Source organism: Triturus cristatus, chromosome 8, assembly GCF_964204655.1.
Source record: "Triturus cristatus chromosome 8, aTriCri1.1, whole genome shotgun sequence".
Classification (NCBI taxonomy): Eukaryota; Metazoa; Chordata; class Amphibia; order Caudata; family Salamandridae; genus Triturus; species Triturus cristatus.
In genome coordinates, this window is record NC_140591.1 from 1,280,575,689 (window position 1) to 1,280,647,777 (window position 72,089).

Below are 72,089 nucleotides of genomic sequence, written 5' to 3' on the forward strand. Positions count from 1 at the left end.
CAATCAAGATGGCTTCTGGTGTGCCACACTTTTGTCATAATGGAGACAGTAAGCGCTCTAGTTGTTTTTAAGAACACTCTGGGACATTCTGTCATTGGGCTATACTTGGGCTACATCTGGGTGATATTTGGGCTACATTTGGGCTCTTTTGTCTCTGGTGGCCATCTTGGGAGACTTATTTGTTATGAAGTTTCCTAATTTCCTCATTTACTGCAGTCTCCTCAGTAGGAAATACTTTCAGTTTTTTACTTTGATTCCATCAAGAAGGCATTCAGATGTGTCACACATTTGCCATAAATTCAGAATGTTAGCACTCTTTTTGCTCATTAGATCACTGTAGTAAAGCTACTGCTCACCATGGAAAACTGCTGCTGGTATTGAAAGTGCATGTTTCAGTCTGCATGTCAGAATCTTTTAATGAAATAGAAGAGAATTTGAGAAGTCACTCAAAATGTGCCCTAATTTTTCTTTCTGCAGCACTAATCATACTTTTTATGGAAAAATGAACCCCCTCATTTTGTTCATTTTTAATTTAAATGTTTTAAGAGTTACCACTTTAATCCAAGTAAGATGGCTTCAGGTGTGCCATATGTTTATCATAAGTAGGATTGTTAGCGCTCTAGTTGTTCTTTGGAACACTCTGGGAAGCTGCAGTAGAACACAAAGGAATCAACTGACAGTCTCTGCCCTTGTTGGATGTACATGTTTTACTGAGAATGTCAGACTTCATTCTCACATGACTGAGAAAGATAATGTGAATTTACAGAAAATAAGCTCTCAGTTTAGCTTATAGATCACCTTCCAAACCTCTGTGGGAAAAGCATGAGAAAATATTTTTCTCTCAATCATGATATCCCAGCAGAAGGCTTTTTTACATGGTGAAATCACCTTAGAACATACCACAATTCCTAAAATGAGTATGGTACCATCAACAAATGATTTATAATGTAACTAAAGCCTTAAAACCTTCTATTAACTCCCATGCTTTTTAATGAGGTGCTATCATGTATATTGGTCCCAAGATGGCTGCCAACACTTCTTGGATGAAGTGCTGACAGTCAATCAGATCTCAGGATGAGATGTGTGGTTATGCTCCGCCCACATATATATATGAATTTACTTTTGATTTTCTCAGGAACTACTGAACAGATTGACACCAGACCTGCAAAAGGCACTTCCCTGAGGACTACCTCTCTGCCAAATTTCAAGTAATTCTGTTCAGCCGTTCGGGCTGTACCTTGGACTAAAGGTCCCTATGGAAAATTGCATGGGAAAAATGCGTTTTGGGACCCCCCTTTTTTCTCAGCCCCCGCTTTACGAATCCCCCCGAGACTTTCAGGGTAGGAGCGAAGCGGAGCGCCCCACCTATTTTGAAAAGTTCGCGAGGATTCGTCAACCGGCGCTAAAGGTATTCCAAATAGAATGTTGCGGATTTCCTATGGAAACACGGTCCTAACTATAACTATCTACTGGCAACCGCCAGTAGATAATATATATATATATATATATATATATATATATATATATATATATATATATATATATTTATATATATATATATATATTTATATTTATATTTATGTATATATGTATATATATATATTATCTACTGGCGGTCGCCAGTAGATAGTTATAGTTGGGACCTATTTTCCATAGGAAATCCGCAACATTCTATTTGGAATAACTTTGGCGCCGGTTGACGAATCCTTGCGAAATTTTCCAAACTTTTGGCCAGCTCCGCTCCATTCATACCCTGAAAGTTTTGCGGTGATTCGTCAAGCGGGGGCCGAGAAAAAAGGGGGGTCCCAAAACGCGTTTTCCCCATGCAATTTCCCATAGGATCTATTGTCACAGCTACAGCCCGAACCGCTGAACGGAATGACACCAAATTTGGCAAAGAGGTAGTCTTCAGCTCGGACTCGTGCCTTTTGCATATATGGTGTGAATCTGTTCAGTAGTTCCTGAGAAAATTAGGGTAAAAAAAGTTAGTGATATCTATGGCCGGGGAGGATCCGCGGACCCTATCCGCACTGTAAGCGCACCCTCCCCGAACCAATGCTTTAATGCTAATTGGCTGTCGAGTGTCTCTCTGCATTCGAAACCAGGAACTGTTGGCGGCCATTTTCTGCCTCGGTAGAAGCGAGGCTGAAGATGCAAGCGGAATAAGTGTGTAAAACATATAAAGGGGGCAGAGTGGAAATACTCTGACCCTCTAGAGGTGCTTGACCTCCCGGGCCCCCTTTTAAAAAAAAATAAAATACGGGGAAATGCGCGCACGGTGTGCGCATCCTACCGCGTTGGATGCACGGATTCTCTCGCAGTGGGTGCGCGGATCCACGGCAACGTTTTTTGAAAAACGACAAGAAATCATTGGTTGTATGACAACTTTCTACACTGAAAGGTAGGCTGTATATTTCTGTTTTTTAAATGTATGATTGTTATTGGTTAACAAAAACAGATTGTAAGGAACATTCTATATGATAAGCTGATATGTTGCAAAGTCAAGCACACTTCCTGTCTTGTGTAGGAACATTGTGTGCTGAACTTGTGACCTGTGAGCTCAGTGCAGTGTTCCATGACCTGTTTCTATGGTAACAGGCAGAAGGCAGATTGGGGGAAGGGTTGAAATGTATTTCAGTTGGAAAGGGTTGAAATGTTTAACCAATAGAAATGTGTGTTTGCTTTTGAGTTTATGTGCGAAGGATTGTGATTTGATGTTTACATGTATATGTGTGGAAAATGAAAGGGACACTTTTCCATTCTTTGCTTTTGCTGAGAGGTGCACAGTGCAGAGATTCTGTAAAAGAAAATATGGTGAGTGATTGATATACTTCTTAATCTACAAAAGAACTTGAAAGATGAGTTATTTAATTGTGAGGGGATGTATGTAGACTATTTTGATTTTAATCAGACTAATGTATTTTTCCGGCTAAAGTGTAGGAAGTAGTTTTTTTCTCTACAATGTGTGTGCATGTAGAAACCATTCTGTGATAAGCATTTGTGTTTTTCATGTGTTTGTAGACAGATAACTGTGCTGTTTTTATATTTTGGTAGAATTAGAAACCAGTCATTGTTTATGAATTTGTGAAATGAGTTATGTTATGTTTCTATACTAAAATGTAGTACTACTTCTAGATGAAGAAATGTGTTTTGGTATAGTGCAAGGGATAGTGTTGTTTGTCTAGAATCACACAGTGAGTATGTGTGCATTTGGGAACCACTGTGAGAGAAGCATTTGGTAACATTGTGTATTTGCTGACAGATAACTGTTTTAACTTGTCATGTTGTGAAGTTTTAGTAGCATTAGAAGACAGTTATGGCTTATGATTTGATTAAATGAGTCAGGCTTTGACTGAAAAGTGCAGTCCTGAATTATGTAGATTGTGTGCAGTTCCCTTACCAGTTGCACTGTAGTGAATGAGTTTTGGTAAACTCCTAGGGATAGTGGTGCATGTCTAGAATCACAGTGTGAGTTAGTGTGTATTTGGGATCAGCGTGAGAGAAGCATTTGATGATATCATGTATTTGCTTACAGATAACTTTTTTAAAACCTGTCATGTTGTGAAGTTTTAGTAGCATTAGAATCCAGTCTTTGCTTATGGTTTGATTAAATGAGTCATGCTTTGACACTGATGTGCTGTACTTAAATATGTAGATTGTGTGCAGTCTCCTTACCCCTTTCACAGTAGTGAATGAGTTTTGGCAAAGTCCTAGGATAGTGTTGATTGGCTAAAATCACACTGTGAGTCTGTGTGCATTTGGGTAAGGATTGTGAGAGAAGCATTTGGTAACATCGTGTATTTACTGAAAGATAACTGTTTTAACCCCTTCGATGCTGCGCAGATTCCGCCGCTGTGCTGACGGAATCTTGCGCGGGTGTGGTCATGACGGAATGGTTCCGTCATGAGCACAGCTCAACCGTGGGTCATGACGGAACCATTCCGTCATGAGCACCGAAGGGGTTAAAACCTGTCATGTTGTCAAGTTTTAGTAGCATTAGAAGCCAGTCTTTGTTTATGCGTTGATTAAATTAGTCAGGCATTGACATTAAGGTGTAGTCGTGAAATATGTAGATAGTGTGCAGTTCCTTTACCACTTCCACTGTAGTGAATGAGTTTTGGTAAACTCCTAGGGATAGTGTTGTTTGTCTGGAATCACACTGTGAGTCTGTGTGCATTTGGGAACCACTGTGAGAGAAGTGTTTGGTAACATCGTGTATTTGCTGACAGATAAGTGTTGTAAAACATGTCATGTTGTCAAGTTTTAGTAGCATTAGAAGACAGTTATGGCTTATGCTTTCATTATATGAGTCAGGCATTTGGTAACATCGTGTGTTTGCTGACAGATACCTGTTTTAAAACCGGTCATGTTGTGAAGTTTTAGTAGCATTAGAAGCCAGTCTTTGCTTATGCTTTGATTATATGAGTCAGGCTTTGACATAAAAGTGCAGTCCTGAAATATGAAGATTGTGTGCAGTTCCCTTACCACTTCCACAGTAGTGAATGATTTTTGGTAAACTCCTAGGTATAGTGGTTGTTGTCTAGAATCACACTGTGAGTCTGTGTGCATTTGAGAACCACTGTGAGAGAAGCATTTGGTAACATCGTGTATTTGCTGACAGATAACTAATTTAAAACCTCTCATGTTGTCAAGTTTTAGTAGCATTAGAAGCTGGTCTTTGCTTATGCATTGATAAAATGAGTCAAGGTTTGACACTAAGGTGCAGTACCATGTACTATTCTGTTCACTGTGGCAGAACTGAAGATTTTAAAGTTTTACCTAAGCACTGTCCTAGAAGTAGTCTGATTATTTAGTCAGTTTCTCAGTACCAAATAGATTGCTTCACATGTCTATGGAGTATGCATGTAGTGTTCTAACATACTATACACTTGTCTTTTACACATTCAATTCCCTAGTCAGTATCCATACACTTCCAGAAAACATCCTGTCACTTCCTTTGCAGTTCTCTAGAGACCCATTCAACAGCATGTACTAATCCATTCACTGTGCTAAAAGCCAAACACTTATAAATTAACCAAGACACTCTCTTTCCAGTACTCTAATGATTCAGTCACTGCCTAAGTATTCATGCACTGAGCCAGGTCTTAGCACATGGACTTCTTCAAACCCCTATCCACTATGAATGCAGTCCTCTAACCATCTACACACTTGTCTTTCACACCTTCAATTCCCCAGTCAGTATCCATTCACTTCCAGCAAACACCCTGTCACTCCCCTTGCACTCCTCTAGTGACCCATTCAGCATCATGTACTAATCCATTCACTGCGCCAAACCCTAATAAATTCACCCAGGCACTCTCCTTGCAGTACTCTAATCATTCAGTCAGTACCCAAGTACTCATCCAGTGACCCAGGCCTTAGTATATGGACTGCTTCAAACCCTTATCCACTATGCATGCAGTCCTCTAACCACCTACACAATTGTCTTTCTCACCTTCAATTCCCTAGTCAGTATCCATACACTTCCAGGAAATACCCTGTCAGTTCCTTTGCAGTTCTCTAGAGACCCATTCAACAGCATGTACTAATCCATTCACTGTGCTAAAACCCAAACACTTATAAATTCACCTAGATACTATCTTTGCAGTACTCTAATCATTCAGTCAGTGTCTAAGTATTCATACACTGAGCCAGGCCTTAGCACATGGACTGCTTCAAACCCCTATGCACTATGCATGCAGTCTTCTAACCACCTAGACACTTGTCTTTCACACTTTCAATTTCCTAGTCAGTTTCAATACAGTCCAGCACTTGTTACTGCCTTTGCACTCCTCTAGTGACCCATTCAGTACCAAGTACTAATCCATTCCCTGTGCGAAAAGCCTAGCACTTATAAATTCACCTAGGCACTCTCCTTGCTGTACTCTAATGATTCAGTCAGTACCCAAGTAGTCATGCAGTGACATGGACTGCTTTAAATGCCTATGCAGTATGGATGCAGTCCTCTAATCACCTACAAAGTTGTGTTTCACACCTTCAATTCCCTAGTTAGTATTCATACTCTTCTAGCAAACACCCTGTCACTCACCCACTGTGTCTCCTTATAGTACTGTAATCATTTAGTCAGTTAGCATGTAGTCTTTTAGTGAGGTAGGCTTTAGGGCATGAATTGCTTCAAAGTAGTATGCACTATGCATGTAGTGTTTTAACGATCGTCACACTTGTGGTGTAGGGCTGTGGTAAATATTTAATTACCTGTACTATTTTTTATGCGGTAAAGTCTAGTAAGAATAACTCAGTAAAAATAAGAGGCAGAATCCGTGGTATTAGAGGTTCTGAAAGGCTTTATTCCTTACAAGGAATTATGGTTCGAACCATAGGCATCAAATTCCATCACCACGAGGGTTCAGGAAGGGAAGGCAATACATTATTGACAAGTAAAGATATTTATATGAAAAGCATTACATTAAGACAGATGCAGGAGGCGTAACAGCTGATAATATAGATAATAATACACATACGTAATGTAAAAAGGCGTAAACATAGGCGTAGACTAGAAACGTCATTAAACATGATGTCACAGGTGGGTGGATCCATAAGAGAATCCTGCAATGTCAGCAGAAATACTTGGCAGAGATGCGTGCGCAGCCGCATGACGTGTGATTGACGTGCAACTAGAGGGTGAAGAGGACTTGACATTTAGCTCTACATGTGGAGACAGAAGTCTGGGGGGTCATGTCAACCTAATCCCAAATCATATCTAATATCTTATGTTTAAAGAACTGTATTATCCAAAAGGAAAGGTCTCTCGGACGGAATCTATTCTATACTGACTGTTAGTGCGTGTACAAGCGTCTAAGTGTCTACATGAGATGCGAGGGGGCAGGAATCCTCCATAGTAACAGGGGCTATGAATTACTTGCATGAGGACAGTGAGGCCTGGCCCTTTGCTCGGTAGCTGGAAGAATGTTTACCTAAACTACTAGACAGGAATGCATCGGATGAGGAGCGGAGCAGATAATCTTGAAGGTGAAATACAGTTTTTGGCAGGCAACAGGCCGGATCAGGCACCGTTAGCCGCGCAGGGAGTAGGACAAAGTTCATGGATACAGATGCGAGCTCGGACTGGAGCTTTCAGAGGCAGAAGGCAGGAAAAGGCTTGATGGTAGAATTCAGGGCCTACTCGCCTGAACTGTAAAACGTGGAAAGTGAACCACATAAAGTCGGTGGCCTTTCATACTTAGGAACGGAATATCCGACTCATTCATGGCGGATCTGAAAGAGGACATGTTGACGGTGGACGCACATGTATTTGCGTCTTCATAACTGGAACTGGAGGGAACATACATGTACTTGTAGCATGTACATGGAGCCGTTGGGGTCTAAGATAGGGGACATAATCTGATCATAAAATTCATATTTCCTCATTCCCTCCTTGTCCCCTACGGACCCTCAGGAGATATCGATCTTCATCAATCCATCAATCTGTTCATATAGCATCATTTGTTCTTCTTTCTTCTTCCGGGATCTTGAACGAAAACTTGAAGGCGGGATACACGATGTGGCACACAGACCACAAATCGCTGGCCCACATTGTAGACATAAGCAGCAACTGAATAGTATGAAAAAGCCAATACCTAGGAAGGATAGAATCCTCCATCCCCAGGCTGACAACACGCTCCAGAACCAACCGGACCAAGTCCAGGTGCCTGGACTCTGGTGTATCTGGCTTATAATCTTATGGAGGCGAGTTATGGCTTTATATACTGACGGCGAGTTTTCTGGTATGAAAACACAGCAACTTGATCCGATGACCCTACAAGCTCCGCCCCTATCGGCCAGGATGACGTCAAGGACAAGACGATTTTGAAGCACAACAATCCGCATCGCAGACTGCTCCTCTGTTAAGTTGCCTAGGGCGGAAGTAGTCTCATTCACTACTGCTTCAAGGGTTCTAGTTAATCTACGTATCAGTTTACTATTAGTGACTGTACCTATACAGGGAAAGAAACCTTTATTGAAATCTGTGTATTTCTCCCATGCCGTTTCAGTGTAATCGACAATCGGGAGATCTCTCTGCTGTCTATTGTGTACTAAATGGGTATTTCTGTGATAGTCAGGAGGGGCTAGGAAAACAGGTGGCAGAAGGAATGCTATGTAACAGGTACCATCCCAATCTAGAGGTAAACGTATATATGCAGTCTGGCCACATATGAAGTAGGAATGACGAGAAGCTCTGAATGTAGACTTGCCTTGATCACTGAATTTTATCACAGTGGTACATTTACTATGGCCCATGTGTATGGAACCATTCTTTCTTACACATAATTCACCTTTAACTGGAAATACTGACATAGCGGGCAAGATTGGTGTAGCTTCGGATTCAACATTCAGAATCATGAGGTTAAGTGTAAAGTTACCTAATCCATATACTTCATTTTCTAGATCAGTTCCTGTTCTTTTGGGAAGTCCCTCCTTGTTAGGGTAGCAGACTTTAAGCAAAACTAGGTTCAGGTTTCCCCATACCCAGTTGTCTTGATAAACTACGGAATTTGAATCTAGGGAATTAATCAAACTAAACCATGCTCCACAGGAGCCATTGTGTGTGAACGGATACGGAAAGAGAGGCAAAACTCCCTTATAGTTCTGATAGGGAGGGAGTCGGCCACATATCCAACAATTGGTAGCATTGTTGGTCTGATGGGAATGATGTAACATACTAATGAAAGTGTTGTTACGCAGCGCAAATCTATAAGACAACTCATGCGGAGGTAGTTCGCTAAAAGAATGTTCAGCAGTAGCATTGTAAGCACGCTTAGAAATAGGGTAATACATATGTAGCAATACACTAGAAATGATGATCAGAAGATTTAGAAAAAACAAAATTAATAATGTCACTATGCAGTGACTACGAAGCGATTTACAGTACGCATGTTTTTTAAGCTGTATCTGTCTATTTCTCTCTCTATTTCGGTCTAGAGGATACATGTCAGAGACAAATTCAACCGATTCACCTTGGAGAGGACTTAAACAATCAAATTGTCTGACTTGCTAGACCTTAGTTTCAGTTTATAGAGTTCCTTCTCCGTCCTTTCAACCAAGGGGAGCTTTGAGTCTGTCTGTGAGGGAATGCAGGGCTGAGTGTTCACATCGGACGGTAGTCCATAAACTTTTTTGATATGGCTCGAGTGCAACCACCCTTTACATCCCTCAATCTTCACGGCTGTCCTTGTGGTCAGCACGACGAGCTTGGGCGACTGCCACCTGGGCTCCAGCTGGGTCTTCCGGTCGAAATTCCTCACAAGAACCAGGTCACCTGGAACCACGTCATGGGGCTTCACCTCAGTGTTATCGGGAAAAGCTGCAGCTACCTGTGAACGACAAGATTGTAGTGCAGACATCAAGGAAGCCAGGTAATCTGTCAGCATATTACAGTCAACATCAGTGATTTTACGAGGTATAGGCGTCCCCCACATATTTGGTGGTCTACCGAAGATCACCTCATACGGGGATAGCCCTGTTCGAGAATGTGCTACCATTCTCATGTAAAAGAGCGCAACTGGTAAGGCTACTATCCAATCGACACCTTTTTCTCTACATACTTTGGACAATCTAATTTTCAGAGTTTGATTATGACGTTCCACGAGACCTGCTGCCTCGGGATGTCGGACACAGTGGAATTTCCATTGATAACCTAACAGAAGTGAAACGTGTTTCATTAGTTCGGATGAGAATGGCTGGCCGTTATCTGAGTACACGATACGAGGCAAACCGTACCGTGGGAAGAATTCTCGAACTAGCTGTTTGGCAGTAGTCGGGGCAGTGTAATCTGAAACCGGGTAGGCTTCTGTCCAACGGGAAAGAGCACAGACAACTACGAGAACATATTTGAATCCTCGACATCGTTCCATCTGGATATAATCCATCTGGAGGACTTCAAAAGGGTGATCGGGAGGTTGAAATCCACCCTGCTCTACGGGAATGCTTTTACCTGGATTAAACTGACAACATATCATACAGGTACGTACTTTCTGTTTGGCTGCTGCTCGCAAGTGTTTGTTGAACCAAATGTGTTGAATGCTGTCTAGCATAGCTTTTTCTCCTAGGTGCGCTGGACTATGTATTGTGTTAATGATGACTTGAACCATGGAGTCGGGAAGAAACCATATAGATTTTCCCTTCGTCATCCATCCTTGATCCGTTTGGATCCCTCCTAATTCAGTCCATCTCTTTATTTCTTCTGGTGTAGCATGTGTCTGTATGTCAATTACATCAAGGGCGGGATCCTTAACTGTCATGCAATGTGTTGGTGTCGGAACTATTGTCTTTGTCGTGTCAGTTGTATGAGTCTGGTTCTGAGCAGTCTGTTTAGCTGTTCTGTCAGCTAGGTCGTTACCCTGGGAAATGATATCGGTAACTTTCGTATGGGCCTTGCATTTCATAATCGATATTGCAGTAGGTAGATGAATCGCGTCTAATAGAGCTTGAATGAGGGGTCCGTGTTGGATGTGGGTACCGTGAGAAGTTAAATAACCTCTCTCTCGCCACAGTACGCCGAAGTCATGGACGACTCCGAATGCATAACGTGAATCTGTGTATATGTTGACTTTCTTATTTTTGGCTTGAATACAGGCTTGTGTCAGAGCGATGAGCTCTGCTGCTTGAGCTGACAGAGTGTTAATACAATTGGTTTCAATGACTTCAGTGTCTGTTGTGACTGCGTAAGCGGCCACTAACTCTCCTGTACTTGTTCTCATACATGAACCATCTTCATACAATGTTAGGTCCGGATCTGATAAAGGGATATCTGTCAAATCTTGTCTGGGTTTCGTCGTGATAGTAATGACTTCAATACAATCATGTGCTAATGGATCTGTTCCGTTTACTGGCAAAAGTGTGGCAGGGTTTAAAGTATTACAACGTCTGATTTCTATGTGTGGCTGAAACAATGTTAATTCATAACCGGTGAGTCTTGCTATAGTCAAGTGTTGTGTTTGTGTGCGGTTCAAGAGAACCTCTACTGCGTGTGGTACTTGTACTGTCAATTGATGTCCTAATACTATGGCATCGCTTTGTCTGATTGCTAAAGCTGTTGCTGCCACTGATTTCAGGCACGCAGGAAGAGCCTGAGCTACGGGATCTAATGTACTAGAAAAATAAGCACATGGTTTGTGTGATCCTGCTTGTTCCTGAGTGAGTACTGACAAGGCAGTACCTTCACGTTCGGTAACAAATAGTGTAAAAGGCTTACTGTAACATGGCGTTGCTAAAACAGGTGCTTGACATAAAGCTTTCTTTAAGTATGTTCTTGAGTCCAAGGGAGGACAGTCGATGTGGCTGCCTCCTGTGTTGTCAACTGGATGAGTGGTTTTGCTAGAAATGCATATTGAGGGATCCACTGCCTACAGTATGAAGTGAGACCTATAAAAGCCCGCACCTCCTTTTGTGTCTTAGGTGGTGGCATGTTAGTAATTAACTGGATGCGATCAGGTGTAAGCTGTCTTCCCTCCTTGGACAGCAAGTGCCCAAGGTAAACAACTTGCTGGACACAGAATTGCAGCTTAGAAGGGGACACCTTGTGCCCCTTGTCGGCCAGAATTTGTAAAACCGTCAGTGACGCTTCTTCACATTTACGTTCGCTTCGGGCGGTGATCAGCAGATCGTCGACATATTGAAGCAGGGCAGTGTTAACTGGCATGTGGATACTGTCAAGTTCTCGTTTCAGTGCTTGGCTATAGATGCTGGGGCTTTCTGTGAATCCTTGAGGTGCGCGTGTGAATTTAAAACTTCGTCCATTTAAACTGAATCCGAACAAATATTGACTTTCCGGATCTATTGGGACGCTAAAGAAGGCATTCTTGAGATCAATTACAGTAAAGAACGTTGCTTCTGAATCAATAGCTGTCAATAATGAAGAGATATCTGGGACCACAGGGTATTGTGGTACAATACATTTATTTAATTCGCGCAGATCAATAACTAATCGATATACTGGTGGTGCCTTTGGATCCGTTCTTTTAAGAATCGGAATTATCGGGGAATTACATACATTGGAGTCGGTTTCCACAACCACTCCTTGTGCAATGAGCTCGTCAATGATTTGCAGCAAAGCCACAACAGCATCTGGTGGTAACTTGTATTGTCGCATTCGTGGTAGTACCACTCCTGTTTTTAGTGTGACTCGATATGGTGTAATGTTCATGCAACCAACATCAGTATGGCCTTGTGCCCATAAATGTGTAGGTAAATTCTGCAGCCGGTGATCCATGTCTCTGGACACGTAGTGACCTTTGAAGTCACGTAAAAATAATCGTACTCCATCCGGAGAACAACATATTATAGCTCCTAGAGCTTTCAATGTTTTTATACCTAACAAGTTTTCTGGACATGATTTAGTAAGCAATAAATCTGTAGTTCGTGTCAATGGACCAACCGTAAGTGGAAGGGGTTGCGATACTTCATTAATGATAGGCTTTCCTGAGAATCCAAGGGAAATATTCTGTGAGCCTGAGAGGGGTGCCCCTGGAACTTCACTGCGTCGTATAGTTGTTCTGCTTGCCCCTGTATCAAGTAAAAACTTTCTGTCTTCCCCTAACAGTTCACTATGTACATAAGGTCCCTCTTGATCTACAGGAACCTCAATAAGGGGTAAGCCAACTTCCCTCTCTAGGCTATTTCATGTGTATCGCTGATAATCGGGATAATCAGTTTGTGCATACTGGTACATCTGTTGCGTTGTTGCTTGTGTGGCAGCGATAGGCTGCTGCTGTGATGTGGCTACGGTCTGTTGTGGAGCTGCCTGTTGCGGAGCTGGCCTAGATTGTGCATGCTGAGGGATTTGTGGTTGGTTCTGATCCTGTCTAGGTGGACGTGGTCTTTCCTGGGTTTTACCCGTGGCGATATTATGTTTCAGAACTGCACAATCGTGTATATAATGACCTTGTTGTTTACAATAGTTGCATGTCCCTTTCGCCGGACCTGCGGAATCACCCTTTTTATGACCATCAGCTGGAACTGACTGAGCCACAAGCATTTTCATTTTCGTGTCTTTCATACGTCTTTGTTCATGTTCTTGTTCTTCTCTAATTCTATTGTGGTGATATTGTAACATCTGTAACATCTGTGACGGGGTGTTACCTTGCCAGGTACTCTCGAATTTCAATACTCTATTCTTAACTTGCGGTAGGGAATTTTCAACTAATTTTGTCACAAACAGATGTGGATATGACTCGCTACTTGCTTTTATGCCACTATTTATACCAAAACATTTTTCAAATCGGGAATAGAAATCACTAGTGTCTTCATCTTGCTTTTGTTTACAGGCTGAGATTGCACCCCAGTCCTCCTTTTTCGTAGTTAATAAACGTGGCAGTACCTGTACTAGTAATCCTGGTAGTGCTGTAGTCTTTTCCCCAAGCCCTGATCCTGCAGCTCGAGCCTTTTCTTCGTTTTCTAATGCTGTCCAATCTATCTTTTGGTCTCCCACCTTCCATTCCTTTTCTTTGAGTTTCTCGTAAATACCGGCAGGCATTAATACTTTTAATATTTTCATAATGTCGGGGTAGGTATACTCTCCCATGAGTAACATGTCTTTTATCTCACGGTGGAAACCTGCTGGATCCTTGTCATGGCTGGGTACTACTTTCTTCATTTCTAATAATTCAATTTTAGTTATGGGCGTGTACACAAACACGCGTTTAAAATTATTGTCGTCACCTCTTATTGGGTGCACTTCGCGTAACGGATTCTGTCTATCTATGTGATACATTTTTCTTCCTATAGTGGGAACTGGAACATGTTCTGGGCATACGAAAACTATATACTGGTTTCGAAATTCTAGAATTTCTTTAATTAAATCAGTACCTGAACCTCTCCATTTATTCGTGAGTAATTCTGTCAATATGTCAGGTAGGGGTCCAGGATCGGAGTGTTGGCTTTTATATAATATAAGGAGGTGTTGAATCATGTATATACCAGCTAAACGCTGTTCGTCTGGGGTAAGGTTCAGAAACGTGTGTGCTAGTGCATCATCACTGTATTTGCCGGGACTGTCAGCCCATTGTACTGCTGACCTGGCTAATTCTTGTTCATCCATGGAATCGAGCATATGGTACCCCCTTTGGTCTCGGAGTAGTTTATCAGCAGCTTGGAATAGGTGTTCAGGAGACCTTATATTTAACATAGGGGCTTGAAAATTTCTGTTACATTCTGGACGTATCGGACGTATTGGATCATTAAAGCATCTGGTATTATTAAAAGATCTTCCTTTACCTACATAAGCCATTGTCTCTAAGTGTCCTGTGGGCATTTCTGATTCTTCGTCCTCCTCTCCCTCTGATTCATGTTGGTCTGTCTCTAATCTTTCTTTATGTATTCGTTCTACTTCTTTGCGGATCTTTCGGCACATAACTACTATACAGGCTTGTCTATCATGTTTCCCTTCTGATATATTCTGACCCCATTTGGTAAGTACTTGCATTTCCTTCTGCTCTACCTCAGGCCTGTCTTGGTTTCTGATCACACAGTTTATGAAGAAGCGTAACAGTTGTCTCTGTACATCCACTTTCTGGTATTCCATGGCTTCGTCAATACTTTCAGGGCCTCGCCCTGATTGGACAAAGTGATATATATTGTCTAAATGTGCCACCATTCCTGGTAGCGTCGCTAAATACCTTGAAGCTCGTCGTATACGTAGTGATGACAGCAGCATACCGTCCCGTCTACCGGGCACACGATCATATCTACAATCCACTAGATGCTCTTTAAACATGTCGGAAGTTGCTAGTTGGGGTGTACGTTCGTATGCTAAGTCTCTAAGGGATAATTTATTTCCTCGGGGTGAGAAACTGTAGATGTGGGAAAAGCGGTAGAAACAGATGGACCTGTGGGAATGTGCGTAGGAGTTTGTTGTTGCGGGGATACAGACGGATGATCTTGGCGTTGAGCACCATCGGTAGGCGGTGTGTGTGGCGGAACATTAGCATATTCAGGAGCTACATCATCTAAATAGGAAGAAAGGAAAACATCTTTTGCTGTTTTGGGATGTGCTTTTATCGGGAGTAATGGAGGTGTCAAGTCTTTCGGTATTTCCGGGGTGGCCTGAGGTAACCCTTCGGCCAGAAGAGGATACATACCATTCATAAGGGTGTTTCTTTGTCTGTCTACTTGTTCTGCTTTTACTCGGGTACCTTCCTCAATTAATATATTTTCTCGGGCTTTATTCGAATTCTCCCTACTTTTCTCTTCCTGTCTGAGCGCCTTTTCTGTACGTCTATATGATTCTTTACGCCATAATTCAATGGCATCTTTCTGGGACTGTCTGGCTTTCTTTTTCCATAATTCTTCTTCTACTCTCATGATGCAATCTGCATCCCAGGTCCCAGCTGCGGGCCACCTCTGACTTTCTGGTAAATCTTTGGTGTAGTCCACCCATAAATCAAGAAATAATACGGCATCTAGGCCATGCTTATGATACATAAAGTACCCTGGAGTGTCCCTAGGTGGAATGGGAACAGCTTCTTCGAGTACCCCTTTTCTGGTTTTGATCTGTCTTAATTTTGAAAAGAGCGGCATTTTTAGACCTTATTACTTAATCTTGAACACACTTAATACAATAAACACAATAATGAACAATCATTCACACCACAATATGTAGAACGTATTAAAACATTTAACATTTAACAGTTAACGAACGATGATAACTAATAGGAAACTAGTTACTGACATAATACTAACACTAGATAATACTGAATTATATGCAAGACATACTAGATATACTGCTAAACAGTACAGATACACTGCTGAAACAGTGCAGACCGGATTTGTGTACCCAAACCCGTCTTGACCGGCACAACCTAATGTGCACGTCTAAATGCCTCCCCGGCAACGGTACTCACCGGGTAGCACGGAACAGAAGGCCTCGGAACTGAACTGGACTGGACCGGACTGGACTCGACTCGACTCGGAACTTCGGAACCTGGTGGGCCTCTGTATACCTCGGATCTTGCTCTCTCAGCTAGGCTCTGGTCGGGATACTTCACACTTCTCACCGCCTCGTCTGGGTGTTGATCGCAGCCTCAGTCACCCCCGCTTGGCCGGAGGGAGATACAGGAAATCCTGCGGGTACGTGTTTTTGTCCGTCCAGCTGTGGCAGGAGACCGGGCCTGCAACGCACCTCCGGCGCGTGAGATGAGAAAGTGTCCCTGTTCGGGCGCCAATTCATGTGGTAAATATTTAATTACCTGTACTATTTTTTATGCGGTAAAGTCTAGTAAGAATAACTCAGTAAAAATAAGAGGCAGAATCCGTGGTATTAGAGGTTCTGAAAGGCTTTATTCCTTACAAGGAATTATGGTTCGAACCATAGGCATCAAATTCCATCACCACGAGGGTTCAGGAAGGGAAGGCAATACATTATTGACAAGTAAAGATATTTATATGAAAAGCATTACATTAAGACAGATGCAGGAGGCGTAACAGCTGATAATATAGATAATAATACACATACGTAATGTAAAAAGGCGTAAACATAGGCGTAGACTAGAAACGTCATTAAACATGATGTCACAGGTGGGTGGATCCATAAGAGAATCCTGCAATGTCAGCAGAAATACTTGGCAGAGATGCGTGCGCAGCCGCATGACGTGTGATTGACGTGCAACTAGAGGGTGAAGGGGACTTGACATTTAGCTCTACATGTGGAGACAGAAGTCTGGGGGGTCATGTCAACCTAATCCCAAATCATATCTAATATCTTATGTTTAAAGAACTGTATTATCCAAAAGGAAAGGTCTCTCGGACGGAATCTATTCTATACTGACTGTTAGTGCTTGTACAAGCGTCTAAGTGTCTACATGAGATGCGAGGGGGCAGGAATCCTCCATAGTAACAGGGGCTATGAATTACTTGCATGAGGACAGTGAGGCCTGGCCCTTTGCTCGGTAGCTGGAAGAATGTTTACCTAAACTACTAGACAGGAATGCATCGGATGAGGAGCGGAGCAGATAATCTTGAAGGTGAAATACAGTTTTTGGCAGGCAACAGGCCGGATCAGGCACCGTTAGCCGCGCAGGGAGTAGGACAAAGTTCATGGATACAGATGCGAGCTCGGACTGGAGCTTTCAGAGGCAGAAGGCAGGAAAAGGCTTGATGGTAGAATTCAGGGCCTACTCGCCTGAACTGTAAAACGTGGAAAGTGAACCACATAAAGTCGGTGGCCTTTCATACTTAGGAACGGAATATCCGACTCATTCATGGCGGATCTGAAAGAGGACATGTTGACGGTGGACGCACATGTATTTGCGTCTTCATAACGGGAACTGGAGGGAACATACATGTACTTGTAGCATGTACATGGAGCCGTTGGGGTCTAAGATAGGGGACATAATCTGATCATAAAATTCATATTTCCTCAGGGCTATAGTTTCTTAGTCAGTTTTTATGTAAAATGTGTTTGTACAGTAATGGAATAGTATTAATTTGAAAGTTATTAATATACATTTATTTGTGATTCTTTTTTACAGATAAAGAACAGGAGTGTTTCTCATCTGTTTGCACTCTTCTCGTGCAAGATTGTTTGGATGAAGGGTCCTTAAGTGCTTCATCATACTTGCTGTGCCGCACGAGTATTTTTTGTTAGGATCCCCTCATAACAGAACTCTTTGGCAAATCTTGCGAGTGACGAAGGTGGCATTGGTCTTTTGTAAAAAGTAAAAAATGTCCTCACCACTGAAGAAAAACGTGGGCGTGGTGCCTTCTGCAAAAAAAATTCCTCAGATTCGGTAAATATTTTAAAACGGCAACATTTACAGTTTTTGTAAGTTAAACTCATAAAATTTTGTTAGCTGTACGCATTTTATATATCTGTGGTTTGTTTCTTGTGGTACTTTGTTGAGAATACCATGTTGTTGTTTTTTTAACAATCTTTCTGATTTTCCAGGTCTGTCGTCGACATCCGTGGTTCCCACAGGAGTGTTCCGCCTTGTTGTTTTGTATTATTGTTGTTACATTTTGTTTATTAGTTTATTGTTTATATTTATGTTAACCCCTTCGGTGCCCGCCCCTTTCCCCGCCCTGTGCCGGCCGTTACATTAGCGGGCGGGGTTTGTGACGAGCTGGACTCGTCATGGGCACAGCGCCACCGCGGCCCATGACGAGTCCAGCTCGTCACGGGCACCGAAGAGGTTAATAAAAAAAAAGTTTGAGAATAGTTTATCATTTATATATTTATTATTATAAAAAATAAAGTTTGAAAAAAATAATAATAATGTTTTTGGTTGTTCTCTTAACTGCTGTGTGAATTTTTCTTGTTCTTATTACTGTTATTTGATGGAGTCCACCATGGTGTTAAATTTTGGGGCACTTATCGCTGGAATACTGGTGATATCTGCAGTTTGCACCAACTTCTGAATAGTGTGTTAGATTTATCTCAACTTTACTTCCGTTAAAGTGCTGATAATGAAATGGAGAGTAGCCGTTCCCGTGCAAAAAGACATGAGGTGCACCTTTCCAATTTATTCTAAATACTAAAATCCTGTATTCTATTGCACTGAGGTATTGGCTGCACTTACAGTGTACACACAAAATCTATTAAGAAATCTCATTGTATTTATATTGATTGGGAATAGTGTGTCAGGTGCTGGATCTTGACGAGAGACACTGCTCAGTTCGTATATTGTTGTGCACACGAAAAAAAAACACATCACAACTTTCACACCAATTGCAATGCGAAACAAATTCCGGTGATAAGACACGCTTGCACCAGGGATTTTACACCTGCTTTCTGCTGGTGTTAAGCAGGACAACTACCTGCACCATGAAAGGGAACACAGCCAAGAGCCACACAGAACACCCACAGGTGCCATAGAGTCAATGAGCATGATACAGGGATACCCATGAGGGCCAGAAGACTTATCTCAACAACTCCAGGCCCGCCAATGCCCCCCAAACCCACATCTTAGTAAGTGTGTCCCTGTGGTCATTGTCTTAGCATGATAGGCACGAGCCCTGCAACATCACAGTGTGCTGTCACCTCAGCGTTGGCAGTGAGCCTGGATGTGTAGCTACGCACGCATCCTCCTGCATGCACAACTGGCGTGTGCTGGTCTGGGGTTCACAGGTCAGTGGAGGGGTGTGCCTATCTGGCAAGGGGAACGGGGTGTCTCGGACATGTCCGTGTACAGGGAGTGCGGTAAGTGTGTCTCTGTGTTCTGGTGTGGCCTGTTGCTGCAGCAGTCGATGTTGTAAAGTGGCATGCACCACCTCCAAACGGCACTGTGATGTTGTAATTGGAATGTAGCAGGACATGCGCAATATAGGTATTACAATGGTGTGCCGTACGAGTGCACGAGATACAACAGCGCACTGTACAAAAGTGTGGGGGCTCATGGGGGGGAGGAGCAGCCGTTTGGCAGCATAACACACAGTGAACTCGACCATGTGACACATGCTGGGCATCTCATCCATGATGACCACGGGAGCAGACATCCCACAACACCTACGACTGGCCTTTGTACACATCCTGTATGAATACAGCGTGGTTTTCACTTCTATGCTCGTTCAGTGGTGTGATGTTGGCGCGTTGTGTGACTTGTGCTCCTTGTTAGTGTGTTTCATTTTGGCCGTTGTTTGTCTATACTTGTGCTGTACTTAATTTTGCATGTGTGCCATTCTGCCCATCTCCCCCCGTCCCCCACTCCCTGCTTCTTCCTCTTCCTAGTGCTGTTGTGTCTATAATTTTGTTGCTGCACACATAAATACATGTAAAGAATAAATTAGAATAGTTCCTTGATTCTTTTAGGTTTCAAAACTTCTCTATTGGTTTCTTTTTAATTCTCCACATAGAAGTCAGAAGTGCAACGTATTCTATCAACACACTTTCTAGAACATTCTATAATACGTGCAGGTTAAAAGTTCATCAATTTTTTAAAACTTTACGATATTTTTTTGTAACATTTTCTTGAACATTTAACGACACGTGCAGGTTAAAAGTTGACGATTGTTTTAAGTTCGAACAGTGCCTTCCAAATGCAAGTAGCAGGTGTGGTTGAGCTGAGCAAATTTTATCTTATTTGTACTCCACGTTGAAACTGCCTTTTCTTAACCAATCACAAAGATGCTATTCCACAAAACTAATGTGCACCCTACTTTTAAAAAAGAATGCTTTACACGATATCTTTAGAGATAAGTTATAGATAGGAATTAGCATTTAAAAAACCTTTGAAATTCATCAGTGATGTCATTTGAGATGTCATCAGTGATGTCATCAGTGATGTCACTGACCATGTCATGAGTGATGTAATATGTGATGTCATCAGCAGTGCATTGCGGGGGCGCGAGTTATAGTTAGGTGAACTAACTATAACAGGGGAATTTCTAGGGTTTTGTACGAGAGAAATGTCCAGCTAACTATAACACCCCTGAAACCTATGTTTTTTTCAGTGAATTTCTAAGGTTTTTTAAATGCGAATTCCTAACTATAACGCCCCTGAAACCTTTGGATTTTTCAGTGAATATATATATATGTAAAGACAAATCCTGAATGGCACCACTCCTCCACGGCACACACACAGGTACAGACCACTCAGGGGACGATAACGGTGAATGAAGTGCTTTATTTAATTAGTATGGCTCCAGCAACCAGTCAATCCTGGCTAGTGCCCCAGCATGACGCGTTTCGACAGAACAACTTTGTCTTGTTCACATAATGCGCTACAAACCAGTAGGTCAATAAATAGTCGGAGTGATCAACAACAATAGGCAGAGACGTAGCACCTGTGTGGAATTCAAATTTAGGTCACATGACCAATGGACATAACAAACATACTGCACATAAAGTTATCAGAAACCATGTGGATATAAATTTAAAAAGACATTACATTTAAATATAAATAAATATTGTAGAATAAGACAATAAATATTCAATACCACATTGACAGGAGACAGGAGAGACACAATTAGTCGTTCAATAGATGCATATAATTAATAATACAAGGGATTAATACCATCTAAAATTGTATCACTTGAAAAACTCCTGCTAAAAATGTGCAAATTCCTGCGTGTAAACTAAGGTCATGTGCAAATATGCGGCAGTCCTTAAAAACCAAAAATCAAGTCCAAAGATTACAAAACTGAATGTGCTAACTGCCTCATAGTGTCAAAGTGCAAACAAGTGAAAATTGCAAATGTGCTGTTTATGAAAACTCAAAATTACTAAAAATGTTATACCAGCGCAACATATCCCCTGGAGCCCCGGGGGAGCCCTGAAATATAAAGATTAAGTAATCTGATTTGGGCAGAAATAGATATAGCGGGCCAGTGCCCCTACTCTTCCAAGACAAATATTGCCCAACAGAGAAACCTCTTTACCATTTCGATCAAAAAAGTCCTAACAAACTGACAAATAGATGGAAAAGGAGGGATCTTATAATTGTAAGATCAAAATGCTACCCTGACAAGGAATAATCAATAGGGGGAAATCCAACAAGTATGGCACATCTAATGGGGCAAGGTGAATATATAGCCTAAAAACTTACTAAAACCAATGTTGAAAAAGCAAAAAGATACACTAGCAGCAGATACAGTATTGAAACTCAGCATTTAAATATTACATCAGATGTATTTAGAGAAAATTGTGCAGGTCCTCACCCATGTTCAGCACATTGGGCATTCCAGTGTTGAGTTCGAGGATAAACTTACTTTCAAGTTGTCTTAATTGATGCTCTCTATGACCTCCACAAATGGATTTGGGAACAGCCCCAATCACAAAGTAATCCAAATCTTTCAGATTATTGTTGTGGGCTGATTTTAAATGTCTGGGAACGGGATAGTTGGGATTCGAGTTACCAGCAGCTCTAAGATGTTGAAGTATGTGATTGTAAACCTGGAGCTTAGTGCTACCAACATACTTCAACCCACACGTACAGCATAGCACATAAACCACAAAGTCAGTGCGGCACGTGTAGTACCCCTGTATCTTGACAGGGTGTTGCTGAAAGAGGTCATGTATTCTTTGGTACTGATCCCAAATTTGCATGCCCGGCAGGAGTTACATTTAAAAACCCCACTTTTAACCGGGAGCAATGTACTAGAAACCATGACTTCAGGACTGTTTCTAACCAAACTATCTCTAATAGCAGGTGACTTTCTAAATGTAAGAGCAGGTGCAGTATGTAACAATTGAGAGAGTGTGAAGTCAGTTTGAGTAATAGGCCAATTTCTCTGCACAATCTGTCTTTTCTGATTATGTTGTTTAGAATATGTGGTGATCAGTCTTACTACTTGCACATTGCTATCGACTGAGTTAATAGCCTTGTCCGTAGTCTCAGTCAAAGAGTTATCAATGCCAAGGCAACTCTCATGGGATAACGCATTAGCTTTTATACGGGCCTGATTTAAATCTGGAAACTTATAGCCACGTAAAAGGAACCTTTGTAATGCTTCATTTTGGCAAATTTCTAGATCAATTTCATTACTGCAGAAACGGCGAATCTGCAGAAATTCCCCATATGGTATGCTGCGGATCAGATGTCTAGGATGGGAACTGGTCGCATGAAGAACCGAGTTCCCCGCCGTATCTTTCCTGTGTAGTTTAGTATGTAATGCATTGACTTTGACATAAACTGAGACATCTAAAAATTCAACATTAGTGGGACTAATGGTAGCTGTGAAATTAAGGTTGAGTCTGTTGGTATTAATGGTGTCAATAAAGTTCAGAGCAGCTGTGTGAGAGCCTTTCCAAATAAAACACACATCATCGATATATCGTCACCAATGGCAAACATGTTTGTCAAATATTTCTTTAAGTTCACCCCTGAAGACATGCTCCTTCCACCAGCCGATATGCAAGCATGCGTAGCTGGGGGAGTAGCATGCCCCCATCGCCACACCTCACAACTGCTGATAGACTTGTTTGTTGAATAAGAAAAAATTACGAGTAAGACAAATCTTAATCATAGCTTATAACATTTTGTTGTGTTCCAGGTATCTGATGCAGCGTTGTCCTAGGTAATGGGAAGCTGCATTCATACCATCATCATGATGGATACTTGTATATATAGACGTGATATCCATCACTACCAGTAAATAATCAATTTCCCAATTAACAATATTCAATTTCCTTAAAAAATCCCCAGTGTCCTTTACAAAAGATAGTGAATCACACACGTGTTCCTGTAAAAAATAATCAACCAATTTAGAAACAGGTTCCAGTAAACTTCTTTGTGCAGAGATTATTGGTCTGCCTGGAGTAGGGATAATCTGTTTGTGAACTTTGGGAATAAAGTATAGTATAGGTGTAATAGGATGTTCTTTTTTGAGGAAGAGAAACTCACTCTTACTGATAAGCAATTCTCTCTTCAATTGAAATAGTTCTTTGAAGACCAAATCTTTGATTTTGTTAAGGACTGCAAACGATGCCAGCTTGCAGCAATCAGGATCATTGAGATGATTCATAGCTTCAGTCATGTACATGTTACTAGGCCAAATTACAACATTGCCTCCTTTATCTGCTTTGTTGATGATGAGATCTTTCTTGGTTTTCAGTTTTTGAATTAAGTTGTGGTATTGTAATTCCATGTGTCTCATCTTTCTATTTTTTACTGTTTTGTTTAATTGTTTTAGATCTTCTGTCACCATGTCGTTAAAAATGTCAATAGCATCTTTAGGTATGATGGGCACAAAGGTCGAAGGAGGACAAAATGGACTCGCCGCTGGACTCCCAGAAAAAACGCCTGTGTACGTGAGGATTTCTTGGGCGGGACGAGGATCTAAATCAGTATTGGTTGCTAAGCCATGTAAAGTTTTTAACATTGCAAAATCCGATGCTTGCAGATTGGGACTATTATTCCCAATAGCCTCACTCATAGTTGTTTAAAGATTTTTCAATTGAAAAAAATTTATTAACTTCAGTTTTCTAATGAACTTGTAAATGTCAATACGAGACTGAGTATAATTGCTTTTTTTTTATTTATTATTATTATTTTTTTATTTGAGAGATTTTATATAGCGCTAGCTACACCCGAGGGTATCAGAGTGCTTTACATCGACAATGAAAATAAACCGGAAAATAGCAATAGCAATATATGAAGCAAATTAAACAAATGGTCATACAAAAATAAAGGAATAATTGAGATTACATATTGAGCAGAGTGCATATAGTGTAAACAGAAAACAAAATGAGAGGACCAGAATGTAGTTATAAATAGTAATATTACAGTATGCCAATGAGGACTTAGTGTACGTTGTAGGGGGGAGGGTAAGGTGAGGGGAGATCATGGGACTAATTACCCCAATTTTTTTGGGATAAGGTGAATTTTAAGGTTTCTTTTGAAGCTGTCATAGGAGGGGTTGCATCGAAGATCTTTGGGGAGGGCGTTCCTGATGGTTGGGGCCTTGCCGGAGAAGGAGCGGGATTTCGAGGCGTTTTTAAGTAGAGGGGGGGGGGGTGAGAAGAAGAGTGTTGGAGCTTCTCAGTGTACGGGCACTGCCAGTTTTTTTGAGTTTGTTTGAGAGGTAGGTTGGAGAATTCTGATAGAGGGCTTTGTGTGTAATGCATTCAATTTCGTAGGAGAATCTGCCTTCGATGGGGAGCCATTTGAGGGTCTTGAGGGCAGGGGAGATGTGGTTAAGACGGTTACAGTTGGTTGTTAGTCTAGCTGCAAGGTTGAGGACGGATTTGATGGGGGCAAGGTGGATTTTTGGAGTACCAGAGAGAAGGGCATTCCCGTAATCTATTTTGGATAGGACCAGAGGTTGGATAATTAGTTTGAAGTCATCAGCTGGAATAAAAGGTTTGATTTTTTTGAGATGCCGGAGTGTGAAGAGGGCACTTTTTGCTGAGTTCTTTACATGGAAGTTGAGTGTGAGTTTATTGGTGATGGTGATGCCGAGTGATTTGACAGATTCGGCGAGGGAGAGAGAGCAGTTTAGGGCATTAAGGTCAGCGATCCATGTTTGGATGGGGAGAGGGTTGTTTTTGGGAGAGAAGAGGATGATCTCAGTTTTGTTAGGATTGAGTTTAAGATGGTTGTTATGGAACCAGGTTTGGATTTTGGTAAGTATAGTGTTAAGGTGTAGGATATCGGCATGGGACTTTATAGTACAGTTGGGTGTCGTCAGCGTATAGGTGATAGTTGATTTTTGCTTGTTTAAGTATGAGGGTAAGGGGTTCCATAAAGAGGTTGAAAAGGGCGGGGGAAAGGATGGATCCTTGAGGGACACCTAGGGAGACAGAGGTTGGTCTAGAGAGGCTGTTTTGAATTTTAATTTGTTGGGTTCTATGTTGGAAGTAGGATGTGAACAGGTAAGGACCATGCCATTAATGCCGAAGCATTATTTTAGTGCATTGAGTAGGGTTGGGTGGTAAACTGTGTCAAATGTAGAGGTGAGGTCAAGGAGGATGAGTAGGTAGCTCTCGCCCTTGTCCAGGGCTAAGTGAATATCATCAACTATGTTGAGCAGTGCGGTTTCAGCGCTGCAACCTTTGCGGAAGCCAGATTGAAGGGGGTCTAGAAGGTTAAATGTGTCAATGTGTTTGTCCAGTTGGTGGAGGGCAAATTTTTCGAGGGCTTTGGAGAGGAGGGGGAGGTTGGAGATAGGGCAGAGATTGGTAGGGTCATTGGGGTCGGCTTTGGGATTTTTGGGGGTGGGGGTGATTTGTCCAAGTTGAAGGGAGATGGGAACATTTCCTGTAGAGAGGGAGGCGCTAATGATGTTGGTCCAGTAGGGAACAATGACGTGTTTGAGATCTTGGACGAGTGCGGAGGGGAGAGGGTCTTTAGTGTGGGAGGAGGGTTTGAGTTTAGTTAGGATGTTGAAGACTTCCTGTTCAGAGATGGGGTGGAAGTTATGCCATGAGGTGTTATTTTTAAGTGGTAGTGTACTGGGAAGGGGTTCAGGAGGGATGTGAGATGGGAGGAGGAGTGAAAGTGTCAGTGGTGAGTTCAAAGGGAGGGGTGGATAGGGTGTAGTATCCAGGGGGTGATGAGGGGTGGGCGAGGGTTGGGGGTGGAGGAAAGCGCGGTCAATTTTTGCGATTTTTTCACTGAAAAAGTTGTGTTGAACAGTTCTCTAGGTCTGTTTTTGGCACGAGAGAGTTGATGACGAAAGAATGATGCTTTTTCCAAAAAGATGTGTTTTTTGTAGGAGGATCTTGCATTTCTGAGGAGAGCAAGATGGGATGGGGAAGGGTGTTGTCTCCATGTTCTTTCAGCCAGTCTCAGTGAGCGTCTTTCTTTATTAAGGTCTAGGGTGAACCATGATTTAGAGGGGACATTTTTTAGCATTTTCGTTTTCTCAGTGAGTTCGTTTGCATTAGAGGAGGGGACAATGAGACTGAGTTGGGATTGAAGTTTATGTTCCCAAGTGCCGGGGGGGGGGGATTTGCCTAAGATTTCTGGTCACAGTTGTAGTCTTAATGTTTTGTTTAGGGGCGGGTGGGGCTGGAGGGGAGATCATGAACAGGATAAGATGGTGGTCAGACCAATCGATGGGGATGATGTTGGATAAGGATGTCAGATCAGGGTTGGAGATGATGGCGTCATGCGTAGCTCCTTTGGCGTGAGTGGGGGAGTGGCAGAGCTGCTTGAGGTCGCTAATCTCAAAAAGGCTGTTGAGAAGGATGGGTGCAGGGTAATTGGGCTCATTCCAGTGGAGGTTAAGATCTCCAAGGAAGAGATCTTTGGAGTTGGAAAGTAACAATTTAGTTAGAAGGTCGGATAGTTCTTCGGCAAATTGAAGGGGTTCACCAGGAGGGTGGTGTATGTTATGGAGTAGTATTGGGGGGGAGTTTTTTATTTTAAGTTCGGCTCCTAAGTATTCAAAGGTTGTGTAGTCAGTGTTATTAATTGGGGAGAGTTGAAGTTCTTCTTTATAAATAATTGCTAAACCTCCCCCTCTTTTTTCAGGTCTGTCTTTTCGGAGAATAGAGTAGCCGGGGGGCCAGAAGGTCAAGGATGGGTGTAGAGTGGTCTTTGAGCCAAGTTTCAGTAAGGAAGGCAATGTCAGCATCCTCTTTGAGGGTGGTTTCAGAGATTTCTGTTGCATGTCGGACAGCTGAGCGGCAATCAATGAGCATGCAGGAAAAGTGTTTAGGGTTTGTGTTATGGGCGGGGAGAATTTGAATGCTGGTGAGTTGATGGGGGGTCTGGGGGAGCTCTGAGCCTCAGGGATTCTGCTAGTCCCCAAGACAACTGGAATATTGGAGTGAGTGGGGGAGGGGTCTTTAGGTGGGGGATGGTTAAGGTAGGCGTTGCAGAGGGCAGAGTGGTTGGACCGGAGTAGGTATTCGAGGTTCGAAGGGGTCTGTCAGAGCGGGTGAGGAGAGGCATTGTTACCCAATGTTTGGGATATGGGTGTTTTCCATGGCTAGCACTTGGAGCAGAGGGCCAAGAGGGGCGGGCTATGGGTTTGTAGGAATTTATCCGATTGAAATATTTTCTGAATAGGGTAAGTTCAGTAGCTAGGGTAGAGAGATTATAGTCTAAGTTACGAAGTGTCTGACAGAGGTTGGGGAGGAGGGAAGTGGAGGTGTCTGGGATGGAGGAGGGGTTAGGGATGGAGTGGCTAGGGAGGGAAGGTTGGCAGCTTGGAGTGGTAGTTTTGCTAGGGGGGATAATGTGGCTGGTTCTGTGTTAGGAGGAGGATTGGGGAAGGCCGGGGATGGGAGGGGTGTGTGTGCCGGTGTTGGGAGGGGGGCTGGGCATGATGTGTGATGGCCTGGTGGGGGTAGAGGGGGAGAGGGGGAGAGGTGGGGTAGAGTATGCAGGGTGAGAGGGGATGCGGCAGCAGTGAAAAAGGTTTAAGTGTAGTTTGTGAAGGAAGGGGTGGTGAAATGAGGGGTTATGGTCGTTAAGGGACTGGTAAGAGGGGGAAAAGGGGTACATGGGAGGTTGCAGGGTGTCGGAGTAGGTCGGTCATTAGGGGGCATGGGGGTTAGGAAGAGTGTATTGTGGGGGTGGGGGGGTTGGTTCCAGAGAGGTGGGTTGGATAGGAGTTAGTGCGAGGGATGTGTCATTAAGGGTAGGAGTGACGTGGGGGTGTGGAGTTAGTCTCTTGGGGGTGTAGGAGAGTTGAGAGGGGGTCTGAGAGGGGACTGGTGAGGTGAGGGGGGATTGAATTGCGACAGGGGATAGTTCAAGTGAGGGTGACAGAGTAGGAGTTGTTGTACGGGGACTGTACGGGGACTGTCATTAGGGAGAGGGTTGGGAGTAGGGGCAGCCGTAGGGGTCCGGAGGGGTTTTGGGAGTGAGAGGTTGTTGAGGGGGGAGTAGATAGTAACAGCTGGTTGAAGAGGAGTTTAAAAATTGTGAGGTGCTGCTCTGAGGCTTGAATCAGGATGTTTCCAGTTTTGTAGATGGAAATTTTTAATTCACCAGGGAAAAGAGAGGTAGGAGAAGTGGCGAGTTTGTGACCATGGGGGATTTAAATCGAGCTAGAAACTGGGAGGTTGTAAAAAGGTGTTTTTGGTGTAGAAAATATAGTTTGTTTTAATGGGGGATGTGAGGCTGTGATAGTTGTCTTCAACAAGTGTTTCGGGATGTCGGATTAGGAATTTATGTGTGAGGTTCTTTTTGGCATTTTTTGAAAGGTTGGGAGGGTATGGAATTGTCCAAGAGTTGGGGTCATGTTTGACGAGTGCAGGGTGCTTGTCAGTTAGAGCCTGAGAGGGGTGAGGTGTATGGGTGGGATTGGGGAGGGACATGGTGGAGAGGTTTGGCTGGGGGAGAATAGGGGGGCGGGCAAAGAGAGGGGGGAAGTTAAGGGGAAGGAGATTTGGGTAAGAGCGATGAGGGGGAGGGTGTGGGAGGGGCGGGAGGGGGTTAGTTTTTGGCATCCAGGCAGCTGATCCGGGGGTGGGGAAGAATGATGCGGATAGGTGGGGTTGAGGGGGGGAATGAGGAGAATTGGTCAAGGTAGCGGTGGGCAGGGGGGAGATTAAGATTAGGAAGGAGTATAGGTCTATGGATCAGATTGGATCGTGAGGTGAGTTGAAAGACAGTGAGTGTGATGAGAGAGACAGTAGATTCTAGGTTATAGGATCAATACATTCAGTTTAAGGTACATGTAGATATTGATATAAGAAGTGATGGGGAGGTATAAGGAAGAAGAGAACATATAGGGGAAGAAGAGGAAAATGAGAGTGAAAGGGGAGGATCCCCTGAGGGGGGAGTTCATATATATTCAGTTCAACATGCATCTTAAATGTCCAAGTTACATGTGATATCTCTTAGATGATCCCAATGCATTTCGAGTCAAAAGACTCTTCATCACGGGATAGGTGAAGCAAAGAAAGTGATGCGCGCCGGTGACCAGCGGTGAAAAAGTGAACTGGAAACAAAACGGGAGACGTGAAAGAGACATCGTGAAACTGTAAGACGATTGAACCCATGGTGGAAAGAACCGGGAAATGTGAACCCCTCAACGGTTTATAAATACTTAAAGGTTACCTTGGAGATGACCAAGCGAAATAACACGAATACACACAGTGATTGAAGTTCAACACTGTATGACATCAAAAAATAGGGATTAGAGTGAAAAGTGAGGAATGTGCTACGCAAAGAGTATATCACTCAAAAAACCGAAGTGGCGAACAAAGTGCTTACCTATGTCAATAAGTCGTGACTTCCAGGTGTAGTCCGCGAAGTAGGATGGTGACAATCGGTCACATAACACCGATTTTTAAACACGTCACGAGTAGGTAGACAGAGAAAACGGACTACTCTATGTAAAGAGTGTTAGTGAGCGCCATATTGAAATGGTGAACAAACGCGAGTAAACGGAACCTGGGTGGTAAAAAGGATAAGTATGCCGGTAGTATAAAACAACCTCAAAGTGTAAGCTGAGACAAGGGTGGTTAAAAAAAAAAGAGTGAAAAAGTGAGGGTGGTGGCAAGAAAGACAGCGAATAAAGGAGGGTGAAAACTATGTGGAATTGAGATAAAACCAAGAAGTGACAGTGACATAATAAACATGGTAATGTACCCAAATACATAGATAAAAAAAAACAACTGTATTCTAGGCGGTCATTAAGACCTTTTGGCTGGCAAGAATCCAGTTTTTTTATCCAAATTAGTTCTTTTTGCAAAAGTCTTTTTTTGTTGTCAACTCCTTGTATCATTTTCACGACTTCTAGTACCAGGAATCTCAGTTGACTGATGTTATGTCTTTCGTTATTGAAATGTACCGCAATAGGTGATTTTTCGGATTTAGTTCTGATGTTGCTCTTGTGTTCTGTTATTCTCACCTTAATTTTTCGTTCGGTCTTTCCCACGTATGTTAGTCCGCAGGGACATTTCAATAGATAAACCAGATTTTTGGAATCGCATGTGCAGTGACCACAATTTAGGCAAGGAACTGTTCCTCTGTAGATTGTTATTTCTGGTTTTGGAGGTTTTGATAAAAGTTCCTTCAGATTTTGTGTGCATTGGTATGCAAATAATAGTTGTGAGTTGAAGATGCCGTTAAAATCACTTTAATTTTGGATCATAGGCCAATATTTCAGCATCACTTTCTTGATCTGGATGCTTTTCGTTGAGTATTTAGACACAAATACCGGACTATTGCTGGTGTCTGATTTTTTATGACTTTTCAAGAGTTGTGTGCATTCGATGGCCTCAGCTCTCTCAATTGCATTTGTTATGACTGAGGTGGGGTATTTTCTTTCTTTAAATTTAGTGATCAGGAGTTTTTTGTTTTTTTCAAGAATGTCATTGTTGGATGAAATTCGTTTAATCCTTAAGATTTGTGAGTATGGCAGATGTTTTTGCAGTGAGGTCTGATGACAACTGTTGTAATGTAGAGTATTATTTCTGTCTGTGTCTTTTTTGTAAAGATCCGTTATCAACGTTTTACCTTGTTTAATGACAAGTACATCCAAAAATGGTATCTGATCAGTATTGATGTTGTGAGTAAGCTTAATTCTGTCGTTGATGGTATTCAAGAACTCGAGAAATTGATGGAGGTCGGCGATTTCTCCCCTCCATATCAAAAAGATGTCATCTATGTATCTCCAAAATTGTAAAATCTTGTCACTCCACTCCGAATTAAATAGAATGTAATCACCCTCAAGTTTATGCATGTAAAGATTAGCGTAGCAAGGTGCTGCACAATTGCCCACTGAAGTGCCAGATAGTTGTTTGAAGAATTCATTGTTCCATCGGAAATAACTATGATGTAAGGTGAATTGTAACAATTTGAGTAAGAACACTTTAAAATTTTCTTCAATGGGATGATCGATCAAAAAGGATTCAATTGCCTCTATTCCTTCCAAATGTGGGATAGATGTATATAGTGCGCACACATCAACGGTGCATAATGTAATTAGATCTCCTTCATCCAATTCGATGGTACTGATTTTATTGAGAAAATCGGTAGTATCACATATGGAGGTTGTCATCTTTTGAACAAGTGGTTGTACACATTTGTCAATGTATTTTCCGGTTGGTTCGTGGATCGTATTTATGGTAGATACAATTGGCCTGAATGGTAGATTTTGCAGGTGCTTATGTACTTTGGGTAACATGTATAATGTAGGACTACTCGGATGTTGTAACAAAAGGTATTTCTTGTCTTTGTCGGTGATGGTTCCTTGAGATCTTGCTTGTTCAACAATAGTAGTGAGAACTTCTTGAAAAGCGTGGGTAGGATCATGAGTTAATTTCATGTATGTAGATTCATCTGAGACATGTTCTGTGACTTTCTGGTGGTAGAAAGAAGTGTCCATGACCACAAGGGCTCCTGCTTTGTCAGCTTTACAGAAAGTTATGTCATGATTGTTTGTGAGATTAGTTAAGATTTGTCTTTCTTTTGATGTCAAATTCGAAATTCTTTGGTTTGGCTTTTTATGTATGCTTTTGAGTTCCTTAAGGACAATGGTTTCGTAGGAATCAAGAATTTTGTGACTTGTAGGAGCCATAAACATACTGGAATGCTTTAAACCTGTGGTTGTATCTTTAGAAGCTGAAGGTAGATAAGGGGCGATGTTGTTAAAAAAGTGTTTGAGGCATAAATTTCTCATAAATTTAAACTGCAATTTCAGTGTCCAATTTGTTGGAGTGATAGGTGGGTATAAAGGATGTCCCTTTTTGGAACATATTCATTTGATGTTTTGATAGTACTGTGTTAGAGATGTTGATAATCAATGATGACTATTGGTTGATTTCGCTACCGGTTGCTCCTTTGATTTTGCGTTTGCCCTTCCTGCTTCTACGAGAGGGTGTGGGCCTGCCTCTAAAAAAGGCTGCCCAGATGATGAGCTTGTTGTTGGGGTTACCTCTGTTTGTTTTTGTTTTTGTGCGTCTTTACTGGGGTAACCTTTGTCCGTCCTTGTTCTATCGATAGATTCAGTAGATGTGGAGCTTTCTCCATCAGTCGATCTATTTGAGAAAGGGCGCTGTTGTCTTCGTTGGGCGTATATCTCTGCCCAATTGTATACCTCCCCGAGCTTATAATCAATGGTATTGCGCTTATACTTCCTGATCTTTCTCTCATTAATTTCTTTAGCGTACTTATCCAGTTGTGTGTTGACGTCATTTAACATAGTGTGAAGTTCATCTGTTGTCATTTTTGAGCTAAGGTCCCTTTTTAATTGTTGGATTTCCTTGTCTAATTCTTCAAGAACTTTAGCTAGTTCATCAACGATAAGTAAGATCAAGTCCAATGAACATTTATTGAGGATAGCATACCATTTTTCTGTAAATTTAGGATTATTTTTGCAAAGAGTTGACTTCAAAGAAATTCTAAGTCCACGTGGTATTCTTTGTGCCCTATGGTATCTCAGCAGGGTACAGGCGTGTAGGCGTTGGTTTACTTCTCTTTTTGTTATGTATAATAATTGCTTTATCATGCTCTGAGTTGAAGGATCCGTGTCTTGAATTAAAGCGTGAATACGATTGGTCTCTTCGGCAGAGATTATCCGTGATGTTCATAATTTCCTCATATGGCATGGTGAACGAGATTAGGTGCTCTCACTGGCTGGCAGTGAAAAATACAAGATAAAAATATCAGTAGTGAGGCACACAGATAAATTAATTGGTTATATATCAAATTTTCAGACGATAGTGCTTCTTGGGTGAACACAAGGTATCTCCCTCTGACCTGTAGGGAGTAGGTCCAGAAATGTATGTAGCACTAAGTTGAAGCACTCAGTGTCCCTCTGATGCACTCCACGAGTGGTCTAAAAAGACCTACAAAGTGTTAAATCAAATCCACATAAATCTTTAAGTTGTTTTGAATTCCAAAAATTAATCTTCTTTATCAGTCAATGTAATTCATCATAATGATACTTCTCATATGTGAATATATATTCAGTTCAACATGCATCTTAAATGTCCAAGTTACATGTGATATCCCTTAGATGATCCCAATGCATTTCGAGTCAAACGACTTTTCATCAGGGGATAGTAGTCCTATAAGTAAATAAATGAATTGTAATCAATTTCAAGACATAGGACCTTCGGGTAAGAACAGCTTAGAAACAGTACCATGCTTCATAATGACCTAAATAACATATTCTTACACGCATAGAGGTAAAGTTAAAACCATGTAGTACGAGAGCAACTGAATACCTTTACATAAGCAAGAAAAGTGATAGAAACCGCATGGTTGAAAAAGTGCAGGAAGTTCACAACGGAAAGGTGAAGCAAAGAAAGTGATGCGTGCCGGTGACCAGCGGTGAAAAAGTGAACTGGAAACAAAACGGGAGACGTGAAAGAGACATCGTGAAACTGTAAGACGATTGAACCCATGGTGAAAAGAACCGGTAAATGTGAACCCCTCAACGGTTTATAAATACTTAAAGGTTACAATACATTTGCATCGGTGCGCCGGAGTGGTAAAGTGTCATCTTGCAAAACCTGCGTTGGAGTTGTTTCCATTGGCCATGGATGGCCCTCTGTTGCGCTTGTCTATGACATGTTTGCGACTTCCTTAATGGTCATCTTTTGTCCTGTCCCTGAACTTGATCACTCACATATTCTATGTTAGATTTATGTGGACTTAGATTTCCTCACCATGTCTTTCTTGCAGCAGATGTACAGACTCACAGCTCAACAGGCAGATCTATGTGCACAGAGGGAAGACATGCATTCCACAATGAAGCGAGAGAATAAATATGCAGGGTAAAAGTTTATGAGGACGAACTTGGAAGTCGAAAGACGGAAAGTGCATACGTGTTTGCCTGTGTGTGCATGATGTAATGCGCCCATACTCGGGCCTTGGGGACACGCTGCAGGCCGCACTGCGCGAAGCCGGCGAACAGACCCAGCCCACGCCAGTGCTCAGATTGCAGACCGCGCCCCCGAGCGGGCGGCTCCTTTTATTAACGCCTGGCCTGCGGATGAGGTGTGACGGCCTAACAACAACTAGACCGTGAGATGCTACATCCCTATCCAAATCGGTCAATGAAAACAACAAACACAAACTCATATAGTTCAGACAGTTCAAACCACAGAGGTGGTGGTACTTGCATGCACTCTGTCGGCAGCCTCTGGATGTCGTCAGCAGGCAAAGTCCTGCAACCGCTGACTGGGGCGAGGATTGGGCCTCAGGTTATATCTTTGCGGAGAGCCTCGCAGTCGCAGACCGGTGGGAGGTCCGCTCTCTGGAGCGGAGCTGGACGCAGGTCCAGTGATGGCCTCGGTGGTTTCGGGTGTCTGTGTAGGTGTGCTACTTGTTGGCCCTTCTGTGAGTCTCTCGGGGTGTCCTGGGGGCACTTCTTTGAACCAGGACACATTTCGGGACACCTCCTCTCCTCCTTTTTGGGCGGTTATCATCGTCCCGCGATTTGCGGTGACTTTCCAGGGCCCTGGTTCATAGTTTGTTTTAAACTTTCCTCCGGGGCGGCGGTCCTTCAAGAGGACGGTGGCCCCTGTGCGGAGTGTCCTCGGCGTGGGTCGGCGGTGGAGGCTTGCTCGTTGGTTTCGGCCGGCTCTCCTGGCTTGCACGTCCTCGGCCTCCATTGGGGGTGGCGACCACCCTGGGCAGGTAGGAAGTAGGTCTCTTCGTGGACCATGGAACATCAGTGCCCACGGGCTCCTTTGGGTGGTACAGTGTGGTGAGCTTCGGTATTCCCGCAAGAATTTGTGGAGTTGTTTTTCCGGGTCCGCTTGTTCTACACCCGCGATGCGGAACACCTTGTTTAGCGTGCGCATAAAATGTTCCACTGCACTGTTTTGATGTTTTCGGATCGTTCCGGGGGTTTGATGAGCGCCTGGTCCATCTCGTTTGCTCTGGCTGCTGACAGGTTATGTGACCTTGCTAGTACTAACATATCCTCGAGTGCGATCTTCGGTTGGCGCAGGATGAGCCCTCTCAGCGTCTTGTCCCGGCACCCCTGTATTAGTTGTGCGCGTATTTCCTTTGGCTGGTCATCTTCTGTGCACGTGCTGGTGAGCTCACGCATAAAATACGTCCATCGATTCCCCCTCTCTCTGCTGGGCTTGGCGCAATTTGAACCGTTCAAAATCTGGGTTCAACTGTGGATCAAAATGGGCGTCAAGGGCGGCCACCGCCGCGTTGTAATCAGCTGCCGCACCTGTGTTGGGCAAGTGCTTGAATAGTTTGAATATTTCATCCCCTGCGTAATGCAGGAGCAGGGACCTTTTTATTGCGTCATCGGTTTCCCTGGTTACGATAAAATAGTTGTTGAGCCGTTCTATCCAGATCTTCCATCGGGAAGATGCGGTTGCGGGGTCTTCTAGTTCACTGAACGGGAGTAGGACTCCCGATGCCGCGTGCTGGAATGGAATGTGGGCTGGTGCTGCTGCTTGACCTGGTGCGGCCCCTGGGCCCGGTGCTGCCCCTTGGTCGTTTTCGACCATTGTGCTTATTATTGGTAGCTGTTTTGTCCTTGTGGGGCAGGTGGTATGTCCCTCCCCTGTTTGCTTATTGTGTCAGGTGGGGTGCCCCCTGCGTGAGTAGGGGCCCTCTTGCTCAGCAACCCTGTGGTGTTGTGGACCTGTTTCAGTTTGCAGTGGTAAAGCTACAATGGAGGCGTGCGGTGGGCCTGTGTTTATCGGTGGTACTGGTTCTATTTCTCTCTTGTCGTTTTGACTTTTTTTTTTTTTTTCACCTTTCCACAGCTTACTCTGGGGCTCAGTTCATCAGTGGCACGCTTCTGCTTGTGTTATTAGCAGGCTGGCTGTCCTCGTAGGGTTAAAGCGGGGGAGGCACTCACCAGGTGGCTGTAGCTAAGTTCGGCGGTACCACGCTGCCTGGGCCACCCTGCAAGGCCCGGTGCACGTGTGCGCGCGCTGATCACCGGAGCTCCGATTTCTTTTTCTACAGACTTCGCTGCGCGGCAGGTGCTTGGCCGCTGGTGTGCGGGTGTTCATTTGCCCCCACCCTCGTCGCCAGTGTAATGCGCCCGTACTCGGGCCTTGGGGACACGCTACAGGCCGCGCTGCGCGGAGCTGGCGAACAGACCCAGCCCACGCCAGTGCTCGGATTGGAGACCGCGCCCCCGAGCGGCCGGCTCCTTTTATTAATGACCCCGCAGGCCACGCCTGGCCTGCGGATGAGGTGTGACGGCCTAACAACAACTAGACCGTGAGATGCTACACATGAGTACTAGTAAAAGGATGTGTGCCCATACATCAGCAGGCTTTCCTAAAGGTCCCGAAAGATAAATTTTCCTTAAAGAAAAAAAATGGGTTGACAGAGTAAAGAAAACGAAAATGCTGCTTTAGTGGCAAAGGACTTCATTAGGAAACAGCGTCTTACACCCCCAACCTTTCTACATTCGCTTCCAAACATAATCCTATTTTCAGTACCACATTTGCATGCGTATTGCCTCATCTTCGCTAGTTTCTTGAGTGTACTTTTACACATAAAGCATATCAACAATTGTGCTTTTAAACGACTTAATACAAAGGGCAGATTTCATCAGATTGTTGTCAGTGTGTTTCGCTACAAGGAGACGCAGATAACACCCGAGGGGATCCTACCTCAATGAAGCTACATTATGCCTGCTGATTAGACAGTTTTCCCTCCTCGCCCTTGCGAGCTGGAAAACCCATCACGTCATGCCCGACAGCACAGGCTGGGGCGCTAAAGATTAAAGTACTAATGACATTTTTAACTCTGCATTCGAGCCTCGTGGATATTAAAAATGTTGATTTCTGGCACGACATTTTAATTCCCTGAGCGATTTGCATAAATGTGCAGTAAAATACACAGAATGTTGTAAATAATTATTGCAAGTTAACTACAAAAACTACAACTACAAAAAGTCCAAAGACATGTGAGAAAAAACACCTCTCTCTTGTAAGGTGAAGAAATAGCAAAATAGACAGTGCAAACATCGGCAGAGAGCTGGAAGTAAGATTCGAATGAAGGAGAACAAAATGTTCATAGGAAATGGAAAGAAAGGACTTGATTCTGAACGCATATGAGCACAGGTGGATGATAAACAGCATAACTCACGTTGACTGAGATCATAAAGCGTAGACATAGGAGTACATACAGAGATTCAATGCAAGGCATTGTAGCCTCTTCTCCAACGTTTGTTGGCATCATCTAACAGTGCTTCATTTTTAAAAGAATAAGCCCCAGCGCAAATGTTTGCTCAGAGGCGCGTGCTATTACATATAAGTGTGCTGGATACCAAGGCTGTGTTGTCTCATGCCTCCACCACCAGACACTCCTTTCCCCTCTATATCCTTCTAGCAAGTTCCTGATTTCTCCCTTTGTCACATTTTTTCTGTCTTTGTCTTCCTCCTTACTTCTCCCTCTCTTGCTCTGGGTCAAAAACTGATAAGTGTAGGTCCCCTGAAATAGGTACCAGTGGGCTCCATCTGTAAATACGAGCTCAAATTAAACACTGGGTATGAAAATTTAGAAGGTCCACAATTATTCCATGGGCACTAAATTAGAGAATGAAAAACAGAAGCTTTTGAAAAACATTTAGGAACCGGCCAGTAGGAGTTGTACAATCTGCAAAAACATCGAAGAAGGCCTGTGTGAAATTTAAATGATGCTGCCAAAATTTGTGAAATTACCTGAATTCAGATGAAATTTGAGAATTTGCTCGATATTTTGAGTTATTTTGTGTAATGCCATATTCATACTTTTTGTATATCAGTGACATTTTCTGCTCAAGCCAATCTCCTTGTGGTATGTTGTAAGAATGGTTTATGCAAAGTATGCCCTTGCATAAAGCAATAACGTAAGCTACTTTACGGGTAAACCACATTTCACACTAAGGGACTGATTTACTAGGTTGTCACGGAGCGCAGTGCAGCAGACGCAAATGCTGCACAGCGTGAGATGGAGAGGGCCATATTTACAGAAATATGACACTCTCCTCCCCTCCCCTCTACCTAGGTCAGGTGAAGAAATATGCTGCAGTGTGCCACTGACACACCTTTGCACCACAGTGCAAGCGTGTCTCTGTGAGTCTAGCACAGGTTTTGTATTGGAAGGGGATCCTTCCAGTACAATATACCATGCTTTAGACTAACTTGAAACTTTTCTCACTTTGTATCTGTGGTGTACAGTGTAGCACACATACAAAGTCAGAAAAGAAAGGAGAAATGAAAGTATTTGTCCTTCATAGTGCTTATTTGAAATTGGCACTATTTTCTCACGCTAAACCCTGGCTATTTTTTAAGGAAATAGGGCTTAGCATCAGAAACCTTTGGTGTTTGCATTGGAATGCCCATGTACCACCCACGGTACGCCCCCTTGGTGCTAAGTTTACTTTCAAGTTGGAAAAACAAGTTATTTTCCAGCGTAAAAAACAGGTTTTCCCTGGAAATTAAATAGGTGAAAAGGATTTAGCGCAATTTTGTGTCACATTTTCTACGCAAACATGGTGTTAAATCTTAGTAAATAGACACAAGTGTGTCATTTTGCAGAATTTTGAAGACGTTTTGCTAAATTAACAAAATATATTATTTTTCATGGAGATTCAGGCAAACCAGGCATAAAAACAGAGGGTTCGATATCTGCTTTTTGCAATCTGACTGACAAAATAAGGCATTGATTGTGTCTTGCCAAAATCTGTCTGAGAAATCAATTAATATAAGAAGGTCACATGACTTTTTAGACATTCAGAATTAGAGCATGACATCCTTGCCTCTGCCAGTGTAAACAAATAACACATTTAACAAGAGTGGATAAAAAAGCTGTGCAGGCAACAAATGAACAAGTGAAGAAGTAACTGTGAATGGAAGGATAAGAAATAAAAAGACATGCACCGTGAAGGTTTTGTTGAAAAGATCAAAGTGCAGTGATGCACCAATGGCAATGGGTTGCGAAATAGTTATGCGTGTGTTTACATGTCATTTATAGAATTTCAACTCTAGCTACTAAGCAGCATTGTCCTGTACATGAGGGTATTACAATATACTTATGCTGACAAGAACATTACAGCTGATTGCCTAGAGTTGCATTGGGTTAAAGGATGAGCACATAATTGCGAATGGCTGAGGAGGCATTAAGCATGAGGGGGATAGAAAGTTCAATTGGGGAGCATTCCAACATGGAAGAAATGGGAGTTCTCGTGATGCTATATTGCTTGTAGATGTTGCTTAAAGAGGACCACAATGAAGCACCCAGGAGATTGGGCTGGTGAAGTTATGCAGGAAAGTTTTATTCATGGTACCTCCGCCACTATTGTTCCTCCAACGGCCTACCATGTAACATTCAAGTCACAAATGCAGAAGCACATTCTTGAGGGGAATCTTTCTGCTTCAAGTCAAAATTCTATTCACCTTCCCTTTCTAACAAAATGAAGACAAAAGATGTGACAAATCCAAACCCCAATGATATAAAAACCCTTAACAAAGAACTAAATATTTTTTAACTAACGTAAATTTAAGGTCCAGAGCATGAATGGCAGGCGTCTCCCAGACACATAGTCTTGGACAGTGGCTAATTTTGGCTGGTGGGGTGGTGGGCGGGCTACGCAATCACACATATACACTTACTCACTCACACCCCCATCCATCCACAAATGCTCACACACACATCCATTCACTCACAATAAATACATGTATTTATTCATACACTCATGAATGCACCAAATATTCAAAAACAAAACGTACCTGTGCTGCAGCTCCCTGAGAGGGAAGCCTTGAAGGTCCAAGAAGGGTTGGGACTGCTGCCTTCTCACATTGGCTGACCTTAAGTCAAGCCAATGAGGGAAGGCAGAAGTCCCTCACTTATCATAGATTAGGATGGGGTCAGTGAGACTTGCTTACCCCACCCCACTCGGTGAGGAGGTGTCACTAATTTGCACTCAGCCCAGGGCACTTCGGGCCTTAAAACTGAAGTGCCCAGGCAATCAGTGACCCTCCCCCTTGTCATAAAGGGAGGGCCTCAAAGCACTTTTGCTAGGCTGAGGAGGTCACACCGACAGGGCTGTGAAATCCTCAGCATGAAAGAGTTAAGTTCAGGTAGCCAGGACCCTGTGCATTTAGTGCATATCTAGTTCCTAGCTGTCTGACCTGAACAAGAAGAGTATCTGTCAGGCTGACCTTTGCTCAGCATGAAAGGCACGCTTCTCCTCTGTAAAAAGGTGAGGGGCTATGGCCAATCTGCCCTTATAGACTGGCCACAATTGATCTTGAAGATACAAAGGTTTTATGCAGCACCATTCCCTCTCTTACTGGAAAGCCCATTAGCAGTGTGTTGCTTCGACTCAGAGTCCTTACCTTGAATGACAGCATTGTCTTTGCATGGAGACTTCTGTAGTCCAGCTTCTGTGGCAATTAGATTTAAGATTCAGATAATCTAGTGCTCTGTCTTGACTACCTTTCAAAAGAGTTTTATAACCCTGGAAGGCTTGGTGGACCCAGACCAACACCCTGCGCCTGTTTGCCCCTTGACCATCAGCCAATTACCCACTCTCACAGCAAACTCCTTGGTTCTGTTCCTCATAATATAGTATAATTTATTTTACAATTTCATCACAGCCTTCCCTTTTCTCCTGCTTCAATGATTCTGAGCCATGATCCAACATTTGTTCCATTTAATCCACCAGGTTTTTCTTAGGTCTCTGTCCCCTTGACATTTAAAATGATGAATTGCCAGTTGTGTGATGTAGTGACAACCTGTACACCTGCAGTCTGTTTATGTGGCCTTTTCTGACTTCCATCTCATTCACTTTTGCCAGGTATATGCATTCCTTCAATGTCTTATTGAACCCCTCCACCACTCCAATTGTTTTCAGGATGACATAAGCCACACTTTTCTAGTATATGTCCACACTTCTTGAAGTACTCTTCCACCTCCTGAGAACAAAACTGAATGCCATTGTACGAGAATATTCTCCCTTATAACTCTTCTCTCAAGAAAATACTCTTCAAGAGTTTTATGGCACCTTTGCACCTGAGACTAATTGAATCTTTAGCCTAAAATTTAGATCAACTACAATCAACATATACAGAGTGGCTCTCTCACCAGACGTCCACTGATATCAACAGCCGCCTCCTCCCAAGGATAAACGGGGTACTTACAAAGACACATTGGAGATACATGTGCTCTTAAGGCTTTTCCAATTCTGCTACACTCCCAGCACTCCCTTATAGCCCTCTAGACCTCAGGATACAAAGCAGATGAGCAAAAATCCATCTAATCCTTTCCTTAAATTTCACAACACTCAAAAGAATCTCATGAGCTGGGTCTATTATATTTGCCCCACTGAAGCTGAGAAATCTGTCAGGTTCACTTGAATGCAAGGCTGTTGTTTATTGTTAAATTGTCAAGTGTTATCTGAAAAGCTTTGAGACTGTTCTCCACTTTAATTGCCATATGCCACCTTGGAAGCAATTGGGTTACTAGCTGGGGGAGGGTGAAACCCTACTCAAGAGGCAACCACAATCCTTGTCAGGAGTAGGAGGTAAACTCTGCTCTGCTGGCAGAGTTTGCAGAGATTTGCAAACTCCGTGCTCCTCTTGGAGTGCGGAGTTCGGTAAAGAAGTTCACAAACCACCACATGGCGAAGTTTACCAGCACCCACATATAAATAATCATTACTGTGCCCTTTAGTGGGGCTGGGACTTGGTGTCAGGTCTTCAATGCACCGCATAGCCAGGGTTCGGCAGAGACTTGCATGGGCTGAGATCAATTTTATGTCACTAAGCAATAAACAAGTGATTCTCGGTCAAAAAACAATGGCTTGTGCACTATATGGGATTTCAGACTAGTGAGTTCTGAATGTGACTGTAGCGGCTTCCGCAGCCGAGCACCACGCAGCCTTACAAGCGCATCTTCCCCATTGGTTCACTCCACCTTGAGCACTGTGCTCCCGACCAGAAGTGCCAGAATTGATTTAATGCTGCACTGTCGTAGAGACACATGTGCAGCATGCACTGCAAGGATTCCACATCAACCAATCATCTCCTGCTTCTTCAACCAGGGTGACCGTAATAAAGCTGGCGCTGCTGGGACGCTGGTGTGTGATTATTACTGCTATATTTACTATTATTAAGACACACTACCATTTTCCCATTGCACCTTGTTAGAAGTCTATTAAGCATGCGATTTGTTTTTTTAGCCAGCACTAAACTGCAGTGGCTGCTTTTTTTTATGTATAATCTCATCCTATTTACATAATACATGTTCAGTGCACTAGAGCAGGCTAGTTTGTTGTACAGCCCTCTGAGCACATTGCTGTTTCCTTGTTACAGCATTTGCAGTGATGTAGAGGTTACGTACGGTGTGTGGTTGGCTTCACAAGTTATCACTCATATTGCTTTAGGATAATTTATTTGCATTTATTTATTAAGGGACTGGAGCAAAAACTATGCTCGCAGATCAGATATGGGTTGAATGAAAACAAAATGCTGCACTGGACAGACCTGATGTATTATTTGAAACTGACAGGTGTGGTGAATTGTGCAGGTCAGAGTGCAGTGTGGGTGCTTCATGAATAGGTTTGGCAGTGCACTCTGCAGTGGAGAATTCAGGACGGCACTTTCTGGCTGAGTCATGTTCACCTGCTGGTACCGTACTACAGTGCCTGCATAATAAAACCCATGGCTGATTGCTGTGAAAATGCAGGCTCTGCATACGCTATTGTGCTATGCAATGAGAGGTTGCTGTCAGGGAAGCAGCATCCGTTTCTCCACTTTAATGGAGATACCGGGCTCAATGTTGTTGTTGCACAGCTATAAAAAGGCATGGACAGTGAAGAAAGAGAGACAAAGTGATAATTTGACTTTTTAAGATAGCGAACTCACCAAAGTCTCGAAGTTCCAATAACTGTTGTTATTAACGAAATAGGTGTTATTCACCTGTGGCATGGGCTAGTAGACATTTCAGTAGAAACCACATTAAGGAGCTGTCCTATGATATACTGTGAGAGGATAGAGGTCAGCACCCTTGTTCTCAAAGACACACTCCCTGGCTGACAGGAGCCCCGTCCGAAAACATCTCTAATATTGTGTTCACAATGCTAATGCGCGCTCATGCCCCCACCTTGTAATGTATTTGTAGCCATCATATGGCATCATTGAGCTCGGCTTCTTTCTTCCCCAACCCAGACTCCTTCCACATTTCTATTGTTTATTAATGATGCCTGCTCCATCTCTGCATCTCCATCTCCGCAGAAGAGCCATGCAGCCCCCCACTGCACTTGTACGCACCTCTTGACTGTAGAAAGAGGGGCCCTGGCATGTCAGTGGAGGATGAATTATTGACAAGCGTGTACTGGCTTATGTGATGGCATAGATACCACATTGCACGCCTGAGGAAGGGGTGCCCACATATGCATAGGACTGAGCAAAGGGGAGAACAGAAGTGACTTAAAGCTGGAGAGAAACATAATGAGCAACGAAAACAAACCATTGGTGTCAAGAAGGAATCAAAGGGAGGGTAGAAGGAATAATGGTGAGAGAGGTAAGTTTTGCAATAAAACAAGGGCTTAATGTATTCCAGAATTGCGGGATAGTGAATTTCCATGTATGTAAATAATAGGGTGTGCATAACTCTGGGGAATTTCGAAATTTGTTAACGTAACTCTTCGGAATTCCACAGAATATTACTTCCGCCCACCCCTTAGGATCCCATACCAGATTAGATAAATAGTGCAGATTTTAATAAATTTAGCAAGACCAAAATAACAGAAATCCGATCACTAGAACCAAAGATATGAAATTTAAAATATTTAAGTGAAAATAGCCCCAAAATGCAGACAGCAACCTGATAGTGCCGGACCAGGACAAAATCACAAGTTCAAATCAACCGTGACACGTGCCAGCGACAAGGACCGAGATAGGCCCACTGAACAAGAGTACCTCAAATCCTCAGAGTTGTGAGATCCTGTGACAAGGATTATCCCACTTCAAAGAGGGAACCAGATATAAATATTGGACTTCAGACACCACCAACTTCAGTACACTACGGCACCTGCAGTGCTTTTATAAGGACTCTGCCTTTATCTACAGGACCTCCCACCCCTGGAAAACCTAGGGAAGACTTTAGGGGTTATGAATATGTCAAAATATTGCAGATCCTGACTCCACAGTGCTCCTAGCACAAAAGTCGATTTTGGGAAGCACTTCACTGCAATGTGGGGAGTGAAATTGGCAATTTTACTAACCCCACAGCATATAAAAACCATTATATAAGGACCCTCCTTATAAATATCTGACCCCCCCACCCCTGGGACACCTAGGGGAGACCCTGGGGGTACCTAATGTTCCCAAACATTGCAGTTTAATAATTTGTAAGTGCCACAAAAAACAAACACTGGGGCTGCTTTTAAACTGACCTCAGGCTTTAGCAGTGCACACATACAAGTACAGAAAGCTGCTGACCTTTAAACTGCCATGCCCTATTATATGCTAAGGTCTTAAAGGTTGTTTTAATCCCCCTGCCCTATTATGTACTAGGGCCATATAGGGGAGGTCATGCCAATCATAGGATTACCCTAACCTAAAGTGTACCCTAGTGTATGTAGGGGTTTTCACTGTATTCTAGGTGTCTTTTCAGCATAACACTGGCCCTGGCCCTGGTTAGGCAGAGTTAGGCAGAGCCCAGGAACAATCAGAGTCAGTTACCACCAGTACCAGTCAGCAAAAAGTTGGGGGGGCCCAGTTCAAAGGATGACTTAACAACACTGCCACTATGGGTTCTACCCTCTCCAGTGGTGCCACCCCAATCCTGTACCCTTGGAAGTCGGTCTGTAGGTGCTCTGCCAGCACCTCTGTGGATCCAACAGAACCTACACATCTCCTTAGCTGCAGAGGGCAACCCTGAGCTGAAGCAACACATTGCCTCTGCTGCATGGACTTTTCCAGCACCAGGACTTTGCATCACCCTTGCAGCACGCAGCCTCATCGGAATCAGCGCTGCATGATGCATCCCTGAAGCAGGTCCAGTGCATAGCAAGCCTCTCTTCTTGATGACAATGCAGGACTCCACATCGCAAGGCCTGCACCATAGTTCGGAAGCAGCCGGTGCATGACGCATCTTCAAAGCAGGACTTTGCATCTCAAGCTCATTGTCGGCAACCTACCCCAAAAATGTATTAATGAGCACATTTGAGGACATATTTATGAGCCCCTTGCACCGCCAGAGCATTCACATTTTGTTATGCTCCAGCAGTGTAAATCACAAAATCATATCTATGAGGCTACGCAAAGCCACTATGCGTGGCTTTGAATGGCCTCATAGATATGGAGTAAGTCAAGGCAGTGCAAATCGCTGCATTGCCTTGCTTTGCGCTCGGGAGGCATTACATGGGCATTGCGGTGGGATTTTCCACGCAACTCCCATGGATAGTGACACTTCTCCCGATTTACAATATCATGTAAAGCTGGGGAAGTGTAAAAAATGTATGATTCCTGAGGTGACGTGTAACAAGGCAAAATAACTTTATTTCACCTCGTTTGTTCCTCTTTCTTTGTGTGCTGTGTTCTGCAGCACAAATAGAAATAGGGAAACACCTCTCAGGACTGTGTCTGTGCAGGAAGGTGCCCCTTTCTGCACAGAAACAATCCTGCCAACAACACAGGTATCCATGCACCCTGGTACAAGGGTGCCTGCGTTGGTGCTAGACTGCCGAAACTGTGGCAGTGCAGAGAGAAATGACAGGATTCCATCGAATTACATAAATACAGTGCATTCCTGACCTTTCACTTTGGCGTAGGGCAGCGCAGCAAGCTGACTTACTGTGCTGCCCTATGCTAAATCCAATAAGTGAGTGACTTAATTTGTGTGTAAGTCGCTAGAAAAATGGTACTACATATACACAGAGACTTTAAATTAAATGCTATTAGTGGGACTGCAGTTCTCACTGTACCACCCACTAAAGTAGCCCTTTCAAACATATATCAGGCCTGCCTTTGCGCCCTGCAGTGTATTTGTAAACTGCCAATGTGACCAGGCAAAATAAATCTTTGCTTTAAATACATATGTCACCTTTAATGTAGGCCCTAAACAGCCCATAGGGCAGGTACAGTATATTTAAAAAGTACTATTTGTGTATTTAGGTTTTACATGTCCTGGTAGTGAAAACCCCTAAACAGGGTGATGTTGAGGTCAATGATTATGATGAGGCTATTTTGAGTTTGGAAAGCAGGTTTAAGAAACATTCCAGCTTACCTTTAGATAGATATACATTTTAAACTTGGACCCAAATGGAAAATCATATATTTTTTTAATTAATTATTATGTTCTAGATAAACAAAACACTCCTGACAGCAGCTCACCCAAGGTTCAGCACATCAATCCCTATCCACAAACTTTAAGAGTCCAGTCCATTCACTTCCGGAACCTGCTGCCGTTGAACTCTACTGGAATCCAGAAAAAGCCAATTCTTTGAAAATGGAAGGTGCACCAGGAATGGAGTCAAAACCGTGTATATAAGTCCATCTGCTTTCTTCATTAGTAATGGAAGTAAAAAATGGCCATTTTCTTCTCGAGAGGCAGCTTTCTGACAATGAGCGGTCGTGACTGCCAGCTTTGGGGAAACCTTGCTGGGTACTCTTCTAGTGACTGAAAATCATGCTAGCGGACACAAAGTCTTGCTTGCCAACTTACCGTTGGCGAGCTGCACAGGAGAAAAAACTCTGCCATGCGGCAACTGGCAGAATTTGGCTTGAACTCCGCGTTACATGTGTAATGTGGAGTGGCCAAAACTCTGCGAACTCCACCAGTGGATCGGAATTTATATCCAGCCATAGTAAGAAGTTTGCTCAAGAGTACAAAAAGAAAATTACTTGTATCAAAACTGTCCAGAGTAGTTGTGACTCTAAAAATGAAGGATCGGAGGAGGACAAGAGCTGTGATGTTGTTTAGGCTTTCCAACATAGTTCTTGTCCTATTGAAGCCAGAAGACCACCTATGTGAGTTAAACGTTGAACAAACTAATGAAATGATGGAATCTTTTGATTGCAATATGATAGAATTTGGGGGTTTTCTCAGTGTGCGTTTGACCTCCAAAGATCACACAGCAAGAATAAAGCTTTATGTTGCACAGAAAGGTATTAATGCATTAGGTTGGAGAGACCAATGGGAGCTTGACATAATTTTAGATCCCTGTAGTAAGGAGCAAGCGCTTTTGTTAAATTCATTGGAAAGTTCAGAATAGGCCACTAAATGCTTTCCTGGTTTCAAGCCCATTGTCATGCTCAGAATCAATTCTCAACCTATGTAGCAAAAGTTAAGAAATGTTCCTATAAATGTTAGGTGTCATGATAGCCTTTTCAAGGATTATATTTGAGAAGAGGTTAAATTATTTGATTGAGTTTCTCCCATTGGTTTAGCGTGCACAGCAGATATCAATATGCATTTGTGTATTGGTTCATGCTCATTAAATTAATATTTTTTCATTGATTGTAACCTCTTGTCAAGCATAAATGAATTGGTTACTAGTCTGGATGGTGCAACGTTTTCTCTACCCTGCTATCTTTGTTCTCTGATTCCCCAGGTAGTTTTGACAAACGATTCTCGTCATTGGACAGACTTCTTTACTCCTCAATTTAAGTGGACACCATTTGGTCTAGCCTGGGCTGCTTCAATTTACCAACGGGTTGTATTCCACATGTTTGAAGGCATGGCGGCTTTTGTTAAATGTTTCCAAGATGACATTCTTGTCTTCTCTAAAGTGAAAATAAACACACAAAGCATTTGGAAACTTTTTGTACCAAACTTCACGAAAATGACTCACTTTAATGAACGAGCAGCACAAGTTGTTTTGCAATAAAGTTGACTATTTGCGTCACACCATTGCAGGTAATCGGTTTGTAACTAAGCAGAATTTCTTGAATGCCATTTTAAATGTGTCTGTTTCTGATAATAAGGACACATTTATTTCCTTTGCCGGACCGTGTGAAATATCACAGTAAATTTGTTTGCAATTTTGCTGAAAATAATGGAACTTTTGAGAAAGCTTTTCCATAAAGCTGCAGAATTTGTGTGGTCTGAGATCAACAAAAAGCTTTTGACACTATCAAAAGAGACAATGATCCATCATTGAAACATTACTGGATGAGTAAAGTTTAACAATAGATGCAAGCAGGTTTGGGGTTGGTGCTATTTTGTCTCAGATGGCAGGGAAATAAGGTTGGAAGGATGCCTTTGCATTAAGAAGTTTGACTTCTACTGGATGCAGATATTCTAGCAGCGAAAGGGAGTTGGCTTGTGTGTGGTCTATCTAACACTTAAGAAATTATATTTGAATTACCAGGTTTATTGTGAATACAGATCACAAAGTCCTTTGTCAATATAATCCCTCCGGGTGATGGATGAAATGCCACTGCATGTATAGCTAGATCGACTTCGCCCTTACAGGAGTGCAACTTCAAAATCCAATATATTCCTGAGAAAAGGAATATTACTTCAGGTTTTTTGTCCAGGTTTCCTTCAGAAGGAAGTGGAAATGTTGACGTCCTTGAGGAGCAGTATTTTAATTCCACAGTGGCCAGAGTGATGTACGGTGCCTTCTCCAATGTATCTGAATTAGAATGGCTTGAAGGAGTCAAGTATGATAGAACCCTCAAAACTATTTGTGAGTGGATTGTCAAGGGGTTGGCCAAAATGTTAGGAAATACCTGGTGAGTGTCTTCCTTTTTTCTCTGAGGCGGAAACTTTATATATAGATGGTAAATTGTTATTAAAAGAATGAAAATGTATTCCGCCTTCCATTAAGCATGATAAACTACTTAAAGCAGCACATTAGAGTCATCCTGCTTTGTCATCCAAGAAGAGGTCATTGTGACTATATTTTGGTGGCCTATTTTGGACAAAATGGTTGACAGGTAGGTGCATGTGTTTCCCTAGTGTACCACTGGGGGAAAATGTCTAAAATCAAATCTGGGCCTTTGGTTCCAGGCCCCTGGCTTGAAAATTCCTTTGAAAAAATGGGATTTGACAAGTCTGGTCTTTTTCATTATCTTTCACAGGTGTCTCTGTTCACTTTTTATTCTTGTTGATTATCATTCCAAGTGGCCAGAAGCCAAGTTTGTGTTCAGGTCCACAACTTCTGCCATTATTGGATTTCTTAAGAAAATATTTACGAGGAAGGGTGCCTTCCACATGTTTGCCTCTCATAATGGTATCCAGTTCTGCTCTTCATTGTTCAAAGAGTTCTTGTCCACATTTGGGATTAAGCACATAAGTGTTGCCCTATATGGTCCACAATGCAATAATAAGGTAGGTAGAATCAGCCATGTCCTTAAGGATAGTGTGACATGGGCAAGGACCAATGGCCTTGAGTGGAAGGAGTTTGTTAGGTTGAAGCTGTGGATGCATCACAACACTCATCACAGTAAAACAGAGAGCAACCCATTCCAATTACTTACAGATTATTTAGAGTTGGGATCCCACGTTTCAATTTGAATCTGTGATGGTACAGCAAGAAAGTGAAAATCATGAGTGTTTAGGGTTCTGGGCAGAATCTTGTAGTTGCCAAGGTAGCTTCCAAAGAAAGAAAGATGAAGATGTGGCATGATAAAAAAATTCAGTGACTGTTCCATGATTGCTATAGGGAACTGGGTCAGAATCAGAAAATCTGGTTTTGTCAAGAAAGGGCCTTCCAAATTTGGGAGACCTTTAAAAGTTGTAAAAGTTGAAATATGCAGTGTGGGCACTCAATATGGAATGACCTGGAATCTGAAAAGTGTGGGCAAGTGTCTGAATGTGGATACTTTTAATGATGATGGGAACTGAGAAAATTCTCAATCAGATTATTTGATCCGAAAGTGTAGATAATACTTGATGGGAATTATGTTGTACAAACTGAAACACAAAATGATTTTCAAGATTATGTTCCTACCTCTTCCGATATGATGAACTCAGCTTATGATTCTGTTGCTTCCAGAAACAAGAGCAATACTCAGGTTCGTCCACTATCTGTCAAACTGAAGGATTTTCCATAAGCAGTTGTTCATGGGTTTTACCATTTGCATGTTGTTTTCTGATATTTATTTGTATCTTTTATCCATTTTTAAGGATCATTAACATAATATTGATGCATACATTATCGAAACACAGAAATATCGGAAAATAAATATCAGTAACAGAAATATTGCCTTCCTATACTTAACTAATAAAACCACAAATATCAAGAACACAAATATCGTTGTAAAAAATATAAATTTGTACTTATATCAAAAACACAAATATTGGAAACAAAAATATCCTCACCTTTAAAAAATACAGATCCCCACAATATCGACTACAATAATATCACCAACATAATTTCATTATCAGTAACAAATATAAAATAAGCACCTTTTATATAAAACAAATATTTAAAATAAATATAAAACATTTTATACATGTTTAAATTAAAAAAATACATATTACATCACCAAAATATTTACAATTCACCTCAATAAAATATATACCTAAATTCATAACAAAATAACCAATAAATATTTGCATTAACTACAAACATTTATATAACAACTTACATTTTAATAATAAAATATATATTTATATTTGAATTTAAAAACATTTCTATAGCGCACTTTTACCATGCGGTTTCTTGGCGCTGTTAGATTGTGAGAAGCAGGCAGGAGCAGAGGGGAATTTAAGCATTGTAGGCTCGGGGAAAAAGAAAAGTTTTAAGACCCTTCCGGAACTCAGTGTAGGAAGATGACATACGGAGTTCCGGGGGGAGGGAGTTCCAAAATGCTGGAGCAAGCACTGCAAATTTCGTACCGCCAGTCTTTTTCTTGCTGAAGCGGGGGATGGTTAACAAAGCCTGATGAGTAGACCTAAGCTCTCGTCCAGGTATGTAGGGGGTGATGGCAGAACAGATAAATTCCGGGGCAGTGCCTGTTTTAGCCTGGAAAGTGGTGCAGCCAAGCTTGAACAGAGCACGCTCTTTCACCGGCAGCCAGTGCAAGGCCTGCAATAGGGGAGTAGCTCTATGGTATTTAGGCAGGCCATGAATCAGGCGGGCAGCCTGATTCTGCACTAGCTGCAAACGGCGAATGGCGTAGGCTGGAGCGCCATTGTAAATGATGTTCCCATAATCGAGGCGCGAAAGCACCATGGCCATCACTATAATTTTTAGAGCGGGTAAAGAAAAAAAACGAGAAATCTTCCTGATGATTCGAAGGGAAAAGAAACAGGAGGAAACAACTGAATTAACCTGAGAGTGAACAGAAAGTGAGGGATCCAGGAGGATGCCAAGGGTCTTGACCTTAGGAACTGGGAGCGGGGGAACACCAAGTGAGGAGGGCCAGTGAGAGGGGGACCAGGGACTGCAACCACCTCTGGTCAGGACTAATTCCGTCTTGTCCGGATTGAGTTTGAGGTGGTTGCAGTTCATCCAATCCTGGATGAACAGCATGACGGATTGGACATTTGAAGCAGAGGAAGAGGAGTGGGAGAGGTCAAAAATTAGCTGGAGGTCATCGGCGTAATTGAACACCGTGACCTCGAGCTGCTGTAACATAAAAATGAGGGGGTAAATGTATAAGTTAAACAAAAGAGGGGAGAGGGAAGAGCCTTGGGGAACTCCACATGCAACCTTACGAGAGGCAGCGGTGAAACCAGCAAGATGGACTGCCTGAGCCCTGTCACTCAGGAAGGACTTAAGCCAGGTGAGGGCCAGGCCCTCTATACCCGCCGCCTTGACACGGGTGAGGAGGATGGAGTGGTCCACCGTGTCAAATGCGGCGGATAGGTCTAAAAGAATGAGGGCCTGGGGGACGTTGGTATCGATGCCCTCGCGTAGGCTGTCCATCACTGAGATCACTACCTTCTCCGTCGAGTGGAGGGGGCGAAAGCCCGCCTGCCGGGGGGAGAGGCAGTGGTTGGCTTCCACATAGGTGCTCAGGGTGCTGGTTACATGGGTCTCCAAAACCTTGGCCAGGTAGGGTAATAGGGAAATGGGACGGTAATTGGAAGGGGATGAAGGGTCGGCACCGGGTTTTTTTAGAATGGGAATGACTGCCGCAAATTTATGGGCAGTGGGGACCACTCCAGATTTGAGTGAGTCATTTAAAAGTGTAAGGGAAGGGGTAGGGCAGTGTAGGAAGACTTCTCGCAAGATACGAGCAGGGGCAAAGTCTAGGGGGGAACCTGACTTTACCTTTTGGAGCAGGGAAGGAAGTGTAACTGTGGTCAGAGGGGGGAAGGAAGTGAGTTTGGAGGTGATGGCAGGGGGGGAGGGATTAGTGAAGGTGGGGGAAGGGGGGGAGATATTAGCCTTGATCGTTGCGACCTTGTCAACGAAGAAGTCGTTGAGGGAGTCGCAAAGCGGTTGAGAAGGGGGGATCGAGGCCGTGGCTCTATTAGATGAGGCAAGCTCATGTACTGTGGCAAAAATCTCTTTAGATTGAGATTCAGCTGCTAGTATCCTGTTTGAGTAAAACAGGGTCTTGGCATCGAGTATGCTTTGTTTGTATACTTTGAGCACAGAGAGGTAGATGGTTTTTTTGGCGGGACTATATTCTCTTCTCCATGCGCGCTCTGCTCTGCGTGCGGCTAATTTCCTCTCCTTAAGATCGGGGGTGAACCAGCGATTGGCAGCATGGGCACGCTTCACCGTGATCCGTCTCAGGGGAGCAAAATCATCGCCTGCCCGGGTCAGCCAGCCATCGATGGTAGTCAGCTGGTCCGGGGCGGCGAGGCCCGAGAGGTCAGGGCAGGAGTTGGCCAGGGATGAGCAAAAAGATGGCATGTCTGCCTTACCCCATTTTCTAGCCCAGGTGTTCTTTGGGAGAGGAGGTTTAGGCACTGGGGCTAGCGCGAGGGAGAAGGAGATTGAAAAATGGTCCGACCAAGAACAGGGGGAGATGACAGGAGAGGTGGTGGGGATATTTAGGGTCCAAACCTGGTCGAGCGAGTGGCCATGAGCATGGGTGGGGCTGTGAACAAGGGGACAAAAGTTAAGACTGGTCATGAGTCTGGTGAATTCTTTGGAAAGGGGGGTTTCAGCGGGATCGTTGGGCCAAAAATTGAAGTCGCCCAACACCAACACTGAGGAGTTGTTAATAACCAGTGTGGCGAGGATGTCTTGAAGGCAGGAAACAAAATTGGAAGTTGTGTGAGGGGGTCGATAGATGAGAACAGCAGTAAGGGGGTAGAGTAAGAGCTAGCACGTATTATTAGGCAGTCTACCTCAGGGATAAGAGGAGAGGGGAGTATTTGAAAGTGGGAGTCAGTATGTGTTATCAGGGCTACTCCACCACCTCTCCTGCCCTCCGGGCGATCCGCACGAATGATGGAGTAAGAGGGAGGGAGTGCGGCTAGGACGTTGGGGAGGGAGTCTGCCTTAAGCCAGGTCTCTGTTAAAAACAAGAGGTCCGGGTTGTGGCTGTCGAGAAAATCGTGTAGCTCATGCTGATGGCTAACGACAGATCTGGTATTAAGGAGCGTGGCAGTGGTATTATAGGACGGCGTGTGGGGAACAGGCAAGATGGAATGAGTAGGCGCAGCAGCCCGAGGCCAAGGAAGACAACTTTGAATAACGGCAGGGGGTGCAGCGGGGGGGCTCGTAAGGAGATTTAAATGTTGTAATGTATTAGACACAGTAGGACTAATGGTGCCAGGGATCCAGTGAGAAAGAAGCTCAGAGGAAGTGTACGACAGCGGGAGGGCATAAAGGAGAGCCCCCTGACCCGGCCTGCCGCGGACGGGCGCAGACGGGCAGGACTCTGGCTTGACTCCGGCGAGCCTACGGCGCACCCGCTGCGCTCGTCCGCTGCGCTGACACATGGGAGACGTTTAAATAGAGGAGCAGCGTGGGGGGAGTGGCGTGGGTGGGGTCGGGCGAACCAGCCCGATCCAAGATGGCGGCCACTACCGCTAGGCGCCTGAGGTGGAATCAGCTGCCAGCCAGCCTCGCTGGGCCCCTGAAAAAGCAGGGTGAGGGTTAAAAGGTACCTGTTGAATTTCAGTACAGGTTATTCAACAGAATCAAGCAATTTAAAAACGAGTGCGTGTCGCCGCTTTCAATCGGCGTGACAACGCGCTAAAAGCACTAGAAGCTCAGTCGCAGCCCTCAGCTCCCACGAGCAAGCCCACTGCCACCGGGCTGCTCGCAATCGCTGGGGAGACTGTGAAGCACTCCTAAATAGAGGAGCAGCGTGGGGGGAGTGGCGTGGGTGGGGTCGGGCGAACCAGCCCGATCCAAGATGGCGGCCACTACCGCTAGGCGCCTGAGGTGGAATCAGCTGCCAGCCAGCCTCGCTGGGCCCCTGAAAAAGCAGGGTGAGGGTTAAAAGGTACCTGTTGAATTTCAGTACAGGTTATTCAACAGAATCAAGCAATTTAAAAACGAGTGCGTGTCGCCGCTTTCAATCGGCGTGACAACGCGCTAAAAGCACTAGAAGCTCAGTCGCAGCCCTCAGCTCCCACGAGCAAGCCCACTGCCACCGGGCTGCTCGCATATATGTGTATTTATGTTTTTTTTGTGTGTGTGTGTGTGTATATATATACATATGTATTTATTTATTTATTTATGCACATATATATATCAAAACAATACCCTTTCAGACATAGAATGATGCATAAATTATGCAAAAAAAGGAAGCAAAGAACGCCGGGTAGTTCTCAAGTTTAGGTGGAAAGCAGCTCCAGTATAGAGCACCTCAAATGTCTGCTTTTCTATCAAAGGGACACATGCATCAAGCTTTTTACCAGTCACAAATGGGCCGATTTGCATGTTCGGCCCATTTGCGACCGCTAATAAGCCATTTCCGATGCATCAACCCAAAATGCATTCGCAAAATAGGTAATCTCAATTTGTGCGATTGCATATTTTGCGAATACATTTAGGGAATCACAATTTGCGATTCCCTAAATTCAATGCAAGAAGCATTTTCAAAATGCGACTTTACATTAAGGAATCACAAATTAACATCAACTTCAAGTTGATATTAATTTGCAAATCCTTAGAAAAATGCAGAAAATTGCATTTTTCTAAGTGCCATGTAACGCATACACATGTCCTTAGGGCATGTGTGTGCGCCACATGTGCACATTTACCTTTTTGGGGTTGAATTAGGGGGGCCTTAGGCCCCCTAGCACCCTTGCAATTGCATTCGCAATTTGCAATTACCTATTTGGTAATCACAAATTGCGAATGCTTTCCCATTCATTCCTATGGGCCTCTAGGGGAAAGCATTCCCTAATAGCGAATTGCAATTTGCAATTCGCTATTAGGGAATGTGTAGGAACCACTATAAGTTTTTGCGAAACCTACATGCATAAGGAATTGAGACTCCTAAATAGCGATTCCTTACAAATCGCTATTAAGGAATCGCAATTCCTTATCTTGATGCATGTGCCCCAAAAAGTATTTAAGCATCTAGTGTCTAGTGCTGTGACAATACGGTGTCCACAATACGGTGTACGTTTACACACATAAAAGAGGAAGGGTAGGAGGCAAATAGTAAGGCACTCAGCACGCAATCCTGTAACAGGGCCATAAACATACACATGATTGTCACAGGACTAACCACAGAACATCCTACTAACATCAAGCAGCACTTACTACAAACTCTTAAACCACATTAAACATAAAACAAATAGCTAATACCCACAACAAAATAATCATAGACTTTGAACAAGCCATGATTCAAACCATTTTAAACATTTATCCCCACACAGACATGCAAGGGTGTTACTATAATTTCAATCAAAGCATATGGTGACACCTCCAACAATCTGTACTAAATGTAGAATTTGGTAAAAATAGCCAAATTGCCTTTGAAATGAAACAAAATTATAGCACTAGCCTACGTCCCCTTGACAGAGGTAGCTAATAACTGCAATTTAATAATCGAAAGCCCTTTCTACCAACAAAATGAAGACAAACTAAGACTCCTAATGGATTATTTTAAAGACGCTAGGGTTGGCAGACTGCATTACTTGGGACACAGACACCAACCCAAAATCCAAACATCATGGTGGAATGTCTACAAAAGCACCTTGGCACAGGAAGCCTAAGCAAAGTACTCAGTGGAAGGATGGTATAATGCCTTCCAATCCACACCAGACAAAAGCCAACCTAAACTCTATACATTTATAGAAGCATTACAAAAAAAGCAAAACTGCTAACAACTACAGATGAAGCAGTCTGTTAGGCAAATTGCACCACAACTTAACAAACTAACGAAAAGATTGTATGACATGCTACAATTTAAAGTCAAACTCTTCATAAGCAACAAAAGAGTTAGAAATAATAGCCAAAAGCATGTTATAAATAAATATTAGCCCCCAGTCCCTCCAGTCCTCGTTCCATTCCTTGCTAATTGGAGATGACCACAAAAAAAAAAGAACAGGGGAATACTGGGACACCGAGCCCCACTCCCTCCCACTGGGAGTACATAAGCAGTACCTACTCAGAATTCCGCCTTAAGTTTTTATTTGTCTGCTGACAGAATGGGACATGGTTGCTGGTTGTACTTACCTGCTGCTGTTTCAGGCGGCAGTCTTTTCAGGATCCTGTCGGGCTGCTGGGCTGTCCTCGATGTGCTGCTGCCCAGTGGCTCCTGGCCCTCCTGGCTTGCCGGGAGCTGTGTTTGTGGGTGGCTGGCCCTTTGTGTCTGGGGCGCCAGTCCTGCAGGTCTGTTCTGGGTTGAAGGGCGCAACTTCCTGTGGCTGGACTGGTCTGGAAGTCACCCTGTTACAGCGGTGGGGTGACTCGGGCCAGTCTTAGTGGTGCCCTGGAGTGCATAGTAGGCCAGCAAAGCTGTCTTCTGTTGCCTGGTGCTTGTCTGGTGGAGGGCGCCTGGGCTGGCTGGTGGGGGCAGGCTGTGTGTCATGGGCTGATTGGTTCTCTCGCTTGCCTTTTGAGACCCTGACCTCCCTGCTGCATGGACTGTGTTTGGGTCTCTGTTGTCTCTCTCTTTCAGGGGGTGTTTACAGATGGCCTACTGCCCAGCACTGAATTGATTGTTGGTTCCCAGGCTGACTAGTGGGGGCAGATGGTGTGTTATGGTGTCTGTCTGCCCCGGGGGTGAGTACCACATAGCATTTTTTCTCCTGTTCTGGTTCTCTAGCTATGGCCTTTGGTGTCACTGGCCTCTCTGATGCTTGGAATTTGTTTACTGTCTCCCCGCTCTTGGTGGGTCTCTCTTTTGGCTTTTTTCCGGTCTGCCTATTGCCCAGAGCTGCATTGGTGGACTCTGCCTGGGCTGGCGGGTGGGTGTTGACGGTGTTGTGTGGCGTCTGCCTCTCTGGGGGTGAGTCCCGCTGGGTGGTTTTTGTTCATCTTTTCCTTCCTCTTCTGTGTGGCTGATGCATTTCTTGAGGCGTGCATCGGGCCCTTGGGGTTCCCGGCCCTCCTACTTCTTGGGTTCTTTTCTCACCTGGGGGGGCTTGGTGTTGTGCCCTCTCTCTGGCCTGGTGTGGCCCTTGGCACTGGGGTTCCCTGGTGCGCTGTGCCTCTGCTGCCTCTCGCTGGTCTCCCGCAGCTGCCTGTGGGTAGCTGATGGATCTGGGCTGCGCTGGTGGTGCCCCAGGTATGCCTCGTTACCACTGTTGGTGTTTGCCTGTTGCCCGCTGATGGATTGTGGGGTGCGCTTGGGCTGGCTGGTGGGAGGTGAGTGTTGTGTTGCAGTTTCTTCTCTCCTCTTTTGTTCCTTCCCAGGTGCCTTGGCTGTTTTTGGGGCTCCTCTGCCTCCCTGCTGCCGGATCGTTTGCTGCCGGTGGGAGCTGGGTGTTGTGGGACATCCTTCACATCTGCCTCTGTGTCTCCTTTGTTTCTCCTCTTTTGCTTCTGCCTGGCTGGTGGGGGTGTTGCTGTGGCAGCCGGTGTGGTCTCATGTCTGCCTGCCCTGGGTGTGTGTGCAGCGTTGCAGCTCTTCTGAGTTTCGCTTCTGCTTGGCAGCCCTGTTGTTCCCCTTCTCCAGGCTGTGTCTTTCTATGGCCTGGCTTTGCCACAGTCCTGGGATGGTGGCGTTGCGGGGGCTGTGCTCTGGATGTCCCTGGTGTGCCTGGTTGCCATTGGCCCGGTTTGTGGGGTGCCTGCTGTGTTGGATTGGTCCTGTCGCTTTCCAATTGGGGCTTGCTGTTTGGGCTTGGTCCTTTGGTGTTCCTTCCTGCTGTTTTTTTCCGCTGGTGCGTTCTGGTTCGGGTGCTGATTTTGTGCCTGTTGTGTCTCTGGCCCCTGTCTGTCTGGGTCTTTTGGTGACTCTGCTGTTGTTGGGTCTGCTGGGGTCCAGTTTCTGCTCTGTCCTTCATCCGATCCCTGCCCCTCAGTGGTTTGTGCACCTTTGGGTCCTCCAGGCTCATTCCTCCTTGAGTTGTAGTGTTGCTACGAGTCTTCTGGTCTGGTGGTGGGGCCTTGACTTTGCCTCTGTCTATCGTGGCCTTGCCTTTGTTTGGCCCCTCGTTTGCCTGTTCAGGAGGGGTTGCAGTGCCTTTCTGCCCATGTCACCTGGTTGTGTCTGCTCCGGCCATTGGTGCGTTGGTGCCTTAGGGGTCACCTTTTTGTGTATGCCTGTGTTGCTTGTCTGGCTTCCCTTTCTCTGGTCACTTTGCGCCTTGTTTAGATGTGGGTCTTTTGGCCCCTTGGTTGCCTGGTGTAGCTGAGGCCCAGCCCGGCATTCTTATCCTTTCCTCTGGCCTCTCCTCTGTGCCTGCCATCCCCTGGTGCAAGATGGGCCATGGCATTGGCATGCCGGTGTGGGCTGCTTGGCTTCCCTGTCTTCCTGTCACTTTGGGTTCCCTGTGTGGCCTTGCTGTGGCCTGGATGTGGCTGGTTCCTGTGCCTTCCTATGTGCCCTCAGTGTTAGGGGTTTCAGGGTTGTGGCTGTTGTCCCTGGGGGCACAGTATTGGTGGCCTTGTGTCTTGTTGGCGTGTTTGTTGTTCAGTCTGCTTGCTTCTCGGGTGTCTGTGGGGACATCTGCGGGGTTGGGCTGTGGGCCGCTCTGTTTGTCTCTCCTGTTTTTGCCCTTCTGTGACTAGTCTTGGGACTCGCTTAGTGTGATTCCTTGGTGTCATCCTTTGTCCGCCGGGCCTGTTGGTCGGCTGTTGATTCGGTTGGGGATTTACTCCCTTCCCTGTTCCAGGTTCATCGTCGGTGGCCAGTGGCTTGGTCTTCCCCGGTCCTCTGCTTCTCGCCTGTGGTCGGCCCCTGGGTTTGTGGTTGTGGGTGTCACCCTCGGTGTGGTTTGTTTGGGGGCGGAGTCTTCACTGTTGGCCCTGTTTGGTCTTTGGGTTCACCTGATCTTGGTGCTGTGCCCTGGTCTGGTTTGGGGTCTGCTGGGGTCTGCCCCTTGCTTTTCCTTGGGCAGGATCCTGTTGTTGGCCTCCTTTTGGTGTGGGGGTTATGCTTCTAGCCTCTCCCTTACCTTTGTTGGGCAGGGTGCTGGGTTTCTGTCCCAGTGTCCCCTAAGTTCGGAGTTGTTGCCTCGGTCCTGGCCTGCTTGCCTGTCCCCTTGCTCCAAATCCTTCTCTGGCTTTGGGTGGTTTGGGGTGTTTTCTAGTGTCTAGGCTGGTGCTGGATCTTCCTGCCCTAGGGCCTGGTCTTCCTCTGTCTGTTGGGTTGGGGGTGCTTGCTCTTGGTCGCTGCTGCCTCCCTTCCTGGTTTGCTCTGTGTGGGCCTGCCCTTTGTTGTTCCTCTAGGTCGGTACCTTGGCTCTTTCGGAGGGCCCTGTCCACTTTTGTCTGGGGTGGTCTGCTGTGGGCCTCCCCTGGTGTGTTAGGGTTGGCCCTGTGGTTGGCCGTGTAGACCTTTGTCACCTGCTGTAGCTGGGCCTGTTGGGTCTCTCCTTGCTTCCCCTAGGCGTTCTGGTGGGGTCGTTGTGTATTTTTCTGTAGTTTTGGGCGTTCTTTCCTTGTCTGCTGGTTGTCCCTCTCTGTCGTTTCTGCGGCTGGGTTTGTGGCGCTGCGTGGTGTTCCTGGACTTGGTGGCTTTCTCATGTGGTGGATGCCCTTTCTGGCTTTTTGTGCCCTGTGAATTGTTTTCGCTTCTTCTAGGCCACTTTGTTCTGGTTGTTTCAGTTGGCCTGGTTGCTTCGGCCCCTCTGAGGGTTCTCTTTGGGCTTGGGCCTCTGTGGTTTGCCTCTTTTTCGGCCTTTGCTTGTGGTCTTGTGTCCCTGTTGGTGTGGCTCTGGCTTTTTAGTGTGTCTGGTCTCCTTGGGTCTTCTATGGGTGGCCTCGCCGCTGATCTTCTGGTGGGGACAGGTCTCTGGTGCTTTCTTGTCTGGTTCTCCTCTTCTGTGGTTGATTCGGGGGTGCTCACGGTGTGTGTTATCTGCCCTTTGGTGGCGGCTCCATGGTTTAGCTCCTTGTTTTGTTCTTCTTGGTTGTTTCCTGCATGTTTTGGGGGGTTCGACCCTGTTGTTTCGTTGGGGGCGTTGCGGGTTGTGTGCTCCTACCTATGTTTTCTTTTTTTTCTGTGGTTCTCCCGCTAGCTTTGCCTGGGATGCTGCATTTCAATTTTTGTCCTTGGTGTTCTTGGGGGTTCTGTAGGCTGGGTTTCTGGCTTTGGTATGCTCCAATTAGCATGGAATGGGACGAGGACTAGAGGGACCTGGAGGTAATGCCCTATTAGTTACCGGTAACCTTCATTACTCCTGGTCCAGTTGTCTTCGTCCCATTCCTTACGCCCCTCCATCCCTCCTGGACGGCTGATCTTCCTGTTGGTGGCTTGGTACTGCACGCGGAAAGCTGGGTAGGTACTGCCTTTTTACTCCCAGCGGGAGGGGGTGGGGTTAGGTTTCCCAGCATGTTCTTTTTTTCTGTTGTGTCATCTCCAATTAGTAAGGAATGGGATGAGGGAAACCGGACCAGGAGAAATTAAGATTACTGGTAAGTAATAGGGCAATAACCAACAAAAGTGCCACGTAACTGTCACAAAATCTACTCTAACATGACAAATCATTTTTGATATAAATAATAAACATAATATTTTATTACATCAGTCTAAACACCAACTAAAACTGAGATAATAAAATAATATGTTCATTATTTACATAAAAAATTTAAACCTCAACAACCAAAAAGCTCGTAGAACAGACTCAATCCTTCACACAGAATAAATACAACACATAAACCGCACATTTCCAAATAAAAATCACATAATATGTACATAAACAATAAAATATAATATTTCCTATCCACAAGAAATAAAATACATATGACCTACTGTTCTGTAGCTGCAGATCTTCCACTTATCCATGTAGTCAAAACTAATAATCCACCAAAAACGGGGAGGATATTTTCCAAAAAGTCCCCCCAAAAATGCAAAAATAAAACATATCTAACAGACATCCCTCAGAGCCAACCAAAGTATCTATGACCCATAGAAATCCTGAAAAAGTGTTTAAAATCATAAACAACCTGAAAAACGGACATCCAAGTTAAAAATATTGGTTTATTATAAACCAAATGTGATTTCCCTAAACTAAATGGTAATTCCCAATGCTCATTAGACATGTTTGTTGACAAAGACCATAAAGTAAACAATTAAAGCCACCCGCATAACACATTATATTCCCAGAAAGATATATACATTAATCATCATAAAATAAGTAGCATAACACCAAGTAACATAACATCATGATACATTACTAAATCAATGTACGAAAACCCCAAACTACACACTAGCGAAAAACAATGCAATTAATACAACTAAGACCTTGATTATGATGTCGGTCGAATTTGCCTCCAACCGACATCTTTGCGGATGTGAAACCAACCGGCCTCAGGCCAGTGGTTCCAACACTGCAATTAGGATGTGAACGAACATGGTGCGGTTGTAAACTTACTTTATTCAATGGGAGCTTGTGCAGCAGGGCAAAACCAACCGCAGCACAAACTCCCTTTGAAAAATGGAAGTTTGTACACATCCCTGTACCATGTGGAAGGCACCTCATGGTGCCTTTCGTACAGTGCAGGGATGTGAAGGGGGACACCATGAAACTGCAGTCAGAAAGTGCCGTCATAATCCTGACAGCGGAAACGCCGTCCTTTAGGGATCATGAGGCCTTTCGGACTGGCTGATGGGCTCTTTGAGCCTATCGGAACAGATTCGAATTCCCTTTAAACTCTGACCACCGTCATTGTAATATGGCAGTCGGAGTTTAAACCTACAATGTTGGTCGGAAAGCGTCCGACCAGCAGTCAGAGGCTTTACGACCACCATTGTAATTAGGCCCTAAATGTTCAGAAACCCCACAAACAAAACTATACTTACCCTCCAGACAGACCTCTCCCTTACAATCTCCCTACCCTCAAAACCCTTAAAAAAAACTTTAAAAAGGAGTTACCTGTTCCCACAAACTGCAGCACTTGGGTTCTGGATAATAGACTAAAAATTACACAAATGACTAAAAAACAGAAGCTAGCAGAAAATTAAAAAGGGTTCTAAAAGAAAACTAAAAAAACTATCTCCCCATAGAAATTGATGGAAAAAAAATAAAATGTTGACTAAATGTATTGAACAATTTTACAAAATATTAAACATGTACAATATGTCAAATAATGTTGTAAAAAATGTTTAATAAATTGTGAAGTATACATTAAATATTAGTATAAAATATATACAATTGTTTACTAGATAGTGAAAAGACTTATGCTGAAATGATTTAGAAAACATTTATGTAAAACAATTTAAGACGTGCAAAAATATCAAACAATAAAAAAATGGAAAATGTACAAAATACAATACTATTTACATATGATTTACATTTTTTATGTAATAATAACTATTTGTAAATGTACAGATATTTATATAGCACAAATCACCAACCGGTCTCTAAGCACTTGCTTAGGGAACCCGTCCTGGTATTCCCCTGTGAGATAACCCAGCAGGGCATCCACAAGGTGAAAGCCAGGCATCCCGCCGCGAGGGGCCATTGTGGAGATTAAGCAAGCTATTGCCCAGAGTCGCAGAGTGTGAACCCATGAATCGAGTATGCACTGAAGCGAGAATTATCGAGTCCATGGACAATTTATGGACTCAAGACCCAGCCGGGAATTGAACCCTGGTCCCGGGTTGACCTCTGCTTCCAGGTCTGCCTACTCTAACCAGTGAGCCACACTTCTCCATTTGTTAAACTTATTTATATTTATCTATCTAGAAATATTTATTTTTAAGTTGAAATATATATGCTTACATTTGTAAAGAATATACATTGAATAAACTTTGAAAACAAATAAAATTATAAAAATGGGTTACATGTCTATTCTATGAAAATATGTTATTATTATTATCACAAACAAACAACTATTTTCTAAAGCACACAAATAGACTTTAAACAAAGGATTTCATATACAAAATTATAAAATTAAATAATTACACTCCAACGTAAACCATTTTTAATAAAGTGTTGGACAATAAAGGTGTGACATTTACTATTCCCACTCCAATCTAAACCATTATGGGAACGGTGTTGGACACTAAACGTCTGACATTTACTATTCCCACTTCAATCTATACCAATGTGGAGAAGGGGTAAGACACAAAAGGTGTTACATTTACTATTCCCACTCCAATCTAAACCAAATTCTGGAAAGTGTTGGACAGTAAGAGGATGACATTTACTAATTTCAGTCCAATCTAACCTAATTGGGTGAAGATGTTGAACACTGAAAGGGTGACAATTACTTGTCCCACTCTAATCTATACCAATTTAGAGAAGGTGTTGGACACTAAGGTGCCGATCACGATCCGGTAAAAAATTCCCCCGTGCGACTCGTATCGGGTCTTTTTACCGTACGAATCGTACAAATGCCGTACGAACTGGCAATCACGATTCGCATGGTAAAAAGTCCATACGACCCGCACCGGGAATCATTCCCCACACGTCCTCGGGTCGGAAAATGTGTCCGACACGTCCTCGGACGATTTACCTTACAAACGTAAAAATCCAAGTCCGACCGAGGAATCACGATCCATCCCGTGCGTCCGAGCCTACAACCGTATGGAAAAAACACCGTCCGCACCGAACACCAATAGCAACCATGGAGACATGTGCCCGCATACGCGCCCAACACTCCCCCCAGCCCCCGTACGTCCGACACGTACCCCCCGTATATGTATACCCCCACCCGTCTATGTACACCCCAGTACGTTCCAGTCGTACCCCCACCCCAGTACGTGTCGTACCACCGTCAATGTACACCCCCCCACCCCTGTACGTGTCGTACCACCGTCCATGTACACCCCAGTACGTTCCAGTCGTACCCCCACCCCAGTACGTGTCGTACCACCGTCAATGTACACCCCCCCACCCCTGTACGTGTCGTACCACCGTCAATGTACACCCCCCCACCCCTGTACGTGTCGTACCACCGTCAATGTACACCCCCCCACCCCTGTACGTGTCGTACCACCGTCCATGTACACCCCAGTACGTTCCAGTCGTACCCCCACCCCAGTACGTGTCGTACCACCGTCAATGTACACCCCCCCACCCCTGTACGTGTCGTACCACCGTCCATGTACACCCCAGTACGTTCCAGTCGTACCCCCACCCCAGTACGTGTCGTACCACCGTCAATGTACACCCCCCCACCCCTGTACGTGTCGTACCACCGTCCATGTACACCCCAGTACGTTCCAGTCGTACCCCCACCCCAGTACGTGTCGTACCACCGTCAATGTACACCCCCCCACCCCTGTACGTGTCGTACCACCGTCCATGTACACCCCAGTACGTTCCAGTCGTACCCCCACCCCAGTACGTGTCGTACCACCGTCAATGTACACCCCCCCACCCCTGTACGTGTCGTACCACCGTCCATGTACACCCCAGTACGTTCCAGTCGTACCCCCACCCCAGTACGTGTCGTACCACCGTCAATGTACACCCCCCCACCCCTGTACGTGTCGTACCACCGTCCATGTACACCCCAGTACGTTCCAGTCGTACCCCCACCCCAGTACGTGTCGTACCACCATCAATGTACACCCCCCCACCCCTGTACGTGTCGTACCACCGTCAATGTACACCCCCCCACCCCTGTACGTGTCGTACCACCGTCAATGTACACCCCCCCACCCCTGTACGTGTCGTACCACCGTCCATGTACACCCCAGTACATTCCAGTCGTACCCCCACCCCAGTACGTGTCGTACCACCGTCAATGTACACCCCCCCACCCCTGTACGTGTCGTACCACCGTCCATGTACACCCCAGTACGTTCCAGTCGTACCCCCACCCCAGTACGTGTCGTACCACCGTCTATGTACACCCCCCCACCCCTGTACGTGTCGTACCACCGTCTATGTACACCCCAGTACGTTCCAGTCGTACCCCCACCCCAGTACGTTCCTGGCGCACCCCCAACACAACCTCCTAAGTACGGAGCGCACCCCATGCCCCAACATCACAACCGCATGTACGAGTCGTACAAAGCCACACACAAGGACCAAATCGTACAACCAAATGGCCCATGTACACACCGTACACACGCTCAAAACGCACGTACACAACAAGGACAAAACAAAACAACTCAACAATACACCATTCGAAAGGCACACAGCCACTAAACATGGCCAACAACCACTAAAATAACACAATCACTGACCTGCAACTGTCAAAAACAAACAGAGGCCCAATACACCACCACTCCTTATAACACACCCACCCAAAATTCAAACACTGCCACACCCACCCATGGACCAATAAAAAGGGCCCACACACACAAACCATGAGCCTTTGCAACAGACCCACTGCTGCCAGACACCACAGAACCAGACTACAAGCGACACCACATCTTACACTTGCACACCTTCACACGACCACCCTCACAAACACCCTCTCATCACATTCACACACACACACAACCATCCACACCCCCCCCCAACATCCACACACCCCCCACACCCACACCATCCCCACCCACACCCCTCACCATGCCCACTACCAAGAATCCAAAGTTCAGTCACCGAGAGTTGGAGGTCCTTGTTGATCAAATCCTCAGAGTCGAGCCACAGATCTTTGGAACATTGGTCAGAAGCACCAGCCAGGCAGCCAAAACAGCCATGTGGCAGACCATCGTCGATGCTGTGAATGCTGTTGCGGACACCAGGAGGACCAAGCAGGATTGCCAGAACAGGTGGTACGATCTGCGGAGGAGGGTCAGAGCCAAGAGACAGGAGGAACACGACCAGGCCAACGCCACCGGAGGAGGGCCCTCCCGCAGACCCGTACAGTACCATCCCTGGGAGGAGAGGGTGATGGCCATACTGCCGGTGGAGGCAGTTGAAGGAGTAGAAGGACTCCGAGACCCGGGTGAGTACACAAACAACGCACCTCACATGGGGGGAACTGCAACCACAAACAAAATTACTAACAGGCACGCAACCACCACAAGCCATCGCATTACTCAACCACACTCCATGAGCAGGCACATGCCACTGCTGCCACCATGCCCCATGCACCCAGCTGGACAATGTCAAGTCACAGGCCACAGAAGACAACAACACATGACACGGTAACCCGGATGGCGGGAGTGTGGGCACCAAGAATCACATAGTGCGACTCCAAAGCAGACAACAATGCCCTCTGCCCATATGGCCTAGGTCACAGCCAGACAAACACTGTGTCCCAACACAGGAATGACTTGCCAGCAAATGGCGGATGCCTTGCATCAACACATGGGGGTGAAGGCACCGTTTTGCACATGCCAGCAGCTAATGAACAGCCAACAGTGTGAAAGAGTGGCAGCACACACCACCACAGCAGCAGCGCACAGACACACAGCAGACAAAATGGGTGCCTGGAGATCAGAAACAAACTCACATCAACAGGCCAAGGGCCACTCAAAGATCTGCTAACAGTGTGTGCCCAGGAAGCTGGGCCAAGGTGACAGAGGGTGACACACGGAGGGAGGGAGAGGGGGACACAGAGGGAGGGAGAGGGGGACTGAGAGGGAGGGAGACACAGGAAGATGGACAGAGGGAGGAGGCTGACACACAGAGGGAGGGAGAGGGGGACACAGAGGGAGGGAGAGGGGGACTGAGAGGGAGGGAGACACAGGAAGATGGACAGAGGGAGGAGGCTGACACACAGAGGGAGGGAGAGGGGGACACAGAGGGAGGGAGACACAGGAAGATGGACAGAGGGAGGAGGCTGACACACAGAGGGAGGGAGAGGGGGACACAGAGGGAGGGAGAGGGGGACACAGAGGGAGGGAGAGGGGGACACAGAGGGAGGGAGAGGGGGACTGAGAGGGAGGGAGACACAGGAAGATGGACAGAGGGAGGAGGCTGACACACAGAGGGAGGGAGAGGGGGACAGAGAGGGAGGGAGAGGGGGACAGAGAGGGAGGGGGACACAGGAAGATGGACAGAGGGAGGAGGCTGACACACAGAGGGAGGGAGAGGGGGACAGAGAGGGAGGGAGAGGGGGACAGAGAGGGAGGGAGAGGGGGACAGAGAGGGAGGGAGACACAGGAAGATGGACAGAGGGAGGAGGCTGACACACAGAGGGAGGGAGAGGGGGACACAGAGGGAGGGAGACACAGGAAGATGGACAGAGGGAGGAGGCTGACACACAGAGGGAGGGAGAGGGGGACACAGAGGGAGGGAGAGGGGGACACAGAGGGAGGGAGAGGGGGACACAGAGGGAGGGAGAGGGGGACAGAGAGGGAGGGAGAGGGGGACAGAGAAGGAGGGAGACACAGGGAGAGCAAATCAGTCCTTTGGTGTGTGGGAATGTCTGCTCGTCAGCAGGTGGACTGCGTGCATGTAGACAAGGGTGCCCAGTGCCAGAACCCCCCCTCTTCATCATGGCAAAACGCAGGGCCATGTTACAACCTGTACACGAGCACAAGGACAGCCACCTGCATCATATGAGTGTGTGGATCCACTCCATGTGCACATGTACAGTGCTACAAGGAAGGCGCAAACGCATAGCTCGGCACACATGCACACTCCACTGCTGACTGCAGTCACACTTGACGCAGCAAGTAAGACTGTGCCACACATAGTTAAAGGGGCCAAATTGGTGCCCAAGGGACACACACATGCACAAGTGCACTGTGAGTGGAATGCAAGACAGATCCTAATTCCAAGAGGAAATGTGCCAACTTTGTAACGGATGCAACATGGATGTTGCATGGATCAAAAGTAACATTGTCTCTCTCACACACAGGTCAACGCCGTGCTGCACCCCCCAACACTGGGGGGGAACACTCACAGGACCCGGATCTGCAGGAGACCGATCCCACCGGCAGCGACCACTCTCACCACTCTGCGGACGACCCCGACCGACCTGGCCCCTCTGGTGTCCAACCACCTGCAGCACCTGCGTCAGGTACAACCGTGCCAACCACCACCCCCACTCCTGCCACATCCCAGGAGACACCCAGGATCCCTGCCCCAACACCACAATGCAGCCAGGCTCGCCAGGAGGGACACGGTGTCCCGGGCACCCAGGAGGAGGCAGGCGACAACGCCAATGCCACCCCTCAGGGGTCCCGGAGACCCGATGTGCCCACAAGGGCAGGCCAGACGCAAGTGGGCAGGGGTGGTGGGAGTGGAGAGCGGCAGAGGCGCGAGCCTGACCAGTTGGCTGGGGATCCGGTATTTTCCCATGTCCGTAACATCCTGGACTAATACCGGCAGGACACCACGGGCATGGCCCAGGTTGTGTCCGTCCTCGAGGGGATCAAGGTCCAGCAGGCCCAGCAACATGCGGAGCTAATAGCCTGTCTACAGCTACACCAACGGAGGATGGAGGACAGACAGGCTGAGCAAGTGACGGCGTCCCAGGGGATTCACGCTGAACTCCGTCGGATGGCCGACACCATGGCCGACCCTCCCTGTGCCAGAAGGCGGAGAACATCACCACCCACAGGGAGGGATCATGAGGAGGAGGAGGAAACATCCGACGGAGCATCCCAGACGTCGTCACGGCCTGCTGCTGAGGTTCCCCGCAGGAAGCCGGGTCGTCCACGGAAAGGACCGTGAGGGTGGCTGCTACATCACCATCTCCCAGGACACCTGGCCTGGCACCTGGCCCACTGGAGCAACAGCATCACAGCATCAAGAGACAATCTCTGCCACATGGCCCTGCTGGTCACTGGCTGACCAATGTTGACAAAGACTGTGGCATGGACTCTGAGGATTTCCAATGGCAAGGACACCAACTCCCCTACTGAACTTTGGATTCCCTAATCCCGGAAAGGCCCTCACTTGGCCCCCCCCCCCCAATAATAAATCACACTATTAAGAGTAGATGCCTGCTGGTAGCATTATTACCTAACATGTGTCTTGTACAGTCTAAACATGCCTGAGTCATCTGTTCACTTCAACCATCCACACCCTGGGGCCTGAGTCTGGCACAGGACACATGGGTCACAGTTTTCTAGGCAAGACAGACATGGAGCACCATACACACCCGTGATGGTCAGAACCAGCTGAGGGGGTGGCCGAACAACCGTGCTGACAGACACATTGAGTACAGCAACAGTCATGCGCAGAGGTCAGGGATCCTGGCCCGTGTCCTGGGGGGCACCCAGGTACGTGTAGACAGGTGGCAGAACCATGTCCTGCAAGCTTGAGTCCGGTGGATGCAGAGAATGGGGTCATGGACAACGTTGGATGCATGGGGATGGCACATGTCACAATACCCACACAGTCATGGACATCATGCCCATTACACAGTCTCAGCACACACACACAGCTTGCATCTTGCCACTCGACACATTGACACATAGCCACAATCAGGGAATACCATGCCAGACATGCAGGATGCACCGTGCCAACACACCAGCATTGACTGAGAAGAGGCACCTTGGAGGCATAGGGACACCTTTAATAGTCATGTGTTTGGGATTGCAGAGGCAACTTGAAGTACACATGAACACATCATGTGGAGTAACATGTGGCTCCAACACTGGCACCCCCCTTCTGCAGCACAAATGCGTGATAGCCATGGAACTGGCACACAAGTGTCGGATAATAGCTAAATACCCACAGCTGCTCACGGAGAGCCTGCCATACACCATACATCCGCTGATGTGGAAGTCCCACGCCATGTCAAGACAATGTTAACCGTATGTGTCCGAGGGCAGTGTCACACACATTGATGCCTTCATCACAATCCACCATCCCATCACTGATGACTGACAACCAGGCAGCCCATCTATTCAGGTGTACCCAGCTGCATGTCGTGTCCCATGGGGATGCCACATGTCTGCAGAGGACCCAAACCCCGACCGGGGCAGTGTGCACACATCGTGAACAACTGCCACACCCAATACACCCCAGATGCATCCCTTACCCCATGGAGACTTCCAAACGTGTCCGTGCCTGTAACGCTGAGTCAGCCCACGATGCCATGTCCATGAGGAATAGCAGTGCCACAACAATGCAACCAGCAAACGGCATGCGCAGGTACCTGGGGAAGAGAGACACACAAGAAGTCAGCCACAAGAAGCACAGCCACTTGCATGTGCATGTACTCGACACATGTATGTATGACAACATGCTAGGTCACAATTATGTCTGGGGAAATACTACCATCACTGCCACCATCACTCCAGTGACACACCCACACACACCTCTGACCCACGTGCCATACATGCAGGTGGAGACACACATCACAACGCATGCCACACGGGGACCAATGCGTGCACACTCAGACCCTGGTACTCACCACTAAGCAAAGAAGTCGCGTATGAGCCGAGTCCGGATGTCCTCTTGCGGCTCCACATCCTCCACATCACTAGCCCCATTGCCAAGCCCTTCGTCCTCCACGGGTGGATGGTCCTCGTCATCTTGATCCAGGATGAGGGGCACAGCTCTTTCAACTGCCATGTTGTGCAGCATGCAGCAGACCATGAAGATCTTGCAGACCTTCGCCGGGGCATATGGGAGTGCGCCGCCGGTCTTGTGGAGGCACCGGAATCGGCTCTTCAGCATGCCAAACGTCCTCTCTATCACTCGCCTTGTCCGGCCATGGGCGGTATTGTAGCGGAGCTGGGCCGGCGTGATGGGGTTGCGGAGAGGTGTCAGCAGCCAAGGCATGTTGGGATAGCCAGCGTCCCCTAAATGGAAAGCACATGGATATCGTTAGAACAGGCGAAGCGGTAGTGCTGCTCGGCCAAACAGAATACAGGACAGACAGACTGTACCCACCAACAACACATGCACGTTCGTTGCGCAGCTGCATCATCATATCAGGCATCCCGCTACGCCTCATGATGTAGGCATCGTGTGCTGATCCTGGAAAACGAGCACAGACATGTGAAATCACCATGTTGGACAGACACACCACAAGGGCATTGATGGAGTGGTAGTGCTTCCGATTGCGGTACGCCACCTCCCGTGCGTGTGGTGGTACCAAACCTACATGTGTCCCATCTATGGACCCAATGACATGGGGCATCCCTCCCAGGGCATAGTAACCACGTTTGACCTCAGTCATCTGTTCAGGGGTTGGGAACTTGATGAAGTCATCCAGGTGAATCAACATGGCCTCCAAGAAATCATGCAGCACACCGCTGAACATGCTCTGGGACATGCCACCAACATGAGCTATGGTATATTGGAAGGTACCCGTGGCAAGGAAATGTAGGGCAGCCATTACCTTCAGCTGGGGTGTCAGTGCCGTAGGATACCTGTGCTGCGGTTGCAGGTGTGGTGCCAGTCTCGCCGTCAGCTCCAGAATCAACGGTTGGGTGAAGCGGTAGAGCCGGATCCTGTCATTCTCCTGCATGGTGGCCAAGTCTGGAATTCTTCGGGCAACAGGAGGCGCTCTGCAGTAATTTGGAAGTGACAAGGAAGAGTGAGTGCACTACGAGAACAACGCAT